At 36.1% G+C, this 72,089-nt stretch overlaps 1 long non-coding RNA gene across 1 annotated transcript; it reads left to right on the top strand.

Annotated features, from left to right (window-relative positions):
* The first annotated feature begins 36,760 nt into the window (after positions 1-36,760).
* Positions 36,761-39,641, top strand: LOC107760167 (uncharacterized). Its single transcript, XR_001642347.2, has 2 exons — positions 36,761-37,237; positions 39,004-39,641. It is a non-coding gene; the product is annotated as an uncharacterized LOC107760167 (long non-coding RNA).
* Positions 39,642-72,089: the final 32,448 nt, after the last annotated feature.

The raw sequence follows: 72,089 nt of genomic DNA, 5'->3' as shown, positions 1-72,089 counted from the left end.
GGGGGACGGAGAGATCGACGAAGACGTCACTCACCGCATATGGGAGGGCTGGATGAAATGGAGGCTTGCATCTGGAGTCTTGTGTGACAAGAAAGTGCCACCGATACTCAAAGGTAAGTTTTATAGAGCTGTGGTTAGACCGGCAATGTTGTATGGGGCAGAGTGTTGGCCGGTTAAGAACTCCCATATCCAGAGGTTGAAAATAGCAGAGATGCGGATGCTGAGGTGGATGTGTGGGCACACTAGGATAGACAAGATCAGGAATGAAGATATTCAAAGAAAGGTGGGTGTCGCCACTGTGGATGACAAGATGCGGGAAGCGAGGCTCAGATAGTTCGGGCACGTGCAGAGGAGAAGCATCGATGCTCTGGTGAGGAGGTGTGAGCGGTTGGCCGTGGTGGGCATGAGAAGAGGTAGAGGGACCTAAGAAGTATTGGGGAGAGGTGATCAGGCAGGACATGGTTCGTCTGCAGATTTTCGAGGACATAGCACTTGATAGGAAGGCCTGAAGGACTAGCATTAGAGTTGTAGGATAGGGGTAGTAGAGCTTTCCTTACTGCATGTCGGGGGTGAGGCGGGGTTGGATTAGGGTTGATCTTAGATGGTTTACAGTTTATGTTGAACCCACACTATTCTTGTTATTTATCTTAGATTCCTTAGACTCTGGTTACTGTTATTGCATGCCATTCATCTTTTGATTTTTATGCTTCTGTTACTATAATGGTTTTTACTGGAGTTTCTAATGAATTCTCTTTTCTTTTCTTTTTTTCCTTGTTTTTCATTATTTCCATCGTTCTGAGCCGAGGGTCTATCAGAAACAGCCTCTCTGTCCTACCGGGGCAGGGGTAAGGTCTGCGTACACATTACTCTCCCCAGACCCCACTATGTGGGATTTTACTGGGTAGTTGTTGTAAAATTTAATATATATGTTAAAATTTAATTGGCTAATTTTTTCTTACTATTTGTTGTTATGCATTGAAAAATATTGGGTTAAGTTGAATAGATGGACTATATATAAAACTCCATCTGCCATATTTCACCCTGTTATTTGTGGCTTGAATTGTTTCCTTATATTTTTAGGAAATTCATAGTCCCTATAGGTTTAGGAAAACCCATTGTCCTAATAGATTTGAGAAAGGAAAACCTATAGTCCTTGTCAAATTGGGAAACCTTTCTCATATATGTTTGGGACCTTTTGGGATCTACATATAGGGGTTGTAGTTGGAGATTTTATAGATTGTACTGTGCTTTGCTTCTCATTCATAGTGAAAAACTCTCTCTGTTTTTGCCCCGAGGATTAGGCTTAGCCGAACCTCGTTAAATCCTTGTGTTGATATTTCTTCTCTTTTGCTTTGTGCGTGATTGTGTGCTAGTTAACCCACGATATTATGCAACAATAGGTATCAGAGCAAGGTTCGAGTTTTTACATATAATCTAGGGTTAAGATGTCTTCATCATCTTCAACAAAGTACGAAGTAGAGAAATTTGACGGAGGTTCTAGTTTCAGTCTATGGAAGATTAGGATGAAATCATTCCTGGTGTTACAAGGATTATGGAAAGCAATTGATGAGGATTTTCCTGAAGAGATGAAGGAGACAGAGAAGGTAGACCTGAAGGAGATGACTTTGAGTGCGATTTTCATGAGCGTTACAGATAGCGTTCTTCAGGAAATTGCTGAAGAAACTATTGTAGCAACGACATAGAAGAAGCTGGAAGATCTGTATTCTAAAAAATCGCTTATAAACTGCCCCTACCTAAAAAAGAGGTTATACAATCTCCGTATAAATGAAGGTACACCTGTCAAAACTCACATTGATGAGTTTAATTCAATTATAATCGGCCTGAAGAATGTGGATATCAAAATTGAGAGTGAGGATCAGGCCTTGATTGTGTTATGTTCTTTACCACTGTGTTATAATACTTTTGTCGATACACTACTATATGGGAAAAACAGCATTTCACTAGAAGATGTTAGTAATGCACTAAAATCTAAAGAGTTGAAAAAGAGCTTTCCAGACAGTAGAATTGAGGGCGAGGGTCTTGTGATTAGAGGAAGAACCCAACAAAAGGACTTTAACAGGAAAAAGTCAACCTCCAGATCAAAGTCTAGAGCAAGGAAGGAACACTATTATGAGTGCGGGGAGCAAGGTCGCTACAAGAGAGATTGTCCTAAGCTGAAGGAGAAAAGAGGGAAGCAGAAAATAGATAATTCGGCAAATATTATTGACATTGGTAATAATTATGATGATAGTGACTATGTAGGGGAAGCCTATGCTGTGAGTTCTAGTCATCGGCAAAATTCTTGGGTTCTTGATTCTAGTGCTACTTTCCACATGTGTCCATACAAGAATTGGTTTGCAACTTACAAGCAAATGAGTGGGACTGTCTATATGGAAGATGATAATACATTACCAGTAGAGGGGGTTGGTAACATCAAATTGAGAATGTTCGACGGAATTATCAGAAACATTGGGTGTTGGCATGTTCCTCGGATAAATAAGGGTAAACTACATTGAGTGTTGGATGATCAAGGGTATAAATTTCACTCCGAGAATAGAATACTTAAAGTGTGTAAAGGCTCCATGGTACTCATGAAAGGTAAACTACATTCTAAATTGTATCATCTTTAGGCCAGTATAGTTAAAAGGGAAGCTGGTATAGCTTCTGGGAAAAGTGATCTGAATCAGTCTCAGTTGTGGTACTTGCGACTTGGCCATATGAGCGATAATGAATTGTCTTTGTTGAGTAAGCAAAATTTGCTGAATGGGTACAAAAATCAAGTTTTGAATTTTTGTGAGCATTGTGTATTTGGTAAACAGACAAGGGTAAAGTTCATCAAGAAGGCCGAACACAAGATCAGAGACAAGTTTGATTATATACACTCTGACTTGTGGGGTCCAAACAGAGTTCCCTTCAAGAGTGGTGCCAGGTATTTTTTGACTTTGATTGATGATTACTCAAGGATAGTGTGGGTGTATTTTCTGAAAACAAAGGATGAGGCATTTTCGACATTTGTTAAATGGAAGACGATGGTTGAGAGGTAGACGAAAAGAAAAGTTAAGCATCTTCGAACTGACAATGGGTTGGAATTTGCAATTCTAAGTTCGAGAATTTCTACAGCAGGGAGGGCATAGTGAGACACTGCACTTGTGTCGGAACACCACAACAAAATGGTGTTGCAGAACGTATGAATAGAACGCTTTGTGATAGGGTACGAAGCATGCTTTCACGCTCATGTGTTAGCAAAGATTTTTAGGCTGAAGCAATCAATACAGCTTGTTATCTGGTCAATAGATCTTCATCCACAGCTATTGAGTTCAAAACTCCTTTTGAGGTATGGTCCGGTTCGCTTGCTGAATATTCAAATTTAAGGATATTTGATTGTCCTACTTATGCTCATGTGAGGGATGGAAAACTTGAGCCGAGGGCAAAGAAGTGCATATTTCTAGGGTATGCAATTGGAGTGAAAGGTTATAGTTTGTGGTACATAGATCAAAAGACTCATGGGCTAATTATCAGTAGGGATGTAACATTCAATGAATCTGCCTCACTGGACAGTCAGAGGGAGAAGGCAATAACAGAAATAAATCGTGGTGTCAGTGACCGCATAGAGCTAGCAATTGAATCTCCACTAGCTCAATCTAGTAGTTTTAAAGTAGAAGAAGTGGATGAGGTGCAAAATATTGATTAAGATGATAATGTTGATGCACCTGCGCAACAACAACCATATAGCATTGCAACAAGCAAAGAGAAGAGAGTGATCAACCTACCACAAAGGTTTGCAAACGTAGTTAATGAGAATCTTCTTGGATATACAAATCTAGTGGGATTTGCTTTGGCAGTTGCAGAGACCGTTGATGTGTTTGAGTGTTATATCTATCCAAAAGCTATTCTGGGTATAGAACCAAATCGATGGATTAGTGTTATGGCTGAAAAGATTGAGTCTCTTAACAAGGTTAGGCGTTGCCTAGACTTGGTTGATGTGTGTGCCAATGAATAGAGCCCTTGCAAGGGCTGAGGGTAAGGTAGAGAGACATTATTCCTGTTGATGAAGAGAATTCAAGCCAATGGGAAGATTTGTTATTTGTGGCTTGAATTATTTCCTTGTATTTTTAGGAAACTCATAGTTCCTATAGGTTTAGGAAAACCCATTGTCCTAATAGATTTGGGAAAGGAAAACCTATATTCCTCGTCAAATTGGAAAATCTTTCTCATATATGTTTGAGACCTTTTGAAATCTATATATAGGGGTTGTAGTTGGGGATTCTATAAATTGTATTGTGCTTTTCTTCTCATTCATAGTGGAAAACTCTATCTGATTTTGCCTCGTGGATTAGGCTTAGTCGAACCTTGTTAAATCCTTGTGTTGATATTTCTTCTCTATTTGTTTTGTGTGTGATTGTGTGCTAGTTAACCCACGATATTCCGCAACACACCCTACATTCAATCTTGAGAATATAATCAAATTTGCTCCTGAATTATGCAAAAAAAGTTTAGATATGCCACTAATTAATAGCTTTGACAATTATGCCCTTGTTGTAACAATGCGGCATGGCCAAAACATATAACGGGAGTATTGTGGTATTGTTTATTTAAACTTTCTTGCTTTATTTTTGTTGGGCTAAACTAGCCCAAATACTTCTTAATAAGGTGTGACATTGTCCGTTTTGGGCCAAACTTTCGGTTTTCCGTAAAATGTCTCGCACCATTAAGAGATCCCTACACTTTATATATAGACTCTAGGGGTGTTCAAACCGAACCCGAAAATCGCACCAAACCGAAAAATCAAACCAAATCGATTAAAAAACCCGATTAGGTTTGGTTTGACTTGGTTTGGTATTGAGTAAAAAAACCCGAACCAAACCGACATATAAATATATAAATTTTATTTATATTTTTAAGACTTTATAGTGAATTTTCTTTAGAAAATGTAGAAATATTTGGGATCCTCTCATGTATTAACCTTGAGAGCGTAAATTAACGAAAAATTATTGTTAGACGACTAAGAAATAACTATCATGTGTTACTAAAAAAATTCTCCCATTAGAATATTTTAATAGATCATATGTTTGTCAATTTTTTTCCATATTTACTAAACATATGTTTACTTATCAAAGCTTTATCTATAATTTTAACAAAGTAAGATTGAAATAATATTCATGTAACAAAAAAATCCGAAAAATCCGACAAAACCGAACCAATCCAAACTGATATAATTGGTTTGGTTTGGTTTTGATAAAAACCGAACCAACCCGGTCCATGTACACCCCTAGTAGACTCCCAATTTTTTCAGCTATTAATGTGGGACTTTGTTCGCATACTCAACAATCTCCTCCTCGAACTAAGTTTCTTGTGGCCCACTATCACGATCCACGGGTTAATTTCCAAGATTACTATGTGCCACCCACATTGTTAAAGTATTATGGCACCTGAAGCCCGCGACTAGCGGCTTCTTGTGTGCATGTCGTCGCGAACCATCACTCTGCCATCTCCATACTCTTCCCGTTGAACCTGGGTGTTGATACCAATTGTTGAACTAAACTAGTCCAAATACACTCTTAATATGGTACTACTAAAAAAATCAGGTTTTAGCGACGGACAAAATCTGTAGCTAAACAGAAAAATCCGTCGCTAATCTCATTTAGCGACAGATTAGCGATGGATTATTAAAAGATTCTTCTAGCTACGAGTATTTTAGCGACAGATTAGCGACGACGTTCGTAGCTAATTCCAGTTTTTTTGTAGTGGGATCCGCTTTGGGCCAAACCTGCACGGTTTTTCCCAGAAGGCCTCACACCATTAAGAGATTCATATACCTTATATGTAGACTCCTAATCTTTTCAGCTATCAATGTGAGACTTTATTCGCACACCCAACCATTCACTTTCTGTTAGTTCACTATTCTTCACGTACCATACTGATCTGAACCCTCTTTGTACATTGTATAGGACTATAGGAGTATATCATATTAATTTGAATTTTCATAGTATTTTTGCATATTGTTTTTAATTTTCTTTAATGAAAATTTTATCTTTGCTAGTGTTGTTTATACGGTAGACATGTCAAATTGTAACGTGGATAGTTCTTTTGTTTTCTATTTGTCTTCCAACAATCCTGGCTAGATGCTGCAGTAATTTCTTTGTCAGAAACCATCTAATCTTTATAGGAAAAAGTGGAATGACCATCTCCAACGCAGTAAGTAAAAGTGTAAATGGTATCCTACGGAAAACAATTCTAACTTTAGTTTTACCTCAGTAACACATAAAGTTAAAAAAGTTGCACTTTTTTCCGTGTGTGAAGTAAAATGAGACAAAACCAATGGTAGTACATGACAATTCACCTTAAAAAATTTAATCCGGCAAAATAAATAGTAATGTTTTCTTTATCCTAAAAGGATATTACTTTTCTATATTTAGAACAACAACAATAAATTTAGTGAAATCTAAGAGTGAAATTTGAAGAGGGTAACGTGTACACAAATCTTAACTCATCTTGTAAAGGTAGAGATATTATTTCGAATATATTTTCGGTTCAGGACTTTTTTATTTTAAAGAATAATTTATTTTTATTTTATCCTAATTAATTATTTATAAGCACACAAATGTATAAATTTATCTTAGATCATAATTTCAAGATTTTTTTCTTTCTATACTCTGTGACCAGTTAAATGATAGTACTACATAAATTTAGACGACCAGAGTAAAAAAAAACAAAAAGGCTTCAACTTGCGACGAGCACGGACAAAAGAAGAAGAAGAGTAAATCAAATTGAAGGATGCACGGGTGGGTGATGACTGATGACAGTAGACTGATGGAGGTGGACCTCCTCCTAACCCTACACTAATATTCCTTTACTCCTACGTATATTATATTTTTCAAAAATAATTGGTTTATTTTTTCCATGAATAAAAGTTTTAGTGGGCGTTTGGACATAAGAATGGTAAAATTTTGGGAAAAAGAAGTAAAAAATGGTATTTGAAAATTAGAATTGTGTTTGGATATGAATATAATTTTAGGCTGTTTTTGAATTATTGTGAGTGATCTGAAGTGAAAATTTTGAAAAATAGTTTTTTTTTTTTTAAGTTTTCTAAATTTTTGGAAATTTTTTGAAATTCATCTTCAAGTGCAAATCGAAAATTTAATGGCGAAACACTGATTTCAAAAAGAATAAATTTTCGTTTTTTTGGCCAAAAGGGGGGCCGTTCAAGTTTTATTTACCAAAAAAAAATGTTCTATGTAATTTGATCAATTTCAACAGGTTACCTATGATGTATATTCTTAGGTTACTATTGTGCGATTTCAATAAAATCTACTGTTTTGAAATGGAGTCTTAACTTATGAGTGACAATTATAAGTACAGAGAGAATTTGATATATCTACAAAATTCACTCTCTTAACTTAATTAATTAGCTAGTAAAGTGGTTTAGATTTGGAAATGCCACTAATTACCACCTTAAATTTAGTATTAGGAACGGAGCTACAATAATAATAACTAATATATAGGTCCGCGCTTTGCGCGGTCGTAAAAAATATCAAATATGAAAAAAATAATTAAATATGGATACTAAAGTTCTAGCACAATACTTATGTCTGTGAAATAGCCTATCAATTAAAACCTATTGAGACGAACTTTTACAACTTCACTTCTTTTGGTCAAGTGTCTAATTTTATAATAATGCTCCAAGTACATTAATTATGCTCTAGAATAAAGCTTCTCTGTGTATTACATTTACTTCCCTTTTTAAATTTTTGAAGAGAATTTTCCTATTTCTTAATGGACATTTAGGGTTTTCATTTCATTTTCTAAGATTACTCCTTCGATAAGTTTGAATTATCATAATCCATGTAGTTTTCTACTCATAATATGTGCGCCCAAATCCTAATTTTCAATAATAATTTTTAATCTCTATTTGCAATGTCTCATAAGGCCAAAGTTCTACAGATTATACTATTGATTATAGCGAAGACACATTGACATCTACTTTATTGAAAATGCAACTCCTCTCGCAAACATTTGAATAGGATGTCACAAACGAAGTTTCTTCATCTTTCTTTAATCAGTAGTTGAGAGTGAAAGCATTGCAATTTAAGAAAATCTTTTTAAAAAAACTGATAAAAGAAAGGAAAATAATTATTGTTATTATAAACTAAAGAAAAAATAAACACTGATATATATCTAAAATATTACTATAGTACAATCTTGTAAATTGGAATAAAAAAGAGCACCGAAGGGTATAAAATGCTAAATGGGAAACAATCACCAAACTCTTCGGATGCGATGGAACTATACTTCAGTAAATTTAAGTATTTTCTGATAAAACTTATCTTAAACAACATTTGTATATAGATTGATATAGTTTTCAATCTTAGCAACTAACAAACAAATATTCTTATACTATCTAGCAAAATACATTAAAGATATCAAAGTATCTAGGCTATTTATATATTCTAAAATAGAGAAAGTAAGATGTATAAATTTTCAAAAAGAAATATACTACAATTGAAATCTAAAATTATAATACCTTGATACTTGCTTTCACTTTAAAGGTGCCATTGGGTATTGATTTCTTAGATTTCCACTAAAACCAGCGTAGCCCGCTATTTCCTCAAGCGTAGGGGTTAGCTCAAAATCAGTAAAATGGAACACATTATGCGTTGGGTCCCAAAAGGGTATCAAGGCCTCAATTATGTCCGTTCTCGGCTTAATCTTCAGAAGCCCAACAAGACTGGCCAAAGCTTTTATCACATTATCTCTACTGACTTCCCCTAAATCATTCCACCACATATGGAGTTTTAACGGATTTCCTCGAGGACTATGAAAGGTTCATTTTTAATCGTGCTCATTTATTTAAAGTGTTGGTTAAAAGACCATGATTTACTTTGACTCAAGAAAAAATTACCAATTTTGAAAATTGCAATTTAAAACAAAACACTTTTGCGAATACAGTCCTTCAGCCCCTCAAGAAAGAAGATTTGAGGGTTGTGTTTGCTAATTAACCAAAAAATTGAAAAAAGGACTCTAGGTGGATATTCTTGCAAAAGCAGCCTTCTGGTGCTCTTTTGGGGCATTTTGGCTATTTTAGACAAGAACAATATTACCTAATTTATTTATGACAAAATAGCGACACTTCATATTTTTTTTTTGGGTTATTTTTGCAAAAATGGAATTGGACCCAATGAGGGTTGTCTACGTATCCCACATCCGGTGAGAATCAAACTTACGTAGTTCGGTCAATTTTGACGCAACAGAAAACATAAACATTTGAAATAGCCTTTTTTTTTTCGAAAAATTTTGGCAGAGTTTTGGGGATATTTTGGACACCAGGTTTTCACAGGCGGGTAATTTCCCCTCTCTCATCTCAATTTGATTTTTCTCAATTTTTTTCCCTATTCTAGAAGCCGGGCAACATGCAATCCGAGTCAAATAAATGCACAAGTAACAAGTAAAATGCATAAGGATGGTCTTTTGATTTCGGGTGTACCTGTCCTAGACGGACCCAACCCCTGTGTTGAGTCCCCAAAGTCAAATGCACGTGATGCAAACAAGCGTTCCTACTAGGGATTCAACATGAGCCTATGTTATACTAGGTTTGAAAACCTGGGTTTATTTGTTCTAGACCTGGCTTACCCGAGCGGGCAGCTCGAGCCGGGGGGAGGGGCAGCGTATCGGGAATACAAAAGCTTCACCGGCTTTGCAACTTGCCCGAACCTCATTCTAAAATTGGAATATGACTCTAACAGAAGAGAAGTCACACAAAGTGCACACTTCCCAGATGATTTAGAAGACTCAGAGAGAGGAGGGTTTCGTAACAATTTATATAAGGTCCAAACAATATCAAAGCGGCAATTAGCACATTAGGCTCAAACATATAAAAATCAGATAATAAATAAAAGCCAACTATAACAGTTATTCTAAGCTCGAATTCTGAACCCTGAACCAGAAGTTCTGGGTTCTTGTCCCCAGCAGAGTCGCCAGAGCTGTCACACCTCCTTTCTACCACCCCGGAAGGGATATAGGGGAGTTTTTTCCAATTTAAGTGACAATCGAAACGGGATTGTTTTATTAAATTCAAAGTCGACACTTGGGATAATTTATGATGTCCCAAGTCACCGGTTTAAACTCCCGAATCGAGAAAATTGACTCTATTTATAGTCCGCGAACACAGAAATTCGGGTAAAGAATTCTGTTAACCCGGGAGAAGGTGTTAGGCATTCCCGAGTTCCGTGGTTCTAGCACGGTCACTCAACTATTATTATTGGCCTACTTATCTGATTTTTAAAACACTTTTAAACCTATGTGCATTTTAACTTTATAACCGCTTTTATTTATTTAAAGAATTATTTCAAGGTTATTGAAAATACATCGCAAGACACGCTACATAAAATGCACCCGTGATTCACGACACGTCCTATTTAACCTTGTTGGAAATTAGCACCAGGTCACACATGAAATGTACACCCAGATTTTAGTAGTAGCAATGATAACTATATAATTAACGCGCCTAAAGCAAACTACGAAGTTCATTTTTAATATCTAAGTTATGAGATTAGTATGAGGGCCATAGGCGATTTAATTAATACGACGCACCTCAATCTATTTCCTCATGACATCATACTTAATTAAAGCCATCTAAAGATGTTTGGATTCTTATCTAAATTAAAATTCAATCTAAAGCTATTCAACAAACCTACATGAGGTAATACACCTAAACATTTAAATATTTGGGTCAGGTTTCAAGCTTGCAATAAGCCCAGAAACGCCCAAAGGTCCTAAGAGGTAAATTGGGCTTTGAAATGAGGCCCAGAATCGAGGATAAATCAACAGGAGGCCTTGGGATTTAACTGGGCCAATTACGCATCCCAGTTGTTTTTTTAAGACAAATTCCTAACATGAGGCTCATTGTAATCGGATTATGAGAATGCTTAACAAAACCCAACAATGAAATTAATTTGAACTTTAAGCCAAAATCCATATTGAAATCCCTTTATTATTAAATTAACATACGAAGACTACTGGGCTTCAAATTAAGCCCAAAACAAAATTGAGGCCAAATCTGGCCGCGTTCGAGCCTTGAGACAAATAAGCCAACTTATGAGACCAAGAATCAAGTCCTGGTTCAACTGAAAACTTTAAACATGCCAGGCCCTTCTTGATATTCAAGCCGCTCTATACATATAAATCACAATAAAAATATGAATACTAAGATCTGAAAATTAATATGCTGAATCATCTATATTACTCAAAGCACGGGTGTCAACTGACTGATTAATCATAAAACATGATGTTCAAGAAAGAAAGTTCAGCTGGCCTTGACTTAAGAGCCAAGACAAACTAGACTAATGATCTAAGATTGCTAACACTATGAACTGTCAAATAATTAGAACAATACTCTCAGAATCAAAACAAATTTTAATAATGACCATATAAGCTATCATGGCTGCCTATTGCCTCAAAATTGTCCAAAATAATACATGAAATAGACTAAACTAAACTGGCCATTCATGTGAAAACATCTAAATTACAGAAAAACAGGATGTTAAACTAAACAAATTATGAGTAGCATACATATGAAGCCACAACTCTAACACCTTAACATTGGGATTTCATATTGCAAACTCAAACAACAAGCATCCTTTACAGCTTAGTTTTCCATCCAAAAGTTCATAGGAGTACCTGGATACAGCAACATAAACAAAAGAAAGTTCAATCGGATGAACAAAATAGGAGATCAATAGCAGAACAATAGTGATCAGCAACAACACAACCAGCTCAGTCTATGTTTCAACCCAGAACCAGCAAAATTGTGAAGCTCTTTTAAAAACCCAGAAAATTGAAAACCAACTGACCAACAGAACAATACTCAAGACCCCTTTTTGTGTTTTTCTGATTCTGAAACTCTCTCAATGTGTGTATATTTTCAGTGTTCTAGGTGCAGAGAATAGTGCTTGAAAAATCTCCTCCTAGAGTGAAGGAAGTCCCTCATTTATAAGCCTCTAAGGCCATGTGCCTAAAACAGAAATGAGAAATATTCTCAGCCTGCAAGGCATCTTTTTTAACTAAATGGGACAGCTGGCAGTCCTTTAATTGGCTCCAACACTTGCGCTGGCCAAGATTGGGCCAGCTGCCCATATTCTAGAAGCTTCCCTAACATAAAATATGATTTTTACTCTCAAAACAACCTCCCAAGTTCTTAGTTTTTCATTTAAACTCCTCCATGACCCCATTTAAGTTTCTATTTGTTCAATTGAAACCCCTGAAAGTTCTAAAAATTTTCAAACTAAACAAACAATTTTCCAACATAATCCATCGGCAAACCGAATCAAATGACATTAATTTCTAAAACCTAAATAGGTTTAACATGAAATGAAATCAGAAATAAACCCCACACTTGGACAATCAGAACTGACATTAGCAAGAACAATCAATAAATGAACCTATTTGAGATTTAACCTCTAAAACAATTAATACAACCATCTTAACAGGGAATCAAAACACCACGATTCACTAACATTGTGACGACCCAAAGGGTCATCACCATAATTCTTCCTTGTTCCGTGCTTCTGAGGCCTTGAAAACCTCACTTTTAGTTGCCTCGATATTGCGTGCGCAGTCCGGGCGCGAAGCCGGAAAGCTTTTATGTTGAAATATGTGAATTTTGTGAGAAATTTGATGAATTTTGATATTTAATACGCATAATATTGACTTCGGTCAACATTTTGGGTAAACGGACCCGGACCTGTGATTCGACGGTCCCGAAGGGTCCGTAGAAAAATATGGTACTTGGGCATGTACCCGGAATTAAATTCCGAGGTCCCAAGCCCGAGAAATAAATTTTTGTGTGAAATTGTTTTCTGAAATTAATTAAGGAAAATGAAGAAGAAAATTGATCGGAAAACTGTGGTATCGGGCTCGTATTTTGGTTCCGACGCCCGGTACGAGTCTTAAATATGTTTTAAGCACTATCTGTAAAGTTTGGCTAAAAACGGACGTCATATGACGTGTTTCGGAATTAAGATGGGGAATTTGAGTTTTATGAAAGTTGAAAGAAAATCATGTGTTTTGAGGCTTGATTCTATGTATATGATGTTATCTTGGCGATTTGATCGTACGAGTAAGTCCGTAAGATGTTTTAAGGTTGTGTGCATGTTTGGTTTGGAGCCCGAGGGCTCCGGTGAGTTTTGAGTGGGGCCGGGGAGGTCTTAAACTTAAAACAATGCAGGTTCAGGTATTGCAGGTTCAGCGCGGCCGTGGCCATTTCCGCGCGGTCCGCGCTGGCAGCCACGCGGCCACGACACTTTTCTGTGCGGTCCGCGTGGTGGGGTTTAGAGGGGGTAGCCAGGTCGACCAGCGTGGCCGCGCACCAAATCAGTGCGGTCCGCGCTCGGTGGGTTCAGAGGAAGCCCACTTCCTCCCTCCCTCGGCGCGGCCGCGGTGCATTTCTGTGCGGTCCGCGCCAGCCCCCAGCAAAATGTATAAATTCGGGATTTTTAGCCATTTTTCCACTTTTCAAAAATCCAAAACCTAAGAGGCGATTTTCCAAACAACTTTTCTTCTTCAAAACGATTGGTAAGTGATTTCTAACTCATTTTCTTCACTTCTTAACATCTTTTAACATGATTTCAACTTCAAAACAAAGATTTTCATGGGGGAAATTGGGTGTTTTGGGTAGAACCTAGGTTTTCTACAAATTGAGGAGTTGGACCTCAATTTGGGGTCCGATTTCAAAACAAAGCATATATTTGGATTCGTGGGAGAATGGGTAACCGGGTTTTGGTCCGAACCTCGAGTTTCGACCACGTGGGTCCGGGGGTGTTTTTGGCCTTTTTGGGAAAAACCTTGTAAAAATTATTTTCATTCATTGGGATTGATCCATTTAGTAATTATTAATGTGATTGAGTAAATTATGACTAGATTCGAGCGGATTGGTAGTGGAATCAAGAGGTAAAGCTGTACTAGAAGCGTGAGTTGAGTTTGAAGCATACGAGGTAAGTGTTTGTTCTAACTTTGGCTTGAGGGAATAGGATTAGGATGATATTTGCTACTTGCTAATGTGGAGTACGGTGTATAGGCATGGTGACGGTTATCTATGCACCGGAGTCTAGCATGACAGTGAGTCTTGATTGCTTTTAATTCGAATAATGTGACACAAGCTCCTTGTTTATTTGATAAGTTTCATATAATGTGAACGGTTGAGGAAGAATGATTTAAAAGGAGAATGTGTTGTGAATACTCCCTTGCCGGGATGTGTAGACTGATATATATATATATATATATATATATATATATATATATATATATATAATACTCCCTTGCCGGGATGTGTAGACTGATATATATATATTCTCCCTTGTCGGGATATTTTGGGCTGTTAGTTGTACCCTTGCCGGGTTAAAGGTATTGAGTTGTTATTCTCCCCTGAAGGGGTCTACTATATGAAGTCAGATATTATGAACTATATTATGGGATCGTGTGGCACGCCGTCCACTTATATATGATATTATGGGATCGTGTGGCACGCCGTCCACTTATATATGATATTATGGGATCGTGTGGCACGCCGTCCACTTATATATGATATTATGGGATCGTGTGGCACGCCGTCCACTTATATATGATATTATGGGATCGTGTGGCACGCCGTCCACTTATATATGATATTACACGCCGTCCACTATATATATATATATCATGGAAACCGGAGTTTCTTCTGTTTATTTCCGATATTTCATTTTTATCTGTTACTCCCCGATAGCATGTCCCCTCCCAGTTTTACTTTGTATTATCTTGTTATTGTTTTCTTGCACTTGTTGTATATATATCTGTACAGGTTAATTGTGGTAGGTACTGTCTAGCCTCGTCACTACTTCGTCGGGGTTAGGCCAGGCACTTACCAGCACATGGGGTCGGTTGTGCTGATGCTACACTCTGTGCATTTTTGTGCACAGATCAGGGAGCAGCTTACGGACCGCAGCAGTAGGACTTCTGGGAGCTATCTTCAGTCCAGGGACTCTCGAGGTAGCCTAGCTGGCGTTCGCAGGCCGAAGTCCCTTTCCATGTTTTTCGTTTGTTTATCTTGTATCAGACAAACATGATGTATTTTCCTTTCAGACATTGATTGTAGTATTCTGTAGTAGTCCGTGAGCTAGTGACACCAGACTCTGGGTAGCATTTTGGTTCAAACTTCCGCACTTTTGGTTCTCAGTTGCTTTAGATTTAAAGTCTTCCGCTTAAATTTTGTCTCGTTTATTATATTGTTTGGAAGAAAGCAGGAAAAATGTTTTATATATTTGGCTTTCCTAACTCCGATAGTAGGCGCCATCACGACACCCGATGGTGGGAAATCCGAGTCGTGACAAACATGCTGGTTTCAGAACAAAATTCATTAAACACAAGTTAACCAATTAAAATAAACTCTAAATGAAGAACTACTGATTTTGATGGCAAATGCAATATTTTTACCCTAATCTGATGATTAACATTGATGATTATTCACAGGGGAAGGAAAACAAAATCTAATGGCCTGAAATTAAGACTAGCTACCCCTTTTCATTTTCGGTCAAAAGAAATAGAAAAAGTAGGAGAAATCAGAGATGTAAAGAAGCTAAAGAAGGGCAGGATGATGAGAAGATAGAAGAATGGAAGAGGAACAAATACCTACTGCAAAGACTGACCAGTGGCTCCGGCTGGATCGTCTTTTCCGATTTAAATCCAAAAATAGGTGTCAAATGACTGTTCCCCTTGAGAACAGACAAGTGACATCCATTTTCGGCTCAAATCGCTTTGGAAGCTCATGCATGTACACCCAGATTTGAAATTTGTGAGGTTTGAGAGGGATTCGAGGGGACTGATTTAGGGATCCGGGAAGAAGAAGAGGTGGTGAGTGTTTGGTGTAATTTGGGTGGATTAGGGTTTGAGGTCCGATTTTAGATCTAAAATTCGAGCTGTTTGGGAGGGACTCGAGGGACATGGTTTGGATATTGTGAAAGAGGAGGTGACAGGGAATTTAAGGTGTAAATTTGGGGTGGATTGGAGATGTTTACGCTGTCGCCGTCGGCGGAGATGGTGGGCATTTTGGGGTAGCGGCTAGGGTTTGGGACTCTCAGAAATTGGGAGATAAAATGAAGAAAATTGGAACTGGGGGGAGGGTCTAATTCGGACATATATATATTAAACCAAGCATCAGTTCCGGACCGTTGGATTATTGAAATCCAACGGCTGAGATGATGCAACCTTGAAACGGTGTCATTTTGATGGGGGTACTGGACTGGTTTGGAGTGGATTGAGCTGGGGCGGATGGAAATTGGATGGGGTTGGGGTGTATTGGGCCAAAATGTTAGGGTTTTGGCCCAAATTGGGTTTTAAGATCAAATCCCATTCCCTTTTCTTTTGTTCTTTGCTTTCTCTTTTTTTTCTTTTAATTAATTAAAACCTAAATTAAACTCCAAAATTAATCTAAGTTGTAAAATTAATCTAATTATCTACTATAATATCTATAAAATTTAATTACTCCTAAATTAAAAGGAAAGTTATAAATTTAAAATTCAAAAGTAAGATAATTTTGTGATTTTCATTTTTTAAATAAAGCAACTTATTTACTAGTTAACCTTTAAAATGTAAAAATAAATTCTAAATGCAATGCATGGTATTTTTGATATTTTCATGATTTTAACAATAATTAAACATGCACAAAAAGGCAAACAATTAGCACAAATTCCACAAAATCCTATAAAATTGTATGAAATGAAAAAAAAAACATTTCTTGTATTTTATGGGAGTAATTCCTATAGGGAAAAAATCACGTGCTCATACCTATCAAAGTACCTAAACCATGTTCCTGTCAGCTGATCAAATCTAGAAGTAATATTGTTGTACTAAATACGTTACATTTCCATTTGCTCTAAAGTTGCACATGCAGGCAACCTCCTTCACCAGGCTAGCATGATCTCTAGTAATCCCTTCAAAGATCCTATGATTCCTTTCCCTCCATAGTACATGTGTGTAATCAACATAGATAATCTTGAGGAGTTTAACGGGTGATGTCTTCCCCATGGAGTATTGACAAACAAACTAGAGGTGTTCATTCCATGTACTGCACATTGTGTTATGAAGATGTGCCCACTGAGTCAATCTTCCCCATAGATTTTTAGCATAATTATATTCAGCAAACATGCGGTCTCTTGTCTCTAGACTGGATTGACATAGTACACAAGTATCTTTCACATTATATACCCATTTCTTCAATCTGTCCACAGTCAACAATCTCCCTGGGCACTGTAGCCACATAGTGAAAATAGCTTTTGGTCTAGCAGCATTCTAACACATTAAGCTCCTCCCGCTATTTTTTGGGTAGGTTGTATCAATTAGAGATAAATCTATTTTGTAGCACTCTTCTTAGCTTTCAATGGTCTTTGGAGTTGACTGATGACATCCCTTGCTTCCAGAATTTTCCTCACCATCCAGCTTGTAGTCTTTGGTATAGGCATGGCTTCTGGACTCTGTTCTTTGATGTAGAAGGCATGTATCCATGTGATCCATAATTTGTCTTGATTGTGAGATAAGTCCCAGTATGTTTTGACAATAGAAACAACATTCCACACCTGTAGATTACTCAGACTGAGGCGACCCACAAACTTAGGTTAGTAGACTTTGTCCCAAGCAGTGAGAGCTTTTTTGTGACTTCATTTCCACCAGACCACATGTAGCTATACAATAAGCTTTAATCACTGTTATCACTTTAGCTGGCAAGGGAAAAATTTGAGCCCAGTATGATTGGATTCCAAATAGTACTGTTTGTATTAGTTGCATCCTTCCAGCATATGATAAGTTTTTTGGCTGTCCATGAGGTTTTCTTTGGCACTATTTTGTTGATGATTGGCTGTCATTGTATCATAGTCAACTTCTTTGTATCCAATGGCACCCCCAAATATTTAAAAGGGAGTTGTCCTTAAGAGTATCCTAGAAACTGACATACTTCTTCTAACTTTATTTTCCATTCCTCCACAGTATATAGCACTTTTTGCTAAGTTCGCTTGTAGCCCAGAAGCAGCTGAGAATGTTGTTAAACAAGCATGTAGCCTCTACACTGAATTTGTGTCTCCTCTAGCAGACAGTAGTAAATCCTTAGCATAGCTCAGATGAGTAATGTGTAGTTTCCCACATCTAGGATGATATTTGAATCTTCTGTCTTGTTTCAATTTATTGAGAAGTCTGCTTAAATACTCCATCGTAATAGCAAAGATAAAAAGGAGATTGGATATTTTTGCCTCAGACCTTAGCAGCATTGCAAGGTTCTACAAATTCCCCATTAAGCAAGATAATGTAATTGACTGTTCTGACACAAGTCATTACCCATTTTATGAACTTATCAGGGAAGGCCAATCCTTCCAAAACTTCTTCAAGGCATGTCCATCCCGCAAAATCATAAGCTTTTTGTAAGTCTAGCTTGGTCATGCATCTAGGAGATATATTATTTGACCAACTCATGAGCCAAAATCATGTTCTCAGCTATCCTTCTCCCAGGGATGAAGCATGCTTGTGCCTCTGATATGATGTAGCTCATGACTTTTTGAAGTCTCCCAATCAGGACTTTAGCAATTAGTTTGTACAACATGATATTGGTCTATAATCTTTCATCATATTTGGATTTGCAATCTTTGGCAGCAAAGTTAGTGTAGTTCAATTAATGGCTTTGTAGAGGACCCCTGTGGTGAAAAATTCTTTCATTGTCTCACACACCAACATGCTATTGGTCTATAATCTTTCATCGTATTTGGATTTGCAATCTTTGGCAGCAAAGTTAGTATAGTGCAATTAATGGCTTTGTAGAGGACCCCCTGTGGTGAAAAATTCTTTCACTGCCTCACACACCTCATCCTTGAAGACAGTCCAGGACTTTAAAAAAATGTAGCATTAAATCCATCAATACCAGGAGCATTGTGATGCCCAATTAGCATAGAGCCTCATAGATTTTTGTATCAGTTATTGTGGCATACAATTCTAACTATTGAAGATGTGACAGTCAAGGTCCATTTCTCATCACCAGCATGTTGACTCCAAGTAAAGTAGTTGCAACTGATCCCACAAGAGATCTATAAAAATAAGCAAACTCTGTTTTGATAGCTTTGGGATCTTGCAATTTCATTCTTGTCAAAGAGGTGATTTCTAAAATCTGCTTCTGTTGCTGTTTTTCTTTCATCACAAGTGTGAAGTATTTTATGTTTGAATCTCCCATCTTGATCCATGTAGCTCAAGATTTCTGCTGCATTGCACTTTTTTCTATCAATGACCATTTTCTAGTTGTTGTAGGCACACCTTCTATTGATCAACCAAAGAATCAGAGTAATTGGTTTGCATTTCTTGTTGGACCTATTTCAATGTGACCCTAATTTTAGAGATCTTCTCAACAACACCTTTGAACTCCTCATAATTGAGTTGTTTGAAAGCAAGTTTCAATTGCTTCAGTTTCAGCCATACACTTTTTATTTTCCCACCTACTCCATTTTTAGATCACCCTTCTTCTATAATATTCCTGAACTTTATATGATATGTCCATATGTTGAAGAACTTAAAGGGTACTTTGATGTTATTTTGGGGGGTCTAAATGGTATTAATATGGGCACTAAATAGTATATATTTTCATATGTTGCATTAAATATTAAATTTACTTGAACTCGTAACTAGCAAGCTATATTAATCACTATACAATCATAGGTCTTGCCTTCATGAACAATAAGTGGTAAAACCTAGCTCATACTATATTTCTATTATGCTAAATCAAAATTGATGATATATTGGGGCGAGGGACTATTTCTCTCTCGGCGCAAGATAGCTTAACTTGCGCCACCATGGCCGAAAAGAGAACCCTTATACTCATCCAGAAGTGTTGATGGCTTAGGCGACCGCACAAGAGGTAGCATGCACAGAAGGAAAGAAAATCAATAACCAAAACCAGCAGAGAGAACTCTAGAGGAGGAAGAAGAAATTGAACAGGAGTCAACAAATTTCAATGGAACGACAACATCACAATGTAATGGAACAGTAGAATTTGTGTTTAAAACAATAGATATCCATCACGGAGAGCATGGATCATCCGAAATTCAGGGGCTAAAGTTGTTAAATCCAAAATCAACTAAAATTCGTAAGCTATCATGGGTAGATGAGGTCGAAGCAGAAGCAGATTTGGAAAATAAGTCATCTATATGGGACAATTTTGACATCACTAAAGTCTCAAATGCATGTTTCAAGCTAGACTATGTGGAACCAATAGTGCATGGTGATGTTTTAGTATGTGAAATTGATTTAGAGGATATAAATTCTGAAATTGTATATTGGAAGAATGCAGTAGTATGTTATATCTTAGGGGATCATCCTTCATTTGCTGTTTTGAATGGATTTATCCAACGATTATGGGCAAAGTATGGCATTAATAAGGTAGTTATGCTGAAGAATGGGATTCTATTGGTAAGGTTTGATACTGAACTAGGAAAGAATGAGGTGTTGCAAGGTGGAATTTATAATTTCGATAGCAAGTCTTTCATTGTAAAAGCTTGGAATCCGGATATGGAGATCACAAGAGACAAATTATACACAATGCCTATATGGGTTAAGCTGTCGGGACTAGACTTTAAGTATTAAAGTCCTAAGGGTCTAAGTAAGATTGGTAGTTTGATTGGAAAGCCTTTAATGGTAGACCATAATACTAAGAAGAAAATGGGATTGAACTTTGCAAGACTATTGATCGAGGTAGGCATTGACACGAGACTACCAGACACGATATTCTTCAGGAATGAAAAAGGAAATTTGGTAGAGCAGAAGGTACAATACGACTGGAAGCCTACACTATATAAAGCCTGCAAAAAATATGGTCATAGTGAGGTAGATTGTAGGAAGAAGGCACAGGCACAAGCAGAACTGTCACCAAAGAAACAACAAGATACTGAGTCCAACAACATAGCAATAAGTGAGGACAAAAAGAAGCATGATGACAATTCAAAAGATGGGAAGGGATCAACAGCTCATAAGGGCATAACAAAGCAGGTAAATGAGGGAGAGTTGAAGGAGGGTACCAGGAAAAGAGCCTTCCTGGGTAACTCCATTAAACACAGCTAGATACCAGCCAAAAAAGAGCTTGCAAGTAGAGGAGGCTAATTCCTTTCAAATATTGGATATACCTGAAACTAGTGCAACAGGACAAAGCAAGCAAGTTAGAAATGAGGGAGGCCATTTAAAACCTCCCCTGGGGAATAGATAGCATCATGTGCTGGAACATTAGAGGGCTCAATGGCCCTAATAAGCAAAGGGAAGTAAAGATCCTTTGCAATAAAGAATCAATAGGTATGGTTGGACTAGTAGAAACAAAAATAAAGGTGGATAGAATATAGAAGATTGCCAATGCTATGTTTCCAGGATGGAGTTATGTTACTAATTTGGAGTTTCATTATAATGGTAGAATTTGGTTGACTAGGCGACCAAATTACTATCATGTTAGTTACCTAAATGGGAATGCCCAAGCTATCCCATGCAAAATGTGGGGTTGCAATTGCAATTTATGATGACAATTGTGTATGCATATAACACAAAGGAAGAGAGGAAGGAATTGTGGAGATACTTGGAAGATATAAGTAGGAACTGTCAATGCTCTTAGATTATCATGGGAGATTTCAATTCCATTTTAAACATAACTAACAGAAAGGGAGGGATTCCAGTTGTTGTTAATAAAGTACTGGATTTCCAAAGATGTGTAGAAGAGTGTGAGCTAATGGAGCTGCCATCTAAAGGGTGTTGATACCCAATTTTTTCTCATATATTTGTAATACATATATATTTTCAAAATAGCATATATGCAGTTATAAGCATGCATAAGCATTTTTATAAATTTTTCTATAATTTTTAAAAGCTCCGAATCAATTTATTTCTTCTCTTTTATTTATAAAATATCCAATAATTATACTTCAAATTACTTTTGTGATGATTTAGTCATTTAAATTTATTATTTATGCCCTCATAATTGTTTAAATATTTTTAGTGCATTTATTTTATAATTGCATTTACATTTTTAGGCTAAATTGCACATCTTTGTAATAATAGCTCATGTTAACGTATAATTATATTATTGATGCATGAAATAGTATTTTATATTTTTAAAATATTAAATAACTATTTTAAATTATTTTAGCACACGAAAATATTTTTGGAAACCATTTATCATTTTTATAAATTATGTATTTATTAAAAAGTGGCTACTTAAAATCTGGCCTATTTTTATTTCAATTTTAGCCCCAATTCAACCCAATACCAGCCCAATCCCAATTAAAATCTACACAGACCAAACCCTGAAGACCCGATCCAGCCCCAAAATCCTTTAATCTCGGTCGTTGATCATAAGATCAACGGCCACAAACACCCCTTACCTAAAATAAACCAAACGACCCCCCCAAACCCTCTCAACCCTTAGATTCTACACCATCAGCCGCCCTGAAACCACCTATCTTCTCTCAAACGCTCTCAAACCTAACCCTAATCAAACCTAGCCGTCACTCATCTATGGCTATCTGTGGTGATTTCTCACTACCCCCAGGCCTCTAATGGCCTCCCTCACGTTGTTATTGCTATCTCTAGAGTCCTCAAGGGACCACGGTCAGTTGGATTGCATCTATGGTCCCTTTCTCGCCCGTTTCAGGGTGTTCCAGTGTGATTCCGAGTAAGATCATCCTATATTGAATATGATCTATTGGTTTCTAAGCATGTTCTTCATCTCTGTGTTGTTCTCCTCGAAACCCTAATTTTTTTCTTCTGAACCTCTTTGATCTGTACAAATCTGAGATGATTTGGACTTGTTTCATATGAGTTTTACAACAACCTTGAGATTTTTTACAAGAATCATATGATTTTCAAGTGATTTTCACCTTTTTCTAAACTAGGGTTTCCGGAAATTTCTTTTACAAAATGTTTGATGATTTTTGAACGTGTGATCTTCTGCTTCTTATGTGTTTTGACTGATTTTGTAAACCTTAACTCGTTTGTACTAAAAGCCCTAATTTTTAATGTTCTTCGTCTGGTTTCTGAGTACTGGTATATCGACTGTGTTCTTGCTTTGGTTCTTGTGGTTTCTTTTTAGCCATTTGAATGTCTCGTGGTTTTCTTGAACTTCTTAGTTCAACCTTTCACTGATTCTGTATGTTTGTGTTCATCCTGACTATTCATGTTAAGACATATATCTTTCTCCTTGAATCAGTGTTGATTTAACTATCTATTTTGTTAAAATTATATGTCGAATCCTGACTACTCATTTCTTACCTTATTTTATCTGTTGCTGACTCTTTCGTGATTTTCTCTCTTACTGAGCCCTATTAGGGTTCTAACCTAATTTTTTCCAACTAAGTTCTATGTTTCTGTGAAATTTTACTTAGTTTATTTTCTATTTATGGGAACTGATATATATTCTTTCTAGAAATCAATATTACTATGAGATTCTGGCTGATTGATTACTCCGTTAAAGATTGGTATGCATAGACTTTATTTGTTTTCTTGTTTATAACTTTAATTGGTCGTCTCTACCTTAATTGCCTGCCCGTATAACTTTGGGATTCTTACTGATTCTTTATTTGGTATGGTTTGGTCTTCTTGCCTTAATTAAACCCATGTTGTTACCGTTTGGCTAATTGCCCCTAATTGAAGGAGTCTATTCTGAACTCCTTATATGATTGGGTCCTGATTGCCTTTAATTGTTGATTTCTGATTCTTTTACCTTATTAACTCTACCCTCGAACTGCTATATAAGCACTCTCATATTCTCACTTCAAAACAGAACACTAGTTCGCAAAGCACACTTACACTCTAAAGTTCTCTTTCGTTTTTGCTACTTGTGATACTCACTGATCTAGCCGGCTGAAAGCCAAGGCTAGATATTGGAACTTCATCTACTTTATATTCTGCACCCTTTTCTTCAACTGATATGTCTCTAGTTAGGTTTCGAAATCCAAACCCTATATGTTTCATTTCTGCACTAGTTCATTAGTTATGATTTCAACGTATTCCTGCTTATTTCTTTGCCTAGCATGTCTAAAACTCTGTTCTATTCAATGTATGCTTTATATTCTGCACTTTTTCCTGCATACCTCTTTACCTATCATGTCTAAACTGTATGTTTAATCCTGTTCAAGACATATCAACTATGATCTATATCTTAACTACTTACTGTCCATGATTAGCCTGCTGAGTCTCTAATACCCCAAGTGTTTATGCAGTTTGTTGACTATATGTTTCCTCTATACCCTATCTATGTACCCCAATGTGACTCTTATGTGCCCCAATCCCTTTATCCCCACGTGAGATCTGTTTGTTAAGTGTCCTTAGAATCTGGATTCTTTTTTATGACCAATTGATTGTCTGCTATTTTGGTAATCTTTTCAAACTATCTTTTACCACTAAACTATTTCCTGTTTCTGAAAACCTTTTCTACTTTTAAAGTCATCTCTGTACTATTTTCAAAACCTTTTCAAAACTATGTCAAGCACTCTCACTTCACTCTTAGAATACTAGGTTTTGCCCCTCTGATATGTGTACTGCCTTGAGATTCTTGAGATCTCTCTGAACTCTGGGATGTCAGAGCTGGCCTTTCCACACTATACCTAAATCAGTTATTGTTTGAGAAAAGGTCTAGGTATGAGCACTACCCGGGATCTTTGAGGTCCTTAGAGAACTCTGTCACACCTAGATATGAAATTGGCTATGAAACTTTGGACATTTGAGGCTATTGGAGGCTGGGAAGTCATTTGGGCATACTGCAGGCTCCCTATAGATTAAGTCCTGTTTATTTATGTATTTTATTTAATTCATTGGTCTGTAATAATTTTTGTAAACAAACGTTGGGGTGATTAGTGAAAAAAGGATGGGTAGTTATATATATGTTGGGTATATTGGGTAGATACCATGCCTATAGGGTCGTGTTGACTCAAATGTGTTTTCTATGTTTGCTTTACTTCCACAATATTAGAAACCATGCCTATAGGACTTTAAAATATCTTTAATAATAGGGATCATGCCTATAGGGTTAAAATAATCTCTATAGATAACATGCCTATATGGGTTTCACTTTGGTTAAAAGAATGATATTTGATTTTTACCTTGCTTAACTAGAGATCATGTCTATAGGACTTAAAATAGTTCAGTTAAATAAATCAGTTCAAACTCGTGTTTATATATTCTGAATCGGCTTAATTAATTAATCTATTTGTTTCTTTAATAGTTTTTCAAATGTTGCCTCTAATAATATCACAAGAAAGCATGTTTATAGGATCTCAAGTTATCCGTTTAAAACTGTTCACTGTCCTATTGTATTCCTAATCAATATAGATATCATGCCTTTAGGACGTCACTGTCATGCGCTTAGGCAAGCCTATAGGGCGATTAAAATTCTGCAACTATAAAAGTTGTTCTTTGTTATGTAAGACTGCTCACATTCATAGGTGTAAAATCAGTAGGCAAGCTAAATAGGTCTTTGACGCCTGGTCCTAATTCAATGCTGTTTAATCCTGCTCACCTAGATATCATGTTCTAGGATTTTCTCTTAAATACTTGACTGTTGTTTGAAGACATGCACTTACTTGTTATATTTGTGGAGTTGACTATGAGCCTGTAATTTGTTCTCTTTAAATGCAGTCCTAATTTTTTTGATTGACGCCTAGACTTTTATACTTTAAAACCTTAGGAAGTTCTAGAACTACCTAAATTAGAGGTCATAAATATCTCCAGGGCCACAAGGAAGGGACAGGTAGTGCACACATACGACATCTATCAAGGTTATTAGAACGCTTTAGGCTATGACCAAGGGGAGGGAATTAGTCACGTGTAGCCCCTCATTGAGGAGTGATTACGAGGCATTGTGTGGGATGATACTGTAGGTTAACCAACCTAGGACCCCTCTTTTCCCAATTCCTGACATTTAAACTTTACTTTCTCTATATATGTGCAATTTGTTCAAGTCTTTTCCTGTTGTTACTTGAGTCATACAATGCCTTTATTTGCAAGTATGTGTTAAAATTATTTATTTGTCAAAAGGACTAATTCATATAAGTATAAGTTCAGCCGGGATCCACCGTTGTGGACCGCGAGGGGTACCTAACACCTTCCCCTCAAGGTTATATCGAGCCCTTACCCTAAATCTCTGGTAATGCAAACTAGTCTAAGAATTAATCGCTCTAGGTGCCCTAACGCACCATAATCCGTTAGGTGGCGACTCTTCAAATACCCAAATCCCAAAAGGAAATGAGTCATTACCCCCCATGAGCGTCAGAACCCGGACCTTTCTCCGCGGAGGGAAAAAATGGGGCGCGACAAAGGGAGCAGGTACACTTGGAATGATAAACAAGGGGAGTATAGGATTTTCTCTAAAATAGATTGGGTGTTTGTAAATAATGGTTGGCTCTTAAATATGCCTCACTACATTGCTAATTACTTATCAGAGGGATTTAGTGACCATTTCCCAGTGAAACTAGAGCCAATTAACATCAGACTAGGCATAAGGAAACCAGTTAAATACTGTAATATATGGGCGAGTCATCCAATTTTTTTTGGAGAAAGTCAAGGAAGTATAGCAAGAACAAGAAGGGGGATGTAAAATGCTGCAAGTAGTGAAGAAGCTTAAATTGCTGAAGAAGAGCTTAAAAGAGCAAATAAGCAGCACTTCAGGAATATATTAACTGAAGCTTATGAAGACGTTGACCAAAATACAACTAGAATTACAAAGGAAACCTGGAGACAGTGATCTGCAAATGGAGGAAATAGAGTAATATAGAAAATTCAGAAGATCATCCTACCTAGCCGAGATGTTTCTTCAGCAAAGGAGTACGGCTACATGGACCAAATTAGGAGATGATAACAATAGGTATTTTTACTCTATCATCAAACACAATAAGCTCCAACAAGCAGTCACTTAAATACAAGACAAACATGGAATAAAGCAGCATGATCCACAGAAGATAGCTACGGTCTTTGTGGACTACTATCAGGAATTTCTGGGGAGGAAAGATCAAGGAAGGGTTAAAGCTTTTGGGAGTTTTTTGAAGAATGGTCACATATTGACAGTGGAACAACATGTGCAATTGGTGAGCCAATACAATAAAATGGATGTCAAAGAGGCTTTGTTTAGCATTGATAGTACAAAAAGCACAAGGCCTGATGGATACAGTGGTGATTTTTTCAATAAAGCATGGTCAATTGTGGAAGAGGATGTGACTGAAGTTGTACTGGAATTTCTGAGCAATGGGAAGCTTTTGAAGCAGCTGTAACAACCCGACCGGTCGTTTTATGAGTTACCATTCCGTTTCCCCCATTCCTGCTTCTTATTTCTTTGTTTATCGGTTCTATGTGTGATCGGGTTGGTTGGCTCGGGTTCGGAAAGGTTTTGGTAAGGTTTGAGACATTTAGTCTCTTTTGAGGAAGCTTAAGTTAGAAAAGTCAACCAGATATTGACTTATGTATTAGAGGGCTTGGATGTGAGTTCCGATGGTTCGGATAGCTTCGAGAGATGATTTGGGACTTAGAAGCATGATCAGAATGTATTTTGGAGGTCACTGGTAGATTTAGGATTGAATTGGAAAATTGAAATTTTGGCATTTTTCGGTTGATAGGTGAGATTTTGATATAGGGGTCGAAATGGAATTCCGGGAGTTGCAGTAGGTCCGTTGTGTCATTTGGGATGTGTGTGCAAAATTTCAGGTCATTCGGACGTGGTTTGGTAGACTTTTTGATCAAAAGCATAATTCAGAAGATTTTTGGAACCTTAGGCTTGAATTCGATGTGTTTTGGTTGATTCAGTGTTGTTTGAGGTGTTTTGAAGATTGGTACAAGTTTGAGTAGTGGCATATGATGTGTTTGTGCTTTTGGTTGAGGTCCCGGGGGCCTCGGGGTGATTTCGGATGTTTGGCGGAAAGTTTGGAAGTTGGTTTTGGCAGCTGAAGATGTTTCATTGCTGTCATAACCGCACCTGCGGCTAGGGGACCGTAGGTGCGGGCTCGCAGAAGCGTAGAGGGAGCCGCAGATGCGGCCAAGAGGAGGACCAAATGGAACCGTAGAAGCGGTAAGGGGAGCATACCTATGATAGCGTAGGTGCGGGCAGTGCATCGCAGATGCGATTTTTGGCCGCTTAAGTGATGACCGCAGAAGCGGTGCTCGGATCGCAGAAGCGGTTGCGCAGGAGCAAGATATGTTCACAGGTGCGAAAAGTCTGGGCCAGAAGGTATAAATTGTTTCTTCACGAATTTTTGGGTTATTCTACCATTTCTAAGTCGGTTTTGGAGCTTTTTGGGAGATTTTGAAGAGGGAATTCGAGGGAGCTTTGTTGAGGTAAGATTGTTGAACCTAAAACTCATTTCTATGGTATTATTTCACGTATTAGAGCTGTAATTATGGAAATTTAAGGGTTAAAAATTTGAGAAACTAGGGCTTGGTATTGGAGACCTTGACTTGAGGATTTGAGGGGCCATTTGTGGTCGGATTTTGGGACTTTTGATATGTATGAACTCGTGGGGAGATAAGGAATCTATTGATATAAATTTTATAAAATTCCGAGATGTGGGCCCAGTGGTCGGGTTTTGGTAATTTTGGGATTTATGTTGTAAATTGATTATTTTTGCATGGGCCTCGTTCCCTTAGCATATTTTGACGTCGTGATTCTGATTTTGGATAGATTCGACGTGAGTTGAGGCCGATTCGAGGGGAAAGGGCATCGCGGCTTAGTGTTGGACCAGATTGAGGTTAGTAATGATTTTAAATATTGTCCTGAGGGTATGAAACCCCGGGTTACACATCGCTGTGCTATATTGAGGTGATGCACACGTTAAATGATGAGCGTGCGGTCGTGCACCGTTGGGGATTGTGACTTAGTCCATCCTGAATGACTGTTTTACCGCGTATTTGATTGAAAATTGTTTGTTGTCATCATGTTTTGGGCTAAATGCCATATTTGGGCCCCGTGCCAACTATTTGGACCCTTAGGGGATTTTTACTGCTATTTTCTCACCGTTTTGATTTTATATCTGTACTCAGTCATGCTATATTCTACTGTTTTCATAACTCTGCCATGTCTACTCTGTTTTAACACATTAAATGATATTTTGGGCTGAGTATCATGTTTTACTGTTGTCCGAGTGGCTTATGAAATTCTGACTGAATAAGGCCGAGGGCCTGCATTATGAGGATACTTTTGGGTCGGGCTGCACGTCGCAGCAGTGATACATTGATTATGATTATGGGGTTGAGGGCCTGAGATTGTTGATCGAGGCCAACCCTGCACTACTATGGAGTAGCGAGTGAGGTCGAAGCAGCTTTTACCCGATTAAGGTCGGGATCGATTTCCACAGGGAGCTAGATATTGGAGTCGGGTGTCTATCTAAAGCGGAGTTGTGTATTTGCTCTTAATTGCACTTCTACACATTTTTGGTTTGATTTATAATTCTAATTTTATAAACTACAATTCTCAATTAAACTAAATAAAGCTAAGGTTTAAACTATTGCAAGTTGTTCAAATGATTAAAAGACACTCGGGTAGTGACTTTCACCTAGGTGGTCAACTGACGGATTCTTGAGTCTAAAGCTAGATTGTCACATTTGGGGAGTATAATATAGCCATTGCACGATTCTACTCACTCTATACCTCTCGGTAGTTCAAGTGATTTTGCCTGAATTGACTTTCTCAAGACCAATTGGGTATGCAAATTTGCACAAATAATCAAGGTTCAAATCAGGTATTACTATCTCTAGGTTTAACCCTTTAATTTGGGCTATCAATCTTTTGAGTACACCCCAATTCCTTGTTGGACTAATTTCATGGACTTACGCTCTCTTTCTCAAGAAGAGCCAAAGTCTACTAAGCATAAACTAGTGTTTGCAACCACTAATTTACAACTAAAACCCTAAATTAGCCCAAATATCAAACACCCATAGACAATCTAACATCAAAACACAAGACCCATCAATTACCCACAATAGGGTTGAGCCATAACCCTAGCTTATGGGTCTAGCTACTCATAATTAGAGAAGAAAACAAAGAAATAGATGAAGAAAAACTCATAATAATTAATTGCTAAATTAAAATTGAAGATTCAATGTTGAAATCACACTAAAATTACTCGAAATAGCTAAAAGGAACGAACGAGTGCAACTCTCAGTGCAAACTATCTGATGACCTAAAAATGGAAAAAGAATCTATTTATTCTAGGCTAAAAATCTTGGACAAAAATACCCCTGCGGGGCTAATGCGGACCGCACAAAATCGAGTGCGGCTGCACTAAGGCTCTGGGCTTGAATAATCAGCTCTCTAAGCTTAGGCAATGCGGACCGCACGAAATCGAGTGCGGCCGCGGTGGCTTCCATTGCGGTCCGTACAAAAAGGACCGCGGACTGCATCGAGCTTCATCCTCCAAAACACCACCTCTCTGAACCGCATGAAATCGAGTGCGTCCACGGTGAACTCAATGCGGACCGCACAATACCCTTTGCGGCCGCATTGCCTATTGGCCTAATTAGCAACCTCTCTAAACTTCACTTGTGCGGACCGCACAAAATGGTGTGCGGCTGCACTGGCCCTGTTTGACTGAGCTTTGTCTTGTCTTGGTACTTGTGCAAGGTTTCACTCCTTTTTGAGCTGGGTTTTGACACCTTGTCACCTTGTTGATCAAACCTACAATCAAGCACAACTTGTGAGCCTTTAGGGCTATTTTGTACACAATTCTAATCAAAACTCAAGTAAGAAGGAGTGTAGAATGCATCATATTCCCTAGTTATCAACTCCCCCAAACTTAAGCTTTTGCTTGTCCTCAAGAAAACAAAATAAGACCTACCCCTTAAGAGAAAATCCAAGAAAATTCAGCTGTCCTAAAGTGACCTCATCTAGCATCAATTGAGACTAACAATTGCCCTCAATACAAATGAATCATTAACAACATTTACTCTTTTAAACACCATGGATTAAGTGTGACACAAGAGCATGAAGAGTTGACTCAACACATCAAAGAACTCTTTCTATTATTTTGGTCATTATGGAACCCAAACTCACACATCCTCAACTCTCCATAAGCAAACCTCACCTTTAGGATAGTGGCACTCAGAACGAGGTTAATGGAAACACACTCATCTCTCTCAAGGAAAAGTCACAAGTCCGGCTCTAAGTACCATATGCTTGCCCCTTATGTGAGTCACCACTAATGTAAGCTTCATTCAACTCAAGATCATATAGGGCTTTTGTGGAGACATAGTGAAGGCTTTTGGTTCAAAGTAGGAAATATTTGGTCTAAGTAGGTTCCATCTTCCCTTAAGCACTTCTTTTGTTTCATTTTGGTACACATTCACTTGACTTTTTAAGCCGTTTCACTTCTTTATAAGGGGTTAGAGAGACACACTGTCACTCTTTCTTGTTCATTTCAAATCTTTTCTTCTTTCTCAACTTTTCACACCTTTCATTCTTTGCTTTTCTTGAATCCCTTTATTCATTTCTATATTGAACATTCTTTTTGTCTTTTTGCTTTTCTTTCTTTTTCATTGCCTTTCCTTTTCTTCATGTTGTGCCTTTTTACCACTTTGTTGCAATCCTCGTCTCTCCCCCCAAACTTATACTTTTGCCATGTGCTAAGGAAAGATCGGGTGCCAAGAGAGGATATCTTTTAGAAAGGGTAAAAGCTTGTATTCTAGTTCTTGAAGGAAAAAAGTCTAAGGCTCAAAAGGGTTGACTAGGGATTTTATCATTGGTAGGCTATGGAAGTGTTCAAGCTATCATTTGGATCAAGGAGATCCTATAATTATGTCTCAAGTCAAAATTCACATAGAATTTCGCCTCAATAAACATTCAGGGCAAGTTCTAGACCAATGGCTCGGGACTTGGCCTTGCAATGCAAATTTCTCATCACACAAGCTATGAAATCGCTGAAGACATAGAGTCAGGAGCCCACAACAACCTTAGATAAGATTTGAGGACACAATGGTTCCGAAAAACCACTTGATAATTATCGGCCAACACAAGAGTCTCAAGGTCACAACTTTCACCATGCTATACACAACGATTTGTTTTTGACCATAAGATCAAAGGAAAATGTGCTAGGTCTAAGTGAAGCTTTGTTTGAGGCACTCTTATCCACTAACTACTAAAAAGAAAAAAGAAAGGAAAAATAGACTCAAACCCTTAAGAAGGTAGTCATGCCATCCATCATCGGGAAGAGCCACACGGTTCACACAAATTCCACTTTTTGAAAGAACCATGACATTAAGAAAACCAAAGGCTTATTGCAAAAATCCAAAACAAGAAGCTACGAACACAAATAAGAAGCTAAGAAAGAAAAATTACAGAAAGTAAAATGAATATATACAATAGGGGTTTGATCGAATATACAATAAGGGGGATGAATATATACAATGTAACATAACTTTTATATACAGACCCAAAGTGAAAAGTACGAAAAATGTAATGAAGTGCTAAAATTATATACATACCAAAGATGAAAAAGGGAAGAAAGAGATAATAAAATTTTTCATATATATACAGTCATCCGACAAATCAAAGTAGGGCCTACCCCCTCAAATGAAAGCTGACATTGTCCTCAATGCCAATTAAGCAAAATAAGCACCAAAAATAAAGGGAAGAGGATACAAAAACTCCCTATGGCCCGTCTGTCTGCATAGGATCCTGAGTGGTCCCTGGGTACTCTGTAAGCTCGAAAACCTGAGACTGGATCCCTATGACCTGTGGCTCTGCTGAGACCTGTGCCTCGACCTGGACCGAGGCCTGGGCTAACTCCTGGGGCTGGCTAGAGGAATCTCCTTGCGGGTCCTCCAACTATATGACTGCATCATCTACACGAGGAATCACCCTCTTCCTCTTGGGTGGCCTCTCTGACCGCACTGACTGGGGATGGGCTGCTGGTATTGGGTCATGTAGCAAAAAATCCAAAGGCAGGTGATCTGCCTTCAACCTGTCAACCTCAACTCGCAACTCCTTCACGGACTCCTTGGAAGCCCGAGTCTTTCTCGTCTTCTTAGCCTCCATAGCAAGCTCCTTGAGAGCTTTCCCATGAGAATCTACAACGTTCGTAAGCACTTTCTGAGTTTCAAGAATTTTCTTCTGGTTGTCGAGTATATCCTTGAGGGCATCCTTAATAGACTGTGGGACCTGTGGAGGCGGAGGTGCTGACTGGGATGCTACTGTAGTAGTAAGGACAAACAACTTAGAGGAAGCTGTCTGCATCTAGTTGTTGATGTTGAGAAGGGCCTAGCTCAGACGGTGGGCAGTCACTGGGTAGGCCGGGGTGGAGGGTATGTCTGGAGCAGCCGAAGTGGATGGACCAGGGGGCATGTTCGCTAAGGTGGAAAAAGGCTGAGTAGGAGCCACTACCACTACTGGCTCTTCAGACTGGCCAGTTGAAGCAGTGGCTATTCCCTTGTAGTTCTTGCCTTTAGTGTTTTCATCACCCTGCATGTTGTACCATGAGAACGGTGCCTTTGCTTTCATTTTGACATCAAATTTCTGCTTTTCTACCTTTAGGTCCCTGAAGTACATGGTTAAGAAGCTGGGGAAGGGGTAGTTTTTGTCACCTTCACTTACTACCTGCGTAATAACCCGAGACATCACATTCCCAATGTTAATCGGGTACCCCACCATAATTGATGCTACCAGTACCGCCCGGTGAAGAGGGAGTGAGTTGTCGTGGGTAGTGGGGTCCAGTCTGCTGCATACGAATGTCTCACACCCCTTAGCCTCGAAATTCAAACTTCTCCTTAAGATCTTCACTCCCGCATCTGGGGTGGTACCTGGGATTGCCAAGTACTGTGCCAACCAAGGATGGGCCTCCTCACCTAATGCCATCTTCTCCAGATACAGTGATTCATCCTCCTCATCGAAGCCCAAGTATTCATTTATTGCTTTCCCATCAAATAGCACTTTCAAATTCCGCACCTTGGTCACTTTGGTGCCCTTCTTGATGTGGGCAACATTGGTGTAGAATTCCTTGACTAAGTGCTCGTTTGCATCCATATAGTTGCTTAAGAAGTACTCCCAGCCCACTCTCTCTCTCTAAATTGCCTTCTCACATTGGGGTTGTGAGGCAAGAGGTCTCTATCCACAAAACTTCGCTCTGGAATCAATTTTCTCACAGGCCACCATTCTCTGAACTTATGGTAGGCCACCTCACTCACAAAATGGTCTTGTCACACCTCCGAGTTTCTAGTTCTCGCTACTCCTCCCACCTGAAGTTCACCCCTTCTCCTACTGCCTCTTCTTCTCCTTCTGCACCCTCTACGGATAATGAAGCTCTGGGAGAGGTGGAGTATTCATTTCCACTACCAGCAGCTGAGCCCTCAGATGACTCAGAAAATACACGCACTAAAGCTTGGGCAGTGGGGGAAGGTGGAGGAGTGTCTCTCAGTTTGTTTCTCTCTGGCCAGTCAGTAATGTACTCTGGCACTGAATCTGATGATGCCTCCCGGGAGGGCTCTTGCTCACTCCCTGACTGATCAATATCCCTATCAGCAGCTCTAATGAGTTTCCTTGTGTTTTTTATGTTTTGTCGGGCTTGGGGAGTCAACTTTATCATCTTTTGTTTCCCACCCTGGGAGGACTCTCCTCTACCTGCTTGTTTAGCATCCTTGCCTCTTTATTTCACCATTGTCTGCAAACAACATTCATTAGACTTGTTAGTATCCAGAAAAATATTGTGATTCACAGTTGCAGAAAAATTTGCAGACAGTTCAAACTTGCAGAGTGCGGACCGCATAAAATGCAGTACGGCCGCAGAGAGGCCAATGCAGACCGCATAATTAGTTTTTTTTTCCAGTTGAGGCCTAGACGTGTCAAGCACCCTTCCTAGAAGGTGGTCTGAACTTTAGGTGCTCTTTAAGTGTATCAATTTGGTTGTTATGATAATATTTCACAGTTATTACCAAAAAAAATGTGATTTAAGTTTTTTGCTTTTGCAGTAGAAAATTGAACTCCGATCCCAAGTCTTAATATTAATAGTGTCTTCTAGTCCCAAAAGTAGGTTGAGGGTGTGGCTGAAAACAGAGTAAATACGTTCAACCTTATTCTAATGAAAAAGAAAAAAAATCATGTTAAAAGTAAATTCAATACCATTTGATAATATAATGTTAGATTGTGTGGCAATCTCATCTAAAAGTTTAAATTGATTAAAAGAGCACATTTTTATTTATCTAATTGTATAAACACGCCCCTTATATGCAAGCATGATAGCGGTGAGACGCGAGGAGAAGGGATAATTTATTGTTTCTCTTTTTAATTTTGATTCTTAATATAAGAAAATATTCTTCCCTACTTATATATATATTCAAGAGTGCAAATACATCATGTAATATTTCTCGAAGACTTATCTCTCTCACACACATTTCAAAATAATTGGAGATTATTTGACTACACATGCAAGATTTCAGCTCATTCTTTTTCACATTTGATATCTTGTACAATGAAAAAGAAACAGTTCGGTGCACAAAATATTTCATATTCATACAAATTTCAGAAAAAAATTATACCCCAAAAGATGTGACGTAGACAGCCGAATATCCTGTACATTTTAGGTAAAGAGTAAGACCATGCACGTGCAATGGAGGCCATAGGATGTCTCTTTCTTAAGTTTTGCAGAATAACCCAAATGCATTAACAAACAGAAATCTACATTCTTGACAGTATTTACATCAAAGATAATACTATATATTATTAAGTATATGATGCAGCAAAAAATAAAACTTTAATTTGGGGGACCATAAACTCCCCATACCTTTTGTTCCCAACAAAAAATTAAACAAATTCATCATAGCCACATGGTCACATGTGATGGGGATGGGATGCCCTTATCATTTCCCTTCTCATCGTTCTTTTTCTTCTTTTATTTCTCCATTTTAAAAGAATTTAAATTATATGTACTAATGGTATAAAAAAATTCATTCTTACTACAATATAACTGATTGTAACAAACTAATTTCTTCATTTTCTACGTTATATATTATATTTTGTTATAGCCAATCACTTAGTATTATACTTAACCTAAATTTGTAAAAATAGTGTAAAATACCAGCATATGACTTATACTCTTTATTAAGAGAAATTAAATTATGTACTCTAACAGTTTTAACTAATTTTTACAAAATCATTGTAGTTTTATGTATTGCAGTTGTAAGAGGTTATTTACCATGTTTTGGAGGTTATACCCACCTTTGTCATGAAAATTACTCTATATTGACTCTTAAATGATATGAAGTATAAAATTTGTTTAATCTGTTAGCAAATTTTAATTCATTGTAGCAAGTTATTTAGTTGAAGAGGGGAGCGTCGGAGTAACGGTAATATTGTTTCTCTGTCACTTATAGATCATGAGTTCGAGTCATGGAAGCAACCATTAATGCTTGCATTAGGGTAGGATGTTTATGTCACATCTCTTGGATTAATTGCAGCTCTTCCTCGAACCTCACGTTAATGCGAGATCAGGCTTAACTTTTTTTAACAAGTTATATACTTCATTTCTAGATTGTATATTTTTATTTGGTAAGACTAATTACATATTGTTGTAACTTTTCAGTATAGAAATAATATACACGGTTGGAATAGATGGTTTTTGTTTGTTTTCAAGATTTATGAGCCATCTAACATAGGGGTATGCTACCCCACTGCGCACTCACAAAATAAAGAAAGAAAGCAGGCATTATATTAATTTATGTGGGCAAAACTAACCCTACTTTCTTCCCAATCCCCCCATCTATAAAGCTGGTTTCACAAATAATATATGCTACTGTGGTCCTTCTACACATTTGTTTCATTATCTCAATTCTCCCTTCTTACTTCACCATTCTCTCCATTTCCCTCTCTCTTTTTTACTGTGTTTTGTTCAACAACTCCTTCTTCCTCTTTCTCGACGACAACATACCCAGCCTAGTTCTATAAATAGGGTCTCGAGATGGTGATGTGTATGCGGACCTAATTATCCCTACCTTATCTCTATCTTGTGAAGGTGAAAAAGTTGTTTACGATAGCGCTCCGCTCAATTCTGATGAAGTCCTAGTCATGCTTTTCCACAGCTTTCTTGAACTTCTTCTAGCTGAATTTTGATCTCTCTTTAGGCAATTGTGGATAGTTTTAATTTGAGAGATGAGATTTAAAGCTCTGAAAGTCCAAGAAAGCTGTGGGAAAATATGGCAATCTTAGGACTTTTTTTTACCATTTGGAGTTCAAGAGATCTGCATTTTTAAGGTAAATTCTTGAAAAATGTCTTAGAGGAGTAGTAGTTTTCATTTTTTTTCCTCTTTAAATTGCTCATGAGTTACATAACTCCATAATTTGGCATACTTTATGTGAATTCTCTGAGTATTTATAAAACTTATCTATAGAAAATTCAAATTTAGAGAAGAATTATGGTTTTTAATTATATTTTTATGATTAAGTATGAAAAACTAGATCCACATTTTGGAAAGGAGAAAATTCTGGATTTTCTCATTTTCTACATTCATATATCTTTAATGGGATTTGATTTTTTATTTTTTATTTTTTTTGATTTGCTTGACTTTTATGATTGATCAATTTGTGGGTAGTTCAATCAAGTGGTGAAAACTAAGAGAAAATGGCAGCGAAGATTCCCTGGCTTTCATCAATTATTGATGCATAGTTCATTTTGTTTGCCTCTTTGTTTTTGCTCTCTGTGATCTCATACATTTCCGTGAAAAAAGTTAATTTTTTTTGTTACTATGTGAGAAAAAATAAAATCATTTTCCTTTAACCCCCCAACACCTTTCCTTCTCTCTCACCATTTGGAGTAAAAATACCTAAAAAGACAAAAATATTAATTCCCACCTTACAAATAAAATTACCCGTAATCATGGATTTTTCTTAGTACATTTTTAAGTATACCCTGACAATGCAAATTAACCATTAATAAACGCCTAAGAAATCCCTTATCATCCATCCCAAATTAATTAAAGGCTATGTATATATTAAACTAAATTCTGGGGTTAATTAAATTACTGTCTAGTCATTTACCATTAATGATAAACTGAAGTATTATTAAGATTTTGTAAATTGTGATAAGCCAATTGCTTAAAGGCATAGGTAATCTCAAAAAATGTCATATTGTTGCCTCTTAGCTTCTTTTCTCTGATTTCATCCAATCAAGTCTAACTATGAGCCTAATATACTTTTAAAAAATCATAGAATTTGCATTAGTATATCATCATTGCGTTAAATATTTAAGCGTTATGATTACAAACTTTGTTTACCATTTGATGTTTCCACTCAAACTTGATTAGAATTCCACAATGCTAAATGCTAATTTGGAATCCAACATCTGCTAATTACATCTTAATTAAAGTATTATTTCAATCTTATATAATAAAAATAATCTTAAAGTAATTTATTTTATTTGTAGGGCAGGATGTAAGGAGGGGTAAAAGGGGTTGCTTTCAACATATAACTGATAGTTAAGCAATTCATAATAATTTTGAGGATAAGTAATTTAACTTACTATACCTGTTAACATGCATTTCCCATGGGAATGAATAAATCTTTGAATTGATAGGTAACTAGTAGGGTATACTCTATGTTTTGGTTTAAATAGGCCAGACAATAAGGGATGACTGCTCTCTGAACTTTAAAAAGTATATATAGTACTCCTATTATTTACACATAATCTAATCTTTTTTGTTTTAACCTCTCAAACTAACATAAATATCCAAAGAAGGTATCAACAAAAATTAGATTTATCATGAGACAACTCATGTTGTTCATATCGATCTATTATGCATCTCTACATCCTGTATTAAATAAATGATCTTGAGTCATCATAATGTTCCTATATATGTAAGGTATTTTTTCCTCAATTGTTTTAAATTAGAAAATGTTCAACCATCTTTGCTCGTGCTAGTGCTCCCAGAAATTATTGGGTGTTCAAGAATTTGTTTAGACAGTTCATATCATTCATACATAGTATTTTGATATAAGGTTTTAGTTCTTTTGTGTTTCAGCAGTAACATATTCTTCCATGGAGCTGAGGTCCAAAATACGGAAGAAACAATCATTTTCATGACTTTACCACCGAGTCATTTTCTAATTATGTTCTATATAGAGGACATATAGTACACACATCATTTAGCTTCTCTTCGAACCATAGTATCTGTTTTTCTCATAATTAAATTAAAGAGGGAATTGAAGATGCTTAAAGTAATTTGGTGGTTCATATCTTTATTGCAACGGCTAATATTTGAGGATTTTAGTATGTATATATTCAAAACCATGTCAGTGTTGTAATTAGGATATTACTAGAGAAATCATTTCTGGCAAACTAGCAGGATATAAGTGAGTTGCAAAATGCTGGCACCATAAAAGTTTTCTGATTTTTTCTTGAATTATTGTTGCAGTTATATAACACAGTTACGTGTAGTTAATTACATGCAGAGAACCAGACCTAGCTATTAATCTAAAGGATAATATAAATGGAGATCAGATCCAGCTTATTATCTCATGAAGCTACATGTGTACATATACAGAGTTTGAATGAAAAAGTGAGGTGTAAAATCTATATTAAATTCTAATATATGTTGCGCGCGCATGCAAACATATACATATACTGTACTGGATTCTGCCGAACTCGCAAAGTATTATTCGATGTCTGGCTGATTCTTCCAGCCAACTATTTGGCGCAAATTCATTGACAATTAGATGAAAATGATGGAAGCATTTTCTTTTTCTCGATATATCGACTGCATTGATTTGTTGAGATAGAAGAGGAGACTTGGAGCAACGGTAAAGTTGTGTCCGTGTGACCTATAGGACAGATGTTCGAGCCGTGGAAACAGTCATTAATACTTGCATTAAATAAGATAGGTTGTCTACATCACACCCTTTGGGGTGGGGCCCTTCCCTGCGTGAATGCAAAATGCTTTGTACATCGGACATCCATCGATTTGTTAAGATCTTGTGAGCTCTCCAGAGTATAAAAGATGACTTTTCTTTTTTCAGAGAAACGTATACTCCTAATATATTAGTGAACGAATAAAACTTGACTATATATTAGAGTTACATGTCTCATCATTCATACAGGAATATTTTCCCCAGACCCCTCTCTAAGTGGAGAATCAAGCACACGTATTAAACAAAGTTACTATAAATTCACTTCCTACAAGAATAAGGAACTACTCCTACAATATTTGGCATTGAATTTAGCACACACCACATATACTTGATCATCATCCAACCCTTAATTTACATATAATTAACTCCAAAGTTTTGGTAAAACTAATAGTTTCAGCAGTCTTTCAGTAAACTGAAATTGGAAAGCATAGGCGTAAAGGGAAAAAGAGGATTCGGGATCACAAACAAGGACCTATATAACATACATTGGCATGTGCAAAAGAAAGAATGAAGGGCATCCCGGTGCATAAAGCATCCGGCGTTCACGCAAGATCGGGGGAAGGATTGCACCCCAAGGGAGTGTGATGTAGGCAGTCAGAGGCGGACCCAGGATTTTAACGCAACGAGGCTACAATATTCTACTCAATCGGTGCCCCCTAAAGGCATCTAGCATTCATGGTGCGAGGTGATTTAAATGAATCCTTTTCAAGGTATACACATATACATATACAAGATTTTTACTTAAGTTTACGGAATCCGATGACCCCACAACATAACACATAGGTCCGTCTCTGTAGGCAGTCACCCTAATGAAAGCATCAGCGGCTAATTACAATATTCGAACCCGTAATTTATAGGTCACACGAAGACAACTTGACCATTACTTTAAAGTTTCGCGTGAAAAAGGAATGAGGAGCTATATAAGTATACCTATGAAGGCAGCCAATGATTTTCAGAGCATATGACTATTGTCGAAACCTTGTAACTACAATGGTGCGAGAGAGGAAAAAGTTAAAAGAAAGGGCAATAATTTCCGTCCCAAGATGTTGGAAAGCAATAAAAATAGTCATGTCGCTATTAGCTAATTGGCATTTGGATATAAATAATTTTAAAAAAATTGGCATTTGGATTTTGGCCATTCACTTAACTTCTTCTTTTTACAATAGAAAAACATCAAATAAAAATATATGATCAACTCCAACAAGGTTACATTGCTATTGGATAGTGAAAATGGCCCCTCAATAGTTAATGGGAACTTTGTCTACCATGAAATGGACTTGAAACATATAGCTATTGGCTCCATTTGCAACATGGCCATAATATCAAGTAGTTACATTTGCAACTACTCTTATACCACACATATCAACTTACTCTTTAGCCATTACTGAAATAAAACTAAGATGAAGCTGAGCTTGAAAACCACATTAGCAGCTTGTTTGAACGGTTGTTACCATTGTATTACTGTTTAATGTTTGTTATGAACCTTGTATATATGTGAAAAACAAGTATAAATAGGACTAAATATATATTTTAGAACTCACATTTTCATTTTAGAGCCCACGATATTCAAATTCCGAATCTAAATTGTTTGTTTGATATTCCTTCGATCTCAAATTATCTGTCGTGTTTTTTTTGCATGCTCCTTAAGAAAATATTAAATAGAATTTTTTTTGACCATTTTAACCTTATTAATGTCTTAAGATATAGTCTCTCTTCATTTAATACTTGCTCATAATTAAAGTATTTGTAATCGTCAAGAACAATTAATATTAAGTGTAGAATAGGAAAAATAATAATTAATTTACTTTTGAACTTCTAAATGACAAACAATTTGAGACAATAATTTTTAGAAATCACGACAGATAATTTAAGACGGAGAGAGTACTAGAAATATTTTCATGGAAAAAGGGAGGAAAAAAAAGAAAGAAATGGAAGTTAGAATAGCAAGTTGTTATTTAGGAGATGTGAAAGAGTTTGCATTGGAATTCAAAGAAATAATCATGCACAAAAAATTTTAAGCAAATAATAATAACATGGTCAAATTACCTTCCCCATGACCAAAAACCATATCCCAAGAAACTTCCCAAAAAATACAAAAGAGCACCCATCTTTCCTGCACCAAAGCAGCAAAAATTCAGGCATGCAGAATGCAGGCATACAAAATGAATAATGCATGTGCAAGAAAGAAGAAACAAGAACAAGTGGCTAATATAAACTCCAAATTATATATTTACATAAATTAGTACTATTGATGTCTCTTTTCCTCTAGCTTTATTGTTTGGACTCTCCAAAAATATTATCATGCACTTGTTTGATTTCCCAAAAGTAGTATACATGTTTAGAGAATCCGTCGTAGACGTGACAACTTTAAAGAGTCTACACACAGGGCAAAGCTAGGTAGGCAAAAGGGTGTTCAGCCTTCATCAAAAATTACTGGTAGGCAAAAGGGTGTTCAGCCTTCATCAAAAATTACTGGTAGGCAAAAGGGTGTTCAGCCTTCATTAAAAATTATATTGTGTATATAAGATTAATTTTATATTTTATGTATGTATACAACATAAACTCTGGCTTGTGTGGCATCTTTTCATGGACAAAAGAGGTTCAAACAGTACTAAGATAGGCAAATCAAACATAAGAGATTATGTTTGATCCAATATACTAAATTCTTTTCATCTTCCACCATAAATAAACAAAAGGTGTTATAGGTGTCTAATCATAACTTTTCAACCCTATCTTTTTGTCCACATGCAAAATTACACTTACCTATTAAACAAACACAATACAAACCTTCTTGACTTGGTTAATTAGCTGGTAGCTGTCTCCAATTAATAATTTAATTGCATGTTGATCCCATATGTTTAACTTTAAACCAACAGTGTCTGAATAATTGAAGAGCTTGACCCTCTAAAAGTAAAGCAAACAAATACCAATAAACTAACGTAAAATTTTAAGCACTAACCTAGAATCTTACAGCAAATAAAGGAAGATTACAACTTTTTCTTTTCTTTACTTTTTAGGATAACAACTTTAATAATGAGAATTATTGGAACATAATAAGAAATTACAAAACTCTCCAGAAAATATCACTGCTGGCTTGTTCATTGCTTTGAATGTATTCATTATCAACTTCTGTAATTCCAGCTATGTTAAAACTAGATCCTGCAAAATAATAAATAAATAAATCCAAATTTTTGTGTTACTTTAATGTTAATTATAATTCAGTACAGATGTGTCCGACCTGGCTAAAAAAATGGACCAAGCAACTTAAATTAAACAAAAACAATAGTATATAAAATATTTATTAAAATGTTCTTTATTCCATCCAAAGAACAGGCAACAACTGTTGGTCTGATATAAAGGATGTCAGCCTTAACAAGACAAAACAATATAGTATATGTTCCTTGCTACATAGTTGTCTTTGCCATTGTAAGGAAAAAAAAGGACCATAATATTTCTTTTCTTTTAGCAATTTTAATTCTTCTGCAAGATTTTGACTTCGCTTGTTTCTTTCCCTAGGTGAAAAATCAAAAAAGAAGAGTGTACATTTGCTTGGTTAAATTTGCTAGCCTAGTCCAGTCTGGTCTGACATCCATGAATGCACACACTATTTCTTTTTTCACTTTGGCCGGACTAATTCAGATTCAGATTGGACTATTATTTACTTGACTCACCTAATTCAGATTCATATTGAGTAACCTACTCAGAGGCGGAGCTAGCCCATCGACTAAGAGTTCGGCCGAACCCAATTGTTTATGTCCAAACCATATATTTGTCTTACGATAAATGAATATGTATAAATTACTATTATTTTAGAACCCAATAATAATAATTTAATTAAAAGGACAAAAACTCTTTTAACTCTTTAAGCTCTAAATCTTGGCTCCACCTTTGGACCTACTAATAGTAAGTCCACTAATGGAGTAAAGTACTCTCCCACTTGAAAGTTTTTCTACTCTCAGGGTTCGAAGACAGTTTTAATTAAGGGCGGAGAGATATCAACCATCTCACTACACTCTTCGATCAGGTGGTTGCATAAACAATTTCCCTACATTATGCTTTACTTAGTCCATATAAATGGCCTCTAATGTGGGCATAAAACATAGTTGGCTAGCAAGATTCCAAATGAGAGGGCAATGCCTTGTGGTCCAAATAAACATTCAATAGTAGCACATTCTTGATCACATAATTCACAAGCTATGAGGTGAAATGGTGGTCATGCATTTCCCTTTATCTTAGCCTATAAAAGAAAAGAGGTGGAAAATAAATAAGCTCAAGAAGAGTACTAAAAATTAGATCACATTAGAAAGTTAGATACTATATAGTAGTATATACTAGTATATATATAGTGCCCAAGCAAGCAAGAAACCATGAATTTAATGTAGGAATAAGACTATTGACTAAGAAATAGGATTTTGTATGTAAAACTATTGCCAATTAAATTGAAAGGTATAGAAATTGCTTTCCACAACATAGTGATTCTAAATGTCATGTGTATAACCCCATGTATTCTCTTTTTATTTATCTAAGTCCTATACCCCATTTTGGATCTTGCTTTTCAAGAACAATAAGCCAGAGATCCTGTGATGGGTGCGAACAACAACAACAATAGCATTTAAGTATAATCTCACAAGCGAAATCTGGTGAGGATAGTATATTTGCAATTTTACCCTGCCCTTGTGTTGGCAGAGAGGCTATTTCCGACGAACCCTAATCTCAAAGCAAGCCTCAAGGCTCAAGGCTTAAAAAAGATAATATTCAGGATTAGAATTAACATGTGCAAGAACTCAAGGCTCCAATTACAATTTAAAAAGCGAATTAAAGCTGTGCTTTATATAGAATAATTTATAGCAATTTATAGTCATAAACTCATACAATAAGATCTTAATCCAAGAATTGTATCACATAAGTACTAAAAACTGAGAAGGAAATGAAGATAAATATCAAGGACATCCAAATTTTGATCACCAAAAACCAAATTTGTTGTAAATCAGTAAATCCCAAACATATATTGCCACAGAAAAATTATCTGTATAGATCAAACCCATCCAGACACACAACACATAGAAATAAAATCAGAGAAATATCCCCTGAAAAAGAACCTTAAACAGTAGATCATTATGAACACCTTTTAATTTCCTGCAAAACAATAATAATCACAATAATAACTTGTCAGTAATAACAGTAAAAAAAATTCTTTCTATATATAGAAAGTTCACCAAAAAACAAACATGGATCTAACCATGCATCAATATAAAGAAAATCAAAATCTGTAACTGAAAATTCAGGAATTGTAATTTCTTGACACTATCTGTATCTTCCCACAACTTTATTGAACCGCAACAATTTTTTTTTTTATTTTCACCTCCAATAATGATAATTGGTTATATATGGTGTGAATTTTCTAATATATATGCAGTTCAAGAAAGCTGTGGAAAAATACAAAGAGAGCCATATTTAACCCTAAATAGGGTTTCTTGAGAAAAGGAAGAGTTTTTGTGTAAGTTTAATTATAGATAGGAAGGAGTGAAGCGTAGAGAAGAGAAACAAAGGGTGAGTATTTATAGGAGAATTGAAGTCTTTTTACCACACCAATCCCGAGAAGAATATTGGGCCTAAAAAGAAACTCTGAACAACCCACTTTTTTCAACCTATTAAAAAGCCGACTTCGTTTGATCCCATTAATATCTTTTATAAATAATTATATTATAAAAATTATTAAAGATATATATATATATATATATATATATATATATATATACATTCACAGGTAATACTATTGTTTTACACGTCAGCATTGTTTAGTATATTACAATAGATTAGACATTATTTTCATCGGATTATCAATTTAATGTTTTATTTTTCTTAATTTATGTGTCATATTTTTCTTTTTAGATTGTCTCAAAAAGAACGTTATACTTAATTATTTAAAAATTGTTTAATATTAAATTTTTTCTTTATCCTTAATGAGATGATTTATAATCACACAATTTTTTTATGACTTGTTTTGGACTATAAAATTCAAAAGTGTTCTTTACTATCTTAAATTTCATGCCTAGTCAAACATTCCACATAAATTGAGTCCAAGGGAGTGCTATACACAATTACTACACTAAACTTAAATCAAATATTAATGGTCTTTATGTAATTTTTTCTTAAATTATTCTTGTTACTGTCTCTATTGTATTTTATGTGATACTATTACCATTTGGAGAGTCGAACAAGTTATTTTTTCAACCACGATTTTTAAAATTCATTTTTAATAGGTTTGAATTAAATAATTTAGTGAATCATTAGCACTTTTATGTAATGTCTAAATATTGAGATTTAAAAATATTAAGAATCTCAATTATATAGATTGATTGTTAAAGACTTTTAGCAAGTTAAAATACTTTAACATGTTAATTATTATTTTTATTTGATTGTTGATTAACTTTACATCGTCATTATGTATATTGAATTTTGAATATTAATTATTTTTAGTCTTTTTTCTAAAATTTGTTCTAATTACTCCCTCAATTACACTTTATGCAACATTTTTAACCACGTTTTCAATTGTTCTTTTAAATAATAAAATTACAGTATTTTTAAAGTAATTTTTAAATATACAAATTTCATATTAATTTTTTATAATTCTATGTTAATAATATCAAAATTAAGTATTGGCTTTTAAACTCAAAACTGTCATATAAAATACAGTAGTGCTTAGAGGAAAGGAATAAGGACTTGATAACAAACAAATGAATAAAATGATCACCATTTATGTGGCCAGGATTGCAGCCTTCTAGATCAACGGCTATACTTGTATTACTTGGATCATACTTAGGGGTCCCACATCTAGATCTGTGTGGGGAATGGAATTTCATCACCACGCGCCTTATATTAAGGGGTGATGCCCACAATTTGACACCTAATTTCCTAAATAAATATTTATAGGGACAAGTCTTGAAAAACTTTATTATCTTAGGGGTATGGAACTTTATTTCTTTTTCAATTTTTCTCTTTGGCAGGGTATGGGAAAAGTCCTATGTTTTATGTTTGATTGTTGCAAGCGGGGTGGAGCGAGCTTATTAGGTGCGGATTCGGTCAAATTTAATCACTTTTGCTTAGATATGCATAAGAAAATTTATTAAATATTTATAAAAATATTTAATGCAAACCCAATAATAAAAATAAGCTATGGCCTAAGGTTCCATGACAAATTCAGAACCTATAAACTTTAAATTCTAATTTCGTCTTTGGTTGCAAACAATCAGAGATACTAGTTTTGCATATTCTTCCGATCCTTGATTATATTTTTGCTCTCTTTTTTGTTTACAAAAATTACTTTTTTGAATAATACTTCCTCCGGACCACTTTAATTGATTTTTTTTATTATTTTCACACATATTAAGAAATTCATCTTTTAACATTAATTAACAATGAAATTGATCATATTAACATTAATTTGTTCATTAGAAATATAACAAATACTCGTAGGCTCTTTACTCTAAAGGCAAGTTTAAAAAAAAAATTAATTCCTTCTTGATATTTAAAAAATCAAATATTATTGATCACAAAAAAAAACTAAAAAATTAATTACATTGGACCGGAGGGAGTATTAGATGAAAACACCTATAACTTTTCATCTAATACTCCCCATCTCAAAAGATTAATGATACATACATACATACATACATACATACATACATATATATATATATATATAGTTTAATTTGTTTTAAGTATCAAACTTTTGACTTATTTCTTAAACTTTAAATCAAGTCAAATTAAATAAAGTGAGACCGAGCAAAATAATGTTTCTTAGAACTATATATACTCTCTTCCTAGAACATTCGCTATAATAGAGATCTTGGAGATACTTAACACTAATCATGTCTATGCCAACGGGAAAAAAAAAGAGAGAAAACGAAAAGAAAAATATCTTTTAAAATATTTCCGGTCACGTATTTAAAATCAATATATCAACTTTGAGAAAAATTAATCAATCAATTATACTTCATATTCAAATTAGCTTGTTAGGGTCGACAATTGAATTCTTTATATCATGCAAATGATCAATTATAGCCACAAAAAAAATCTTACGTTTGACGTCAATTTATTATAATAATGTCCTCATGTATTTGGATATGGAATGAATTATATCTTGTGAAACTCACAAAAATTGAATTTACGTTGTGTACCTAAAGTAAAAAAAAATTATTGTTAAAAATTACGGTTGTCATTCTAAGGACTACACCAATAAAATTCGCCCTTGTCCACTCGCATATAGAGGCGGACTCAGGATTTCAATTTTATAGGTTCTGAATTTTAGAACGACGACTTTAAATGTTAATGACTGAGTTTTAAATTTAATATTTGTACAATTTCTTAATACAAATAAAATATCGGAGCAAAAAATATTGAATTTGGCTGAACTCATAGCTCAACTTCTACCTCCGCTCCTGCCGCATGCTATCTTGCTAACAGTGATTTAGGTAAGCCGGGAGCTAAGCGAGAATATTCTATCGAAGAGCCTACTTCCATCTGATCTCTCTTGAGGTTGCACCTCTACCTTTCTCACAAAATGTAGTTGTCAAACCACATCTTCACCTAGCTAGCAAGTGAAACACACACTGTGTCCAAGCAACTAAGATTGAATTGGTTAATTTGTTTATTAAGTCCTAAATTAAAATTAAAGAAAAAAATTAAGGGGGGTGGAAATGAAAAAAAGAAAAGAACATAGGGTTCTCACATGGTGGCATGTGAGGGTGACCCACAGTGGGAACGTGTGTAAAAATGACAATGCAACCCGTTTTTTCCGGACTAAGGTCTCTCTCTGTCGGACCCCGACATTTCCATTCCTACAATGCAAAACCCCCCACCGTTTTCCCCTAAACTCCAAATTTAACCCATTTTTGCGCTTTTCACTTGTATTTTATTACTAATTGGTCCTCATTATTTTATCATTTGTTACATATTTGTGTGTAATTCCCGTACTTGCATGTGTATTCTAACTTAGTAATGGATTTAATTATTAACTAAATGTTCAACTGAACCAAGAAGGAATGAGAGTCTTAGAGCACTAGTAAAGTTATCTTCGTCTGACTTATAGGTTACGGGTTCGAGCCTTAAAAACATACAATAATATTTGTATTAGAGTAGATTGTCTACATCAAGGGAAAATTTAATATTAAAACAATTGAGCTCCCTACTTTCAATTTTATAGCGTGGATTTCAATTTACAACCAACTAGCCCAAAAATAATACGCTAAAATTCAACATCCAACTCCAATAGGTTCTCAAAATTACTATTTAATTTTTAAAAATGATTCCTCAAGCTTTTAAATTAATTTTTGAATCAGTAACTGTGACTCAAATATTAGTTCAACAAACTAAATTTATTTGGGTGGTGAAAATTAGATTTTTAACAAGCTTAAATATGTGGGTTTAAATTTCGAATTTGATTTTATGAGAAATTTGGAGTGGGTGTTATTTAGACTTGTTAGAAATAGTATAAGGAGGTTGTATATAAAATTTGAAGTCATTTAATGGAGATTTGGACGGGTTTTGAACAAGAATTGTAACTGAAAATTGTGAAAGAAGTTCATCTACAGACGCTTGTACAAAGGTGTATAAAAGTGTATAATACTGTATAAGGTGTGTTTCTACACTATTTTACAAGATTATACATAATTATACAAAAAATTAACTTCGTCTTCTTCCTTGCGTCTTTTCTGAAATTTAAATTAAATCTTGCCCAAATCTACTCCAAATCACTTCAAATTTAAATTTTTAACTCCTTTTGATATTTTTAATTAATTGGAACAACACCAAATCCAAACAACTAACAAATTCAAAAAAAAATAATCTATTTTCGAAAGCAAAGCTTTGAATGGTCTTCAATGGTGGACTTCTACTCTTCAATTTTCTTACATTGCAAGCAGGTGACACAAGAGGAGAAGCAGAAAATACACAACCCCTTGAAGCATATGTAGAAGATGTGAGAAGAAGAGAGAGTGAAAGCAATGATTGTGAGAACACAGACTTAACTCCATAACTTTTAGAAGCAATGGTTGTAAGAACACAGATTTTGAATTTGCTAGTGCTTTCACAATATGTACAATGAGGGCTAGGTCGGGTAAAACTTAAAAATATGGGCCATTTTTTGTTATGGCCTGAAATCATGTGTATTTTCTTGTAATTCTTTCCAACATCAATACCACTAGAGATAAGACCCTTCTCCCGATCTGCATGAATATCGAATGTTTTTTATACCAAGCTGCCTTTTTTTCTCATATCACACCCCTAGGTGAATGACTCTTCTTCGGGTCCTCCATGAATGCGAGATGATTTGTGCGCTGACAACCTTTTTTTCTCTCTCAACTGAACTAGTATTTCGAAAGAGAATTTGTACGTATGTAAAAATTTACTAAAATTATAAAGAATATGATATTATGTATTCATAGTTTCAAGAGTTTATTAGGTCCAGGTCAAAAAATTTAAAAATCGGACCCATCAAGTTAAAAATTACGGATTTGTATCTAACTTCCTAACCAAGGGAGGTAGATACAATTGTAGATGTAGATAGAAATGCAGCAAAATATTTAAATTCAAAATTTTAAATTAGTGAATACAAATTATCACTACACCTATTAGTTTTCTACTTTTTGTGCGACAATACATTGTAATTGAACTCCATGTGACAGCAAACTTGGCAAGTTTAAAGTGTCAATAGGTAACAATTATGATTTCTTTTATTGACAACTTTTAACAATCATAATAAAACTAGGCATTTAAGCGAGAGCTGATTAATCATAAGCAAAATTAGACATTATTCTAACAAAATTTGAACCAAAATTAAAGCAATGGTATTGTTTTTTCCAACATAGATCTACCATTGGGTGGATAGGTAATTTTGGGTTTGCGAGAGGAAGGGACATAGAATGTGCACATTAACGCATTACGGAAATTAGAGTACAAATAGATTTATGGAAGTTAGTGGGTTCTTGTTTAAGTTAGCTGGCAATCACTATATATTAGTGTATCATCTTTTTCATAATTAAGATGTATGCTTTTGTTGGTTTGTTTGGTTTGATTAGATTAGAATATTTCCACACCTACCTTTCTCTTTTGAATCCTTTTCATAATTAAAGATGATCTAAAAAAGATACATCTTTTTCTTTTTCCTTTGTGGTGGGTGGGAATTAAGGTGGGGGCATGAGTTAGTTATTCCACAAGTCTTCAAAATTTTAGGATATATGTCACTTCGAGTTTTAATAATTTCAAAAATAATTATAAAAAGAAAAAACAAAGTTTATTATCACATCGCCGGCTAGAAAAAGAAGGAAAAACATGAAATTCTTTAGTGGATTGGGTGTGGAGCAAGGGATAGAAAAATATCTACGAGTCATGAAAATTTGGGATGTATATTGATGGAATCCTATGATATATTATTCACGCTCTAATTTAATATGGTATTAGAGTCATACCCTCATTGTTGGGTCTCAAAATAAATTATTCACGTTCTAGTTGACAGGTCTGGACGGGCCGCATGGGGTGGATGCTCATGGGAGGGGAAGGTTCACACGGATGCACATGAGAGGGGGTGGGTTCACATGAACCCATCATGTTCTCCCTAAGTCATGTATAGTATGGTAATAGTGAATTTCAGCTCAAATACTTAAATTAACATTGGTGAACCCAACTCAAAGGAACACTTGAGTACACTGGTAAGGAGGTGCACCTTCTGCGTTTTAATTAGAATTTCGATCTCCGTACTCTTTCTACTATTAAATTATATTTTAATTAATAAATAGGGTTAATTGTATGATCCCTAGAATCATAGTTTTTTTTTCTTTTCTTTCTTTAGTCCTTTTGTTTTGACTTTCAAAATTTTTAAACAAAAAATACATCTCGCAGACACCATCGAAAATTAAACTCAGGTTTCTGGTACTCATGGTGCATGCATTTAAAATTCTGGATACGCCTCTAATGACGTAGGAGAGGGTTATGATATCCCACATCGAAGATGGATTGGTTCCTTAGACTCTTTATATGGATTGGGAAATTCTCATCATTTGAGTTAGATTTTGGCTTGAGCTAGGCTCAATGTTGATTCTTATCATATATCACTTCGAGTTTTAACAACTTGAAAGATAATTGTAAAAACAAAATATATAACCACGTCGGACAGCTAAAAAGGAGATGCATGAGGAAGCATAAATAAGAAATGGAGAACGTGGTATAATTTCACTATTCATTTGGCTTGACCTAAGAAAGGCAATTTATTGAATTATTGTTTTGGTGGGACGTATTAGAAATTAGAATATTTAGCTATTATGTGAGTTGTATTTTGGATGTATACCTATTTGGTTTATAGATGAGTACTAGTTGAAAGCAAGATACGTCATTTTCGGATCACACTTTATCTCCAAGTGATTTATAGTAGGAGAAATCACAGTAATGTTTGGTTGGTATCTGAAAATTTGAGATTTCATATAAAGTTAGTAATCTTGCAAAAAATCATACCCTATCTTGCATTTTGGCTAATTTAAATTAAAATCCTAGGTCAAACTGAAACTAACCCCTTTAAAATAATTTATGAACTTATACATTATAATTACTAGTAAAATCTTTACCTTAAAATTCAAGTAACAATTAAATTTGTATATATTTTGGTTTTAAGGATATGTGATTTAATTCAACGCCAATTGATAAACAAGAGATTAAATATACATATTAAAGAAGAAAGTAATTCAAACCAGTATGTAGGCTAAGTGTCGACCTCGGCCTGTGACGGTCTCAAGGTGTGGTGACGGGGATAAAGGGCAAAACAACTCTGAAGAACAGTAAGTAAGTAAAATAGCAAGCGTATAATTTCTTATTAATGAGCAGTGATCAATCTGTTACAAATGGATGGGATCCTCCTTTATACAATAGGTGAGTCCCCAATAAGGTACACTTTCAATTATAGTAGGAAATGTGTTTGACAACTGTTTAACCGTTGAAGACCAATCCATTCCGAAATGTACGTAGTGATCTCCGGTCCATTGCGGGCATTTCGCCCTTTCCGTTATTGACTCATTCGGCGTCACCTTGAAGCATGCCTTCTTCTGACCTCGGTAAATGTTATCGATCATGACCTTGGAAAGGAACTTCGACCCCGAGCGTGACGTTCTTATTTTCCGACATGGTATTACTTTTTCCATCGAAGACCGAAATCGGATAACCCCGATTTCTACCGTATAGATAGAAAAAGGCTTATCTAGACATGAAAGATATATATCGATTTAATTTTTTTTTTTCTCTTCGATCTTACAATTTTTCATTTGCTTTTGTTAAATAAATACTTGTTTAGGTCCTAATTAAGATAATGATTATGTGGAATAAAAATAATGGACCTTGAACAAACTTGTATAGTTTGACAATTGTGTCTAAAACCCTTCAGCACCATTGTGATGTTAAGAAAAGTATAGGCTTCATATTTTTACCTCATAAAAAGAAAAGAAGAAAGAGAGAAATAGATATATTAAACAGTTTAACAAACGTATTCTTACGTTGTTGCATCATTGAACTTCTAAATCCCAAAATAGTTTCACATCCTTCTTTTAAATTTCTTTTATCACTTCGAACAACAAGTACTATATAAAGTCAAAAAATATTCTTGGCAAAAGAGTAATAAACAATAATAAATGGTCCTTGTTTGAGGTGAAACTTCAAGTGCTTCTTCATCTAAAGTTATATGCACTACATTACTAATGCAATTTAACTGGACATATAGCATGTTGTTATTCCATGTTTCATGTTGTCATATTTAAAAAAATTACATATTATTAGGTCAACCTGATCTTATTGTGAAAAGTGCATGTAAACGTTGTTACTTAAGGGCAAATGACTTGAACTCTGAAAAAAAAAACAAATGTAACCATATATTGTTGCATGATTGAACTTCTAAGAACTCAAAATAATCTCACATCCTTCTTTAATGTTTTCCTTTTATTATTTCAAATTATTATTTTTGTATAACTATCTAATATTTAGTACTCACTGGTCCAGCTAATTTAGATTTGTGCAGCGTATGATCTATCAAAGGGAAAAACACTTCATAACAGGGATTTCTCCATTAGCAAGATTCGAATCCAAGATGTCTGGTTAAAGATGGAAGAATTAATTAAATCCATCTTATTAGATTTTTAATGGTATTATTTCAAACAAGTAATAGTACAAAATTGATCAAGAAATATGTTGGCAAAAGAGTAGTATCAAAAAATTGTAACGACTTCTTGTACAAAAGAGAAGTTGGAGTACGTGTAGCTGATGGGAGACAAATGTATGGAAATTCACTACGTACAACTTTGTCAGTCTATGTATAACTTCTATATATATATTTCTACAGAAGTTATCACTCTCTTTTTACTACAAATCCAAAGCACACATTTGACATACCTTTGTCCGACAATATTAGAAAAAGGTAGTTTGTCTATTTGATTTTACCCATGCTTTTGTCTTTCCCCTCCCTTTACCTACATTCTTTTCTATTTCAGTATTTTCCCACTAAACTGTACAAATGGTGTAGAATTTCATTTTTAGTGTCAGCAAACACAAGATAAATCCTATATTGATTAGGCCGTTAAAGTTATCTTTATGTTTTGCGATCAGGTATTTAGTGTGGGGTGTCACGACCCAAAATCACAAATCGTGATAACACCTAACTCAACCCGCTAGGTAAGCTAACTAACACAAAAACACAACTCAACTGATATTATAAGAGAAAAAAGAATAAATAACTGCGTATTTACAAATTTACCCATGACCTAATAGTAAGAATCACGAGCTTGTAAGATTTAGAATTTCAAAACTAATACAAATAAATATGAGTTCTATTTGAAGGTTACATAAACAGATTAGCAATAACCGAAGCTACCAAGGACAAGTGACAGCTATATCCAAACGCACGAACATCTTTCCGAATCAGCACCCGACGTCATCAGCAGCTCCGCTCCAAAATCTACACGCAATGTGCAGAAGTGCTGTATCAGTATAACTGATCCCATATACTGGTAAGTATTTTGTCTAACCTCGTCGAAGTAGTGATGAGGCTTTTAGTTGAAAGATGCTATTTGCTATAACCTGTACATTAGACTAACATTAAAGCAGTTCAAAGCATAACAGATAAAATTATCATATACAACTCGGCGATACAGTCAACAATTACTAAAAGGAACCACGGTAGAAGATTTACAATCTTTCCTAGTATGGGAAGTATCTCCAAAATGTCAAGATACATGGCACGGTAACACCCTTCATGCTTCTATCTCATCCTTACCATGTATAAATAAATTTATGTAACAATTCAATTAGCACGGCAACACCCTTCGTGCGTTCAACTCATCCTTCCCAATTGTACGTATAACAGAACCAACCATATGACAGAAATACAATAACAAGAATTACAAAGTAGGAAATACGCAAGTAACAACAATGGACAAGGATATACATGTGGGCAAAAATAAAGGACTAAACAAAAAACACGTGAGTAATAACAACAATTGGAAAGCAAGGGGTATCAACGTCAATTAACTAGTATACTGGAGGCCTAAGTACAAATATGACAAATAAGACAAGTTAACAAGTAAGGGCATGAATGACTAGCATGATGGAATGCTTAAACTAGAATGCGGCAGAATAGGTATGACATGAGTATAATTTCTAAAGCAAGAAATAGGGATGGTATATGCAAGATAAGCAATAAAACACATGGACAACACAATAACAATTGAGATAGAGGTCAGGTACGGGACAATAATTAACAACATATCACTCAGAATATTTAATTGCGACAATTACAGTTCAAGGTAAAAGGGGAAATATATACACGGAAAATAGATATCACATCATAATTCATGTCCCTCATCCTCACCTGCACGGAAACAGTACTCTTCGTGCCATGACCTCACAATATTAAAATCATAACAATTTAAATGAAATGACATGGCTTACCCTTCGTGCTTTACACTTTTCCTCACATGATAATGTATTTGAAATGACACGGCATCACCCTTCGTGTTTGACACTCTCCCTTACATGAATTAGTATATGAAATGGCACGGCATCACCCTTCGTGCTTTACACTCTTTCTCACATGATAATGTATATGAAATGGCACGGCATCACCCTTCGTGCTTTACACTCTTCCTCACCAAGCATATGATATCAATAAAATGACAAGGTAGGAAGTATAAATAACATCGAGGAGAGTGTTCAGACGAATATTCCAACAAATTCTCAATCACGAAATTTCTCAGCCAACAATGATTCAATAAGCCCTCAAGGGCTGTATAATTCAAGTACTTCCACAATTCTCACAATTATCATCAATACAAGTATAGAATCCATCATCTAAAAATATCGACCGTAGCAATGTAGTAGTGATTACACATAGAAATGACCAAACTAGACACATCAATGTATTCTCATAATTCTATCAAATTTTATCAAGTTATATTAGGCTAAGTCTTGATTATTAACACTTTATACTACGTTCTTAATATCGGTAAAATAAGTGAGGCATGAAGCAAGGAAGTTACGTAATTCTACAAGACACAATTATAGCACAATCTATCCCCGAGCATGATTAACCTCGGCACATACATATACGCTCGTCACCTCATATATATATCACCCCCGCATGTAGCAAACAATAATAAATAAGAGGAAAAATTTCCTCAACAAAATTAGGCAAAACACTTACCTCGATTCGTCTAACTCATCACTCAACTTAGCCTTTCCCTTTACAAATTCGCCTCCGCTCGACTCAATCTAGCCAATGACGACTTGAATGCATCACACGATGTAAGAGAAAATAATTTTAATTAATAATGCTGTGATTTTTATCCAATTTCTAAAAAGCCAACAAAAGTCAAACCTCAGGCTTGTCCGGTCAAAACCCGGGTCCAAGGGTAGGTCTTGACTGCACATAGTCTTATGAGTCCAAATATATGTTTTGTTTTCAAATCCAAGTCCTTTTCGACTTTCAAATCTCAAATTTTCATTTTTCAAAACTTTGACAAAATCCCCATAATTTTCCATAGATTTCTCATGAATTTGATGTTAAATCTTGTATAATATCACGAAATATAGTTCAAAATTGTTTAAAGATACTTACCCAATGTTTTGTTATGAAAATGTCCTCTCAAAATTGCCCCACCTCGAAGCTAGGGTTCAAAAAATATGAAAATGAAGCAAAAACTCGGAATTCTCAGCACTTAACAGGTTGAAGATGTTGCAACTGCAACAGAGGGTTCACAAATAAGAACCCGCAAATGCAAAAAACTCATCGCAATTGCGAACCTAGATACTTCCCTGTGAAGGTCGCATTTGCGACCAAAAACTCGTAAATGCGAAGACCGGCTTTCGCAAATGCGACATCCTCATCGTAAATGCGAACAATTGCCCAGCCGCCCAGGCTTCGCAAATGCGAGGTTTCTTCGCAAATGCGATGGCCGCATTTGCGACCAGAACATCACAAATGCGAAGAAACCAGAACTAACAATCAATAATTAAGAAGAATCATTTCGAAACCAATCCGAAACTCACCCGAGACCTCGAGGCTTCAAACTAAATATGCACACAAGTCTAAAAACACAACACAAACTCGCTCACGTGCCAAAATCATCAAAATAACTTCTAAAATCACGAATCGGATGCCAAAACGCATGAAAATCAAACTAAACTTCAAGAACTTCTAGAATCGCAACCGAGCGTCCGAGCCATATCAAATCAACTCCGAATGGCGCCAAATTTTGCAGACAAGTTCTATATGACAAAACTAACCTGCCCAAAGATTCAAATCACACATAACAACCCCAATACAATGAATCACACCTCAAGTCAATCATTAAACTTTGAAACTTCAACTTCCACAACTGATGCCGAAACCTATCAAATCACCTCTGATTGACAATTTTGCACACAAGTTACATTTGCCATTACGGACCTATACCAACTTTCGAAATTGGAATTCGACCCCGATATCAAAAGTCCACTCCCGGTCAAACTTCTCAAAAATCCAACTTTCGCCATATCTTGACTAATTCAACTATGGACCTCCAAATTACAATTCTGACGCGCTTCTAAGTCCAAAATCACCCAACGTAGCTAACGGAACAATCAAAATTCCAATCCGAGGTCAAATACTAAAAAGTCAAACTTGGTCAACTCTTCCAACTTAGAACTCAAATTTTGAAGTTCATTCTTCCAAATCGATTCCGGATAACATGAAAACCAATACCGACGATTTACGCAAGTCATAATACATCATGCGAAGATACTTGAGCCCTCAAAATACCAAGCGAAGTGTTGATACTCCAAATGACCTGTCGGGTCGTTATAGTGGGTGTACGAATAAAATCTCACATTAGAAGTCAATTAGAAAAAAAATTTATATATAGATGAAAAATAAAGAATACTCTTAATGGTGTCTTTTGAAGAAAATCGAGCAAGTTTCGTTCAAATGGATAATATTACGCCATATTAAAGGTATTTTCTTAGTTGAATTAGGCCAACAATTGATATCAGTATTGATAGCAAGCGCATGAGACACCCGTCTATGAGCCACTTTACTGTCTATAATTACCTGCGGTAGAAAATGTTATAAAACCTTTAATATAAAATTTGTTATAAATATATTATATTATGGATGTTCATTTAGTACTCCGTTGTAAATAAGCTTCCTGAAGAAGCTTATCCATATGGGACTCCACCGTAAATATGTTTATCTATTTAAGTACTCTATTGGAAATAAGCTTCCTGAAGAAGCTTATCAATTCGATACCCGGTTATGGATAGACATTACCCCCGATAGAAGATTATTCATACCGGGTATAATAATCTTATCCTTTCAGTACCCAGTTATGGATAAATATTATTCCCGGTAGAAGATTATCCATATCGGGTATAATAAACTTATCCTTTCAGTACCCAGTTATGGATAAATATTACCTCCGGTAGAAGATTATCCATACCGGGTATAATAAGCTTATCCTTTCAGTACCCAGTTATGGATAAATATTATCCCCGATAGAAGATTATCCATACCAGGTATAATAAGCTTATCCTTTCAGTACCCAGTTATGGATAAATATTACCCCCGGTAGAAGATTATCCATATCGGGTATAATAAGCTTATCCTTTCAGCACTCCGTTATGGATAAACATTGCTCTCAGTAGAAAATTATCCATATCTGGTATAGTAGCAGCTTACACAGCAGCTTCTTTTCTTCTATAAATAGAAGAGATTTCAGTTCATTATGTACATCAGTTTGAATTCGAATAATATATCAGTTTCTCTATACTTGTCTTTACTTTATAGTCTTTATTTTATAGCACGTTATCAGCACGAGACTCTGCCATCTTGAGCAAATATTTTGAAAGTATCTGAGGTAAGAACTTTCTTTTCCTAAATAATGTCAAATCTTTCTAAACTTGAATTTGTAGCCCTGGATATATCGGGCAAAAACTACATGTCTTGGGTGCTTGATGCTGAAATTCATCTTGATGCGATGGGTCTAGCAGACACCATCAAAGACAAAAATCAGGCATCAAACCAAGACCGTGCCAAAGCAATGATATTCTTACGCCATCACCTTGATGAGGGCCTGAAAATGGAATATCTTACTGTTAAAGATCCAGTCATACTGTGGAATAATTTGAAAGATAGATATGACCACCTGAAGATGGTCGTTCTTCCACAAGCACGATATGATTGGACTCATCTAAGGCTACAAGATTTTAAATCTATCAGTGAGTATAATTCTGCTATGTTCAGAATTATTTCCCAATTGAAGTTATGTGGTGATAATATTACTGATCATGATATGTTGGAGAAAAGTTTCACCACTTTTCATGCCTCGAATATGCTCCTGCAGCAGCAATATCGAGAGATGGGATTTAAAAAGTATTCTGAACTTATCTCACATCTTCTTATAGCCGAGCAACATAATAGGCTATTAATAAAAAATCGTGAAAGCCGACCTACTGGTTCTTGTCCATTCCCTGAAGTGAATGAGACGAACTTCCACCAGGCTAAACGTGGAAAGGGTCGTGGCCCCAGTCGTGGTCATGGTCGTGGTTGGGAAAGAAACTCTAATCATGGTAATAATAATGCACTAAAGAACAATATTATGAAGAGGAGTTTTCGTGTGCTTAAACAATTGTTTTACATTGTTTATTTGATTGTGATTTTCTCTCATGACACCAGCAGTGTCTGAGCAATATTTGATAGTACAAAATGTATCAACAACTCCTGAAGAGCTAAATGTTTGCCTAAAGAATACATGACACCAGTAGTGCCAGATAAATATTAGATTGTGGATAATAAATGAAGGCTCTCGAAGAGCTTATATACAAATATGTCATTCATATTATATGATTATGGTCAAAACATATGTTGTAGTAAACCTGAAGTTTACTAATACAAATGGCTATCATATTGAGACTACAAATGATTGGAAGATTGATAATCTTCATGTTTCCACAATCATAGGGGGTAAAATAATATGTATGTGAGAAGTTACCCGCCTTATTCTTTAATTTGTACTATATAATGTATCACAGTAAACCAGAAGTTTACTAAGGCAAAAGTTTATGCCATAGTAAACCAGAAGTTTACTAAGAGATACCACATGACATGATAAACTTGAAGTTTTCATTTGCCATTTTAAATGAGCTATTTGAGAATTCAGATAATCATATACTAAAGAACTAGAAGATTCTTCAGGAATTCTCATGTGTTGCTTGTTCTCATAATGAATTGATTATACCAGCTAAAGTTGGGACTAAGACCCCTGATTCTGAAATATATAAAAGGTGAATATGGGCCCATTCACCTATCATGTGAACCACTTATAGGTGCATATATGAGATGGTTACATGTGTAATTATTGTCAACCTGCAGTTTGGCATTTGGAATTGCTTTTCTCGATTAAGAGCATAATTTTCAGATTATGAAATCAAGACAGTTCATCTTGATAATGTTGGTTTATATCCAAGCTGGTTTAGCATTGAATACCTCCTATTAATGGCTAAACCATTGCTTATGAGAACAAAGCTTCATGTGTTGGTCTAAGATTTTCTAAATTGCATATAGCAGCACTTGTATGCATCAGATCAACAATATATGATAAGTCCTCCCCTCACAATTGATTTAGGATCAGAAACCAAATATTTTTACTATCTTTTGTTGCGTGGTATATGATTAATTTCTCTACCATAATACACAAAGATATGTTTCTCAAAGATGATTGAGGATATATGTTAGTTTTTCTAACATTTGGGGGATGGAATAAACAGTTGAAAAATATGCTATATGAATCGAATTATCATGATCCTCACTTAGAAGATAATTCAAGTCGAATGCCAGAAGCATTTGCTGATCCAAAATTAAATATCATATTTCAGCTGCAAATGCTCCTATTAAAATTAAAGTCCCTGAAGGATAGAGTTTACTGTACGCATGAAGCGTGGTAGACCAATCGGTTCCAAAGGTAACAATCCTTGAAAAATAGTAGGAGCTAATGATCAAAATGAGGATGAAATAAGCTCTAGAAGAGCCCACGGCATAACATTTCATGAAACTCCCGAAAAAGTTCAGGTACTTGAAAATAAAGAAAGTGATGAGATCTCCACAAGTTATGTCGCTTCGGAACTGACACAAAATGATCGTCGATGATATATTTAATACAATATAGTGCACAATATTGTAAAAGATTGTGAGGATCGGACTAGCAGTCCAGACACTTGAAGATGTCATACCATTTAGATACAAGTCTTAACCTATATGACTTATTTGGCTAAATCTATATGAAGATCCTTGAATGATTGAAAATGCCCGAAGCATATAATTCAAACTCTTGAGAAATGTACTCGATCAAATTATAAAGATCTTTGTACGGTTTAAAGCAATCTGTGCGCGTGTGGTATAATCGCCTCAATAAATATTTGCTGAAAGAAAGTTACATAAATTATGTTATTTGTCCATGTATTTTTATAAAGAAAATGTCATCAAAATTTGTTACACTTGCTGTTTATGTTGGTGACATAAATCTTATTAGAACTCCGGAAGAGCTCCTAGAGGGTCTTAAAAATACTTTTACATGGACAAAGTGTACCCATTAAGTACACCAATGAATATTCAATCACTTGAAGTGAATGAGGATCCGTTCCAACCTCTAGAAGAGGATAAGGAGCTCCTTGGTCCTGAAATACTCTATCTCGGTGTAGATGGTGCACTTATTTATCTTGCTAATGCTAACAAAAGTGGTGCAGATCGTATTGGTAATGCAGATGCAGGTTATTTATCCGATACCCATAAAGCTCGATTTCAAACCGGCAAACAGGGAGTGCATATGATTGAGATCAGTGATTCATTCGAGAAACATGTGGGTTGAAATGTGATAAAAGACCCACAATATTATACGAAGACAATGTTTCATGCATAGCACTATTAAAGGGAGGATTTATAAAAGGAGATAGAACGAAGAACATTTCACCAGAATTATTCTACATACATGATCTTCAGGAAAATTGTGACATTGATGTGCATCAAATTAGTTCAAGTGACAATCCAGCAGATTGTCTTTACCAACATTAATTTTTGAGAATATGGTATACAAGATTGGAATGCGGAGACTCAAATATTTGAAATAAGGTTTTCTTCAGGGGGAGTAAAATGCGGTTTGTACTCTTTTTTCCTTACTAAGGTTTTTCCCACGGGGTTTTCCTTATAAGGTTTTTAATGAGGCAGCCAGCAATGCGTATTACTAAATATGTGTACTCTTTTTCCTTCACTAGGATTTTTTCCCACGTGGTTTTTCCTAGTAAGGTTTTAATGAGGCACATTATCTTTTAGTAAACATCCAAGGGGGAGTGTTATAAATATATTATATTATGGATGTTCATTTAGTACTCTGTTGTAAATAAGCTTCCTGAAGAAGCTTATCCATATGGGACTCCACCGTAAATATGTTTATCTATTTAAGTACTCTATTGGAAATAAGCTTCCTGAAAAAGCTTATCACTTCGATACCCGGTTATGGATAAATATTACCCCCGGTAGAATATTATTCATACCAGGTATAATAAGCTTATTCTTTCAGTACCCAGTTATGGATAAATATTATCCCCGGTAGAAGATTATCCATATCGGGTATAATAAGCTTATCCTTTCAGTACCCAGTTATGGATAAATATTACCCCCGCTAGAAGATTATCCATACCGGGTATAATAAGCTTATCCTTTCAGTACCCAGTTATGGATAAATATTATCCCCGGTAGAAGATTATCCATACCGGGTATAATAAGCTTATCCTTTCAGTACCCAGTTATGGATAAACATTACCCCAGTAGAAGATTATCCATACCGGGTATAATAAGCTTATCCTTTCAGTACTCCGTTATGGATAAACATTGCTCTCAGTAGAAGATTATCCATATCTTGTATAGTAGCAGCTTACACATCAGCTTCCTTTCTTCTATAAATAGAAGAGATTTCAGTTTATTATGTACATCAGTTTGAATTCGAATAATATATCAGTTTCTCTCTATACTTGTCTTTACTTTATAGTCTTTATTTTATAACAAAATTTAAGTTATATGCTCCGTATTATGTAAAGAAGTTTTATATTATATTGTAACTTAAAATGTTAGGACTATATGAGATTACTTATCTTTTTTTAGGTTACCAATCAACACTTAATAAATAGAGGTGCTCACAATTGCCATTTAAGAGACATTTTGTAGAAAAAATTATATACTGCTAGTGCAATAATTAATATGCTTCACAAGCTACTATTTGACGTTTATTATATATTTATATATCTCATTAATTTACTTTACTAGTTTAAGTTTACTATTTGGCGTTTATTAGATTAGATATTTATATATCTCGTTAATTTACTTTACTAGTTTAAGTAATAACTTAACACTAGGCATTTATTCAAAATCTGTATACCTAGTCTTTCTATTTTCCATCATTAGTCTCTTAGCTGAAAATTTGACTCCTTCTTTTCTTTTGTATTTATTGAGCAATTCACATATTGTTCATTCGCTTTAATGTGGCAGAAATTTTATATATTACGATTATCCATGGATTATCATGCCTTATTCAAAGATTTGAAGGGTAGAAATTGGGATTTTGGGGATCAAAGTTAAGAGAGTATATTTTGAGATTTTGAGTATCGATTTAGCTCTGGATTTGAAAACGAATCACATATTTGGATTCGACAGATTATGGGCCATCGGAATTTGATATTAGCTTTGGATTTCATGCACGTGTCCCCGAATTAACTTTTGTTGACTTTTTGCGACTCTATTGTAAAATAAGTAAATTATATATCAGTTATTTTGATGTGATAAAAGATAGTTTGTGGTTTAATTGTTATTATTATAGTAACTAAAGTACAAAGATCGCATATGTAATTAACCTCGTAGTTTGATATATTTGATATATACCGATAAATTTTTGGAAACAAAATCATATTAATGCATTTTTTAATTTCTCTAACGTGTGGGGAGGTATACATTTTAAAGGCAAATTGAACTTTGGAGGTGCAAAAATACTATTATTTGATCACTAATATATTTACAAAATATAACAAAATCGCTCACACAAAATATTTGATACTATAACTAGGCAATGTTTTGACAAAGAAACATCACGTGTTGGGGCCAAATACTAGCTAGAAGTTCCTCCTACCGTAGAATTTAAAGTGGGGAAAAAGAAGGAAAACATGTTTCTTCTTCTTCCTTTTTTCTTTTCTTGTTTTTATGGTTAGATTACTCAATACTTTTAAAAATAATACTAGTACAAGTTAGACACAACTGAAAATGATCTAAATGAAATAATTTTCCTTGCCATTTTCACGTGTAGGGAAAAAGAAGCTCTAGACATGTGAGAAAGTAAGACGAATTACATATATACTAAGGGATCGTTTGGTTGGTGGGTAAAAGTATAATAATTCAGGGATAAAATCAGAGATTATTTACTTTGCATTTGATTATAAATATATTAATTAGTCGTGGAAATTATTTTATATTAAAATAATGGGATTAGTTATCCCCAATAAAAAGCGTGATAGCTAATTCGTGGAATATCCTTATTTATTGCTAGGATTAGAATTTTAATAATGACTAAAAACAAAAAAGACTTGACTAATGCGAATCTACTATGTGTGCAGATTTACTAATCAAAGCTATGGAGGCGTAAGAGGCGTAAGAAGCAATCAAAGAGCCGACGGCTATGATATTCAAATTTGTCCATCAAAAGAATATAAGAAAGGAAAGGGAATCAATCAAACGGGCAAATGACTTTCAAGGATATAAGGAAGGAAAGGAAATCAATCAATTACGAGAAATCAGCGGAAGGCTCAAGAGCAAATGATTGGGAAGATAAAGGAACTAGTCTGCATATTAAGAATGAATCTGGCTGTACTTCACACGCTGGATTCATGAGGCTACCCTTGGGTCCTACTCTTAGAGAATACTGCCTCAAAAGGAAAGTTGTACTATCAATGATTTTTCAAGATCTCAAAAAAAGGATCAGGGACTTCATCGTGCACTATTAAGAAGAGGAGAAAGGATGTGAAAGACTACACAACTTTCATCCAAGTTTTCAGTCTTTCTGCTTCTTACTAAACACTATATTGCTAAGCTTACTATGTATCAAAAGATAGAGAGAGACAAAAAGCTATTGAAAGATTGTGTCAAGAAATTAGTTGTAACTCGTTGGTGATAAACGTAAGAAAACCACTCTCATTGTAATTGGCATTGAAGATTTAAGAGAACTCTTGTGACCCCAGGGAATTGGATGTAGGTATCACATCGGTACACGAACTAGTATAAAAATCTATGTCTCTCTTGTTCATTTTCATTACTTGCCTTTACTTTTATTTGATGTACTAACTACTGTCTACAGAATCACAATATTCAATCACGAGACAAACTTAGTCGACTAGAAGAATTTTACAATTCAACCCCTCCCCCTTGTACTTTAAGTTAGTATCTAAGCAGGTCTCACACTCCAAAGAAAATATTTGCTTAACAGCAAAGAGAGAAAAGTTCATGGGATCAAACACTGCTGTTTGAGCACTATTTCAATAAGGAACCTTATATGTTTTAATGATGGAAAATAACTTACTTCTATTTGCACGGAAAAAAATTCCAAATAAGGAAGTTAGAAGAAAGGGAAGAGTACCAGTAACAACGAAATCAAGATTCTAGTAAAAAGCTAGAAGCAAGAATTAAGGAATCAATTATGCAAGTCAATATCTAAAAGCAAGAATCAAGGAATCAATTATGCAAGTCTAGATTTAAGTGAAGATCAAGGAATCAATTATGCTGTGATTGCGAGCTTCATAGAAAATAAATATTTGGATCTAGCTATTTACGAAAGGCTCATCAATCAATTTATATGGAATATTTATGGAGAATATTCAATCATATACATCACGAAGAATAGTCTATCACAACGGCTTACGGAGGAAAGAAAATCACGGAAGTAACGGACCAGTAAGGAAGTTCTATCTTATTCTTGGAAAAAATCAATGTTGATTGATTCTGAGGATCAACTCCCTTGGGTTTCCCACCATCTATGGAACTGTCACAGCACATATTCCATTCAATTCATATATATATATATATATATATATATATATATATATATATATATATATATATATATATATATATATATATATATATATATATATATATATATATATATACACAACAAGAGATGCAAAGGAAGCATATACTTTGATTGAACCACTATCAATCCTTTTGTTCTACTTCAAACAAGCATTGCAGTCTATTCTAGATTTACTATATAACTAGGGAGAGAATAAAGAGAGAAAAATCACCGGTGAGGCACTGTATCGAGAAGCAAGGAAAGAAATAATATTGGGACGAATATGTTGGTGTATAACAACACCAACATACATGTATCAAGAAACTTCAAATACTTGAAAGAGAACGCCCTTGCAACCCAAGGGGACTGGACGTAAGATTTATTTTGAATTCAAATCAATATAAATATCCGGTGTCATTTACTTTCTGCTATTCACTTTTCTATTTTTTGTTTACATCTTTCGCATCAAGAATCTAGTCGACTAGAAAGAAAATTAGTCAACTACCATGTAAAAGAAAAGAAAAATTATAATTCACCCCCTTCTTGCACTTTCAATTGGTATCAGAGCAGGTCTCATATATTTGCTTAACAACAACTGAGAAAAGATCATGTCAACTCAAGTAACTGTTGGTGCACTCTTTCAAGAAGGGACCTCGCAAGTAAGGCCACCATATTTCAATGGACAACACTTCTCTCATTGGAAGGTGTGCATCAAAATTTATGCAAAGTCCTATGATATCAAAGTATGACGTGTTATCAATAAGGAAAACTATTCACTTCCAGCAGCAGGACAACCACCCGCTGATCCTGAAGATATAGATGACTACTCTAAAGAGCAAATGGATGTTGTTCAAGTTAACGATAAGGCACGAAATTTGCTCTATAACGCTATATGTGGTGAAGAATATGAGAAAATATTAAGTTGTGATACCGCCAAAGAAATATGAGATAAACTGAAAGTTACCTATGAAGGAACTAGCAAGGTGAATATGACGACCCGACCCGTCGTCACGTGAGTTACCGCCCTGTTTCCCCCATTTTATGCTTCTTCATATTTCGTTATCGGTATTCGGTGTGTTAGAGTTGAATCGGATTGGTTTTGATAGGAAATGAGACACTTAGTCTCTTTAAGGAAGGCTTGTTTTGGAAAAGTCAACCGGATGTTGACTATTGAGTTAGAGGGCTCGGATGTGATTTCCGGTGATTCGGTTAGCTTCGGGGGTTGATATGTGGCTTAGGAGTGTGATCAAAATTGATTTTGGAGGTCCGGAGTAGAATTAGGCTTGAATTGGCGAAGTTAGTATTTTGGCGAATTTCGGTTGGTAGGTGAGATTTTGATACGGTGGTCAGAATGGAATTCCGAGAGTTGCAGTAGCTTCGTTGGGTGATTTTGGATGTGTGTGTAAAATTTCAGATCATTCGGAGGTGTTTTGGTTAGGTTTTTGATCAAATGCGTATTTCGGAAGTTTTAAAGAAATTTAGGCTTGAATCCGATGTAATTTGATGGTTTTGGTATTTTTTGTGGTGTTTTGATGATTGGAACAAGTTTGAATGATGTTTTAGGATGGGTTGGCACTTTTGGTTGAGGTCCCCGGAGCCTCGGGGCGATTTCAGATGGTTAACGGGAAGTTTGGAGTTGGAAAATGCAACAGAAAAATTGCAGAGTATTTTTGTTCTATGCGATCGCAGAGGGTGTCATGCGATCCCATAGAAGAATTTTTAGGGGCTGTTTGGTTGTTCAATGCGATCGCATGAAGGGGTTGCGATCGCATAGTGTTGTCTGGTAAGGCACTGCGATCACATAGGGCCTGTTGCGAACGCATAGGGTAATTTGAGACCATGGAATATTTGGTCTATGCGATCGCAGAGTTCTGGATGCGATCGCATAGAAGAAATCTGGGCTGGACAGAAGGGTTTTTAATAGCATTTTATCTGCGAGCCTAAGTCTATTTCCTCCATTTTTGAACATCCTTGAGAGCTTTTGGACGAGGATTAAAGAGGGTTTCGACTGGGATTGATTGGAGGTGAGTCTTATGACCTAAAAACATCATTTAATTGAGGTTTGAGGGAGCAATTGAGCTCGGATTTTGGTAAATTTGATATATATAGACTCGTGGCGAGGTAAGGAATCCGGTGATGTCAAATTTTTGATTTTTCGAGAAGTGGGCCCGGGGCTCGGGTTTTGCCAACTTCGTGATTTTTCGATATTTTTCGAGTCTTTTCGATTGGGCTGTATTCCCTTAGCCTATTGTAATGTATTACTTGTGGTTTTGATCAGATTCGATGCTCGAGGAGGTTGATTTGCGAGGCAAGGGAGTAGCGAGCTAGGATTTCGGCCCGCTTGAGGTGAGTAATGGTTATAAATGATGTTCTGAGGGTTTGAAACCCCGGATTTGCACAATGTGGTGCTATGTTGAGATGAGACACACGCTGTATGATGAGCGTGGGGTCTGTTACTACTGGGGATTTGGACTCGGTCCATCCCATTTGATGACTCTACTGCACTTTTGACTGAGACTTAATTAATATCAATATATTATGGGCTAGTTGCCATGTTTGGGGCCTTGTGCCGATCTGTAGAACCCTTAGGGGGGCATTTGTATTGGTCGACCTCACTTTTTTAGTCGAAATCATACCCTCAGTCATGTTCTTAACTGATAAACATGATATGAACTAGCTTTAGAAATTGTTAAATCCTAATGAGAGTAACTTGTGGGCTGAGAACCCCGTCTTATCTTAGTGTGCCCGAGAGGCCAAGTCTATATCGACTGAGAGGGGTCGGGAACCCCATTGTGAGGGTATTTGATATGCTATGGATCGGGTTGTACGCCGCAGTAGTATATTATATGGATCGGACTGCACGCCGCAATAGTACATTATATAGATCGGACTGCATGCCGCAGTAGTATATTATATGGATCGGACTGCACACCGCAGTACTATAGCGCTTGGGCTGAAGGAGCCCCTCCGGAGTCTGCACACCCCCAGTGAGTGCAGTCGACTATTCTTGGATCGGGTTGCACGCCGTAGCAGTAGATATATATATATATGGATCGGGCTGCATGCGAAAATAGTATATATATATATATATATATATATATATATATATATATATATATATATATACATTATACTATATGGATCGGGCTGCACGCCGCAACAGTACAAATATGAATTCGGTTATCGTGAGGAGTAAATGAAATGAATACTGGCTTAAAGGACTTTTAACTGACTTCTTCATTCAGTTGCTGTTTTTGATATTCTCACTGTTTTAATATAGAACTGCGTAGTGTTTTACGAGTTTTCTTTCCGTCAGTCATTATTTATTGCTATTACTCACTGAGTTGGAGTACTCACTTTACTCCCTGCACCATGTGTGCAGATACAGGTATCCCGGAGGCATAGTTTGGGTTTTCTACTGCTGTACAGCTTATTCCGGAGTCATCGAGGTAGCTACATGGCATCCGCAGGACCTAATTTCTTCCCTTATCCACTTTATTTCCGCATTCTAGACAACTCTATGTATATGTCGCTACACAGACTTGTATTAGAGGCTCTTGGCTCGTGACACCAGATCGGTGGGATCTATAGTGATATTTTATGGATTTTCCGTATTGTTTATCTATTACTACAGAGTTATACTCATGTTAATCTGGCATTAAATCCTATTAGTTGGTAATGAATTCTACATAAGGGATTGTGAGTGACGAATTGGTCGGGCTCGCCTAGCATCATGTTGGGCGCCATCACGACCGGGGATTGGAGTCGTGACAAGGTGGTATCAGAGCCTAGGTTACTAGGTCTCGCGAGTCTTGAGCCGGTTTAGTAGAGTCTCGCGGATCGGTACGAAGACGTCTGTACTTATCCTCGGGAGGCTGCAGAACCTGTTAGGAAACTCCACATTCTTGAAATTCTTGTCGTGCGAACTCGTTGATCCAAATACTAAATTTCTCTTTATTCCATTCTCTCACAGATGGTGAGGACTCGAGCTACCGGACGCGCCAGACGACCACCAGTACCACTTACTGAGGCTACTAGAGGCCGTGGACGCGGTCGTGGTCGTGGTAGAGGCAGAGCAACAGGGGCAGCACCTGTGGATCCTTTAGTTGCCCCAGCTCAGGACCAGGCTCCAGTAGCACCAGTTCAGGCACCAGTTGTGCCTATCGTGGTTCCAGGTCTTCAGGAGGCCTTGGCACAGATCTTATTAGTTTGTACAGGCCTGGCTCAGGCAGTTTCAGCCACCACAGCAGCAGCTACTTCGCAGGCCGGGAGAGGCAATCAGACCCCAGCTGCTCAAACACCTGAGCAGGTAGTGCAAGTATTACAGACTCCAGAGGCACCTCCAGCTCAGCCAGTGGTACCCGTTCAGGAGTACAGGGTTCCAATTATGCCAGACGATGAGCAGCGTTGTCTCGAGAGGTTCAGTAGACTTCAACCTCCTTCTTTCAGTTGTTCTCAGGGCAAGGATACCTAGGGTTTTCTCGACAAGTGTCAGCGTATGCTTCGGACAACTGGGATTCTTGAGTCCAGCGGTGTGACTTTTACTACATTTCAGTTTACTAGAGCGGCCTTCACTTGGTGGGAGGCGTATGAGCGACGTAGGCCGGCAGGTGCAACACCTTTGACTTGGTAAGAGTTCTCCACTCTCTTCTTGGAGAAGTGGATACCGCAGTCTCAGAGGGAGGAGCTGCGTAGACAGTTTGAGTGGCTTCGCCAGAGAGATATGACTGTGTCTCAGTATGAGGCGAGATTTTCTGAGTTGGCTTGTTATGCCTCATGGATAGTTCTGACTGATCGAGAGACGATTAAGAGGTTCGTGGATGGTCTTAATTATCACCTTCGTATTCTGATGACTCGAGAGAGAGTTCTGGGTATTTCCTTCGAGGATGCAGTTGATATTGCTCGTGATATTGAGACGGCTTGCCGTTAGGAGAGAAAGGAGAGGGAGGACAAGAGGCCTCGAGGTTCTGGAAGTTTTAGTGGCATTCCATCGAGGGGCCAGTTCCAGCAGTGTCGAGGTCGTTCTTTCAGGCCTGCTCAGTCAGCTTGACCTGAGTACCGAGGTGGATCTTCTGGTCGTGGTTATCAGGGTTCTCAGCAGAGTCAGCCATCTCTTAGCGCTCTTTCAGCACAGAGTTCATCTCGTGCTCCATCTGCTTAGGGTTTTTCCAGGCCGAGTGCATCAGCTAGCTACTCTGGCACGAGGGGTTCCCTTCAGTCCCAATTCCCAGCACCCGGGAGTTGCTATGGGTGTGGAGAGTTTGGGCATATGCGGAGGGAGTGTCCTCGCCGTGCTGCTAGCTCATCTAAGTAGAGGGGTCAGCCCTCGACTTTTTCTCCAATTACTTCACTACCCACCCAACCAGCTAGGGGTGGAGGTCAGGTAGCCAGGGGTCGCCCTAGAGGGGGAGGTCGATCAGGGGGCGGTCATGCCCGTTTCTATGCACTCCCAGGCAGACCCGACGCCATTGCTTCGGATGTTGTCATTACAGGTATTGTTTCAGTCTGCCACAGAGATGCCTTTGCATTATTTGATCCCGGTT

This window comes from Nicotiana tabacum, chromosome 18 (assembly GCF_000715075.1).
Source record: "Nicotiana tabacum cultivar K326 chromosome 18, ASM71507v2, whole genome shotgun sequence".
NCBI classification, from domain to species: Eukaryota; Viridiplantae; Streptophyta; class Magnoliopsida; order Solanales; family Solanaceae; genus Nicotiana; species Nicotiana tabacum.
Note: the sequence above shows the minus strand (reverse complement) of the source record. Positions and strands in the feature narration are given on the sequence as shown.